The following is a 72,089-nucleotide window of genomic DNA, read 5'->3' on the forward strand; positions in this document are numbered from 1 at the left end:
GGTCCCTTGTAACCTGGTGATTCAAAGTGCGGCAACATCAAAAGTTCTTGTTTAACATAATCTTGTATTTCTCGTGACCAGTAGTTACCGAGAAAAGCTTCTTTAAATTCTTCGAAAGTTCTGCAGTGAACTGCGAGGTTCCTCATTTTTTGTGGCCGACCCTTCTGTGTACCCACAGATAAATTCAAGATTTGCTCTGGGAGACCTCGAAGAAGGCCGTTTTAGCAGCGAGCATGTTGTTAATCTCTCAACGAACGGAGTGAAAATGTTTTTGGTCGAATATTGTTTCGTCCCTCGCTCTTACAGTTCTTACTGAATCCGCCATATACAGGGTGTACATAAAGTCCGGGAACACTTTCAATTATTTATTGCACAAGAACTAAACATTGTACAGATGTCATACATAATTCATTTTGAAGAGAAACTCTGAAAGTTATCTTTTACAAAAATTCGATATGCGAACGATGAGTGACCCGGCAGACGTAAATACGGTAATCGAGTTCTCGCCATACCCGTCCCAGTACGGTGGCATCGTCGGCTGTGGCAGTCGCTTCCCGTATTCTCTCCCGGAGCTCTGCTACATCACGTGGTGGAGGCGGTACGTACACCAGATCTTTAATGTGTCCCCACAAAAAAAAAAAAAACCTCATAAGGAGTGATATCTGGTGATCGGGGAGGCCATTTCATGAAACAGCTGTCCCCTTCTGTAGCTCGGCCGCCATGTTTGCGACTAGCGCTGACTATCGGCAAATTACCAAACTACGCTGTGGCGGAATACATGAAAAAAAAAGAACTTTTATGGTTTCTCTCCAAAATGACTTGTGTATGATATCTGCACAATGTTTGGTTCTTGTGCAATAAATAACTGAAAGTGTTCTCGGACTTAATGTACACCCTGTATATTTGCTCCAAATGACGTGACATCTCATGTCTCTTGTGACGGTCTAATCCATCCAACTCTCCAGGGAATGTATCAGGTATGGTTTCTCCTCTTGGAGTGAGGTTATCACCCGTATGCCTGGGTGTGGCTTGCGCGTGCGGAGCCCGACTGCTGCCTCTGTACCATTCGGGTCCCACATATGTGTATTGGAACAGTAAGATCTGTTCTGTTCTGGATGTTATTGTATTCAGTGTCTGCTCAACAAGAGCTAAACGATCGTCCATTTCGGAGATGTTTTCTTTACATTTGGCAACAACCCTCTGTCCCCGTGCCAAGCCTTTGAAACACTTGTTTGCCGTCGACCTGGTCAGGTTTGCACAACTGCCCAGCACAAGAGCGATATTCTTAGCCCCTGGTGCCTCTATTCGGGTGAGATGTGCGTTCTTCTACGTCTCTGCACTAATTCTGTGTACTTCTGTGACTTCGCTCCCAAACTCTTCTATGCTTTCAGTGATTTCGTTCATTAATTGTTCCGCCTCACGCTGCCGTTTCTTTTGTGCTCCTTCTACCTCCCGTTTTCGTGTCTTTCCTGCTTCTTCTGCCTCCTGTGTTCGTGTCTTTTCTGCTTCCTCAATCTGGTTCTTTAGCCGACCAACGGGAGTGGTCACCAGATAAGGTAGTGATTCACAATGTATGCCTGTAATTGGTGATGCGATCGACGATTCGCCAGCACCATAGCACTGGCATCGCATGATCGGTCTATCTTCTGTCTCTTTTCCCAATTTTAACAGTGGATTCACAATGCTCCTATCGTCGTCATAGCCTGTCTCCTCTCTACTATCACATGTGAAACGTCCCCTTTGAACAATTATACACGACTGTACTTAAACTGACACACAATATTTTGTTAGCGCAACGCAATCTGATTTTCAAAATTCCCTACAAAAGAATGGCCCTGACTAACATTAAACTATACCTTTCACAAATCACTTACCTCACAAAAATCTTCGCTGCTCAAGCTACTGCAATACAGCGAGCGCCACTACTGCCAGCTAAATAAAAGATTCAAACTACTGAAGGCACTAACTACTGATAGGGATAGTTAGCAAATGAAAGATATTAATAGAGAACAAACAATGTATTTACCTTGCTATCATCATGTATAAATATAGCAGTTCATGACAAATTACAAATCTCCGCCATCTCTCTCCCCACATCCACCACTGCTGGCGGCTCACCTCCAACTGCGCAATGCTACGCGCTGTTCACAGCCAGCTGCCTAACACTACAATGGCGAGTATTGCAACAATGCAAAGCAGCCACAGACTGCACACAGCACAGCCAGTGATTTTCATACAGAGGTGGCGTTACCAATAAAAAAACCTAAACAGCCTACTTACATAGCCCCCATGCTCCCCACAAAAAATTTTACAAATTAGATTGGGCAGTGGCCAATACAGATTTGAAAAAATTTTTCATAATTACAATAACAAAGAAATAAAATGCACACACTTATTGATACAATGTTGGTCAAAAGCTAAAATTTTCTCACAGTCCATAAAGATAGTCCTGATCATTCATCATAATAGTAATTACAGGTTTTATTTTCACAAAGTCTCACTAGTAAAAGAAATTGCACACAGAAGTAGTGGATTTCCATGCAGTCTTGAAGAAGTAGTGTTGTCCTTCCAACGGAAAGACAGTGCTGACTCTTGACATGCTGACAGGTAATGGGCCACAACAGAGCAAACCCACTGCAGAGTCAGTCGAAGTTTTGATGAATATTGGTAGGTAGGTCATCACAGAGTAGACCCACTGTAGTCCTGGTAGAGAGTATGGTATTGGTGGGTCACCAGAGGTGCAGACCCACTGAAGTCCTTGTAGAAATAATGGTATTTGTGGGCCATCAAAGATGCAGACTCACTGTAGTCCTTGTAGAAATAATGGTATTGGTGGGTCATCAAAGATGCAGACCCACTGTAGTCCTTGTAGAGATAATGGTATTGGTAGGTCATCAAAGATGCAGACCCACTGTAGTCCTTATAGAGATAATGGTAATGGTGGGCCATCAAAGATGCAGACCCACTGTAGTCCTTGTAGAGATGGCCAGCAGCCATCTGTTGCGATTGTGCAGGTGCACATTCACCATCGAAGAGTCTTGCGGACAATATAGCAAGTCCATAAACCACTTGTGCACTCACAAAGTTTCTGGAATTGTCCTTAGATCCAGCAATGCTGTTATCCAGTCCCTTGCTGAATCATTAACACACGTGCAAACACTATCAGTCCCTACTTCTCACATATTGTCCATGTACTATGACCAACAAAAACGTGTGCAGTGAAATGTTACTTAATTTGAAGAACTGGTAACAATTACAATTTGGTAACATAAAAATACAATAACAAAGGTACAAAATACATCATTAAAGAACATAATAATACAGATAACATTTGTAGTACAGGCTTTACAAAAGAATCAAACTAACATATACATCAGTGGAATTATGACATGAGTACATACATAAAAGATCACAATAACTTTTGAAACACCAACTTCACACATGAGCATTAAACAGAACGGAATTAATAATGTCTAACATCTTTACAAAGTAAATAACATATTATTAATGCTAATTATATTCGAGGATAACAGTATTCCTCATCATAGTGAATGTAGCTTAATATTAAAAGAAGAAAAAATTCTATGAAACTACACAGAGACAGGAAGAATACAAATACACAAGGGTACACAAACATATAGTGGGATAACACAAAAGGGAAAGGACAGGGTTTGTTTTACTGCAGTATTTTGCAGGGAGATCTCCCTTTGTTCATCATTATTCCCAAAAAGTCCTATCTAAGCCTGCCTTCTGTATTTTGTTCACATCCTCTGTCAATAATAGTTTTTCTCCACTGTGCAGTATCCTATTTCTTATAAATTTATAATAGTTAGTTTCTTATATAGTCTACCCCCTCTTAAGCTAACTTAAATCTACTGAGCTCAGATGCTAAACTAAGGGACGAGGCAATGCAGCAGCACATAAAACAATTAATATAAACAGCAATAAAAAAAATGGAAAATGGCAAAGCAAGCTACAGTAAATCTAAATTACCAAACAATTCAACATTACAACTAATATGAGGCAATGCGCAGCAAACAAAAAATAAATCTGGCTTAGCAGAGTAACACAAATTAAAGTTCAGTAGCACTATGCCTGGCAAACAGCAGCTTATATCTAAACATGACATAGCTCAAGCAGAAAAAATATTACAGTAAAGATAACAATGCAGATAAGGGAAATGTATAATCACATCTTAATGTCTAAGTAATTAATGTGGTGCACCACAACAACTTATTGTAAAAAAAATATTACCATGTACTTGAAAAGAAAACTATGTGTCCAGTTACTGTTACTAGTCCCTTCTTATTGTTCTTTCCTTTCCAAGTGCTCCTTTTTTAAAGAATGTGGATTACAAAATTATTATTTAATAGATCTGCTGACAGAAAGTGTTCACATTAGCAAATGCATTTAATTTTATTTTGTGAAACCAATGCTGCAACACAGCTGGAAAACAGATGTCAAATGAAATAAGCAATTACGCAAACCAAAGCATAAAAATATCATTCAATACTCATGTGGCATTTCGTAAGTCAGTAGCTCTCAACTCTCATAGAAAGACACTTGTCATAATCAGGTTTGCAAATGTAAGAATATTTCCCATCAGTTTATAAGCATTTCAGTAAGTAGCAGAAAGTAGGCGCTCCACAATATAATCATATGTTTCCAAGTAATGAGCGTGTATTATTTGCGATGCTTTCCACAAAGGAATGTCAATAGCGAGGTTAATGGTCTCTCCTTTTTTTTTCCACCTGCGCCTCTGAAAGGCTAATGGCTTTTTTTTTTTCAGGCGGCTGTCGCCCAGGTGGGTGCCCACGACGCATTACATGCAGGTGGTCACTTAACTTTCTTACGGAAATATTTACGACAGCAGTTTCCGCTACAGTGACAGTCTCACATAAAAATATTTCACAAGTCAAGAATTAGCGTTGCAAATCTGTAGAAAGAAAATCCTATAAATATAAGTGTCCAAATAAAATATTCGTCAGCATTGTGATACAGTCACGAATTTACGCACATTTCATAACTCTTAAAGTACGATTCTTGGTTTCCAACATACTTCTTATTCCTCATATACGGTAGCATCATCTTATTGATCATAAACATATCTCAACAGCATAGTACACATCGTCGTCGTAATAATAACATCATAACACTTCAATCAAATCTCAAAAACGTCGTAGCTTTCTGCAATAATTTCAAAACCTAAAAAAAATTCTCTGCTCATTTCAATAGTGTCATCTTCCTCAAACGTACTTTAAAATCATGCTCCCTTACCAAATACATCATTCAAAGCTCTCATAGTATCACAATGATTCCGAAAAAATATGAACAGTTTACAAAGTACAGACAAAATACAGTTTCATAAGTATGAAGTTTACCCAACTGTGTATTGCGTAAACATGTGTCACTGATGTAGTAAAAAAATGTTTATCTCTCAGTTAAATGATCAGATAGCTGGGTAATTTGTGTGTTAGAGAAATATGGTACGGTTGTGTAAAGTTGTATAAGCAAATACCATATTAGCTAGGGTTCCTTGTGGTTGCCACACACGTGGTACACAAAGTAAGTGTGTAACCCCCTGAGGATTAATGTAATTATACCCTCAGGTGTTACAGATTACAGCAATGAAATGAAATGTATCACTGAAAACCTTTGTATCATTGTACTTCAAATATCTTTAAAAATAAATGTTTTAAGTACAAAATTAATCACTCAAATGCGTGTCCTGTAGCGCTAAATGTGCGTCTTGCTGTAAGATAATTCTGTGGAAGTGTCATACTTATCGTCCTCCGAAAGCTAAGTTCTGCAGAAGTCAATGTACTTACTTCATGATAAACAAAAGTGAAATGCTTTATGTATAGATATCTTAGTTATTACGCTTATTGCCATGATGAAGAAAGTACTGTGCTGTAACGTATTGCTGTGCTACGGAAAAGGCAATCTCATTGTAGCTATACCACAAAAGTTACTACTAAAACATGTTTTACTTTGCAGAATAAAACAGAAAAACTGTGCAGAAATAAAACAGAAACACTACAAAAGCAACATTGTAAATTGTCACTCATTAGAAGCGTCGTGATAAAACCGTGTAGTTGTCACTTAAACTAACCACTGTGTCGTCTGGTATCTCACAGAAAGTACATTAAACCCAGAATGTATTTTCAAGTAAACCAAAATGTTGCATTAAAATCTCATTAGCAGTACCAGTATGTGTCCTAAGTATGTAAGCCTTATAGTCGTTCCATAATCGTGCAACTAACAAGCAAGAATGTACACACACAATAACACTGGGTCGTCTCTTCACAATAACAATCCATTCGTAATTTCTGTTTAAAAATGTTCCCTAGGTTCTTGATCGGATATTTAACTTCAAACATTGTTGCATGTTAACAGATTCTAAGTCTGACAAGCATACTAGTAATGTAAAGTGAAAAGTTTTATGGCAATGACAAAGTTAAAAAGCAGATTATCTTTCAATAAATGGTTTTACATGTGAAATGTGGTGTAAACCTTTACTCTTCCTAGTACGCAGAGTTTCAACTTCAACGCAATTATCATGTGGTATACGTCGGATTCTGTATGGTCCATTGTAAACTAGAAAGAATTTGTGACTCAAGTGTTTCTTCTTATGTGACAATGAATAAGCTTTAATGAGATTTCTGACCTATATACAATTTCTTTGCATTTGCTTTACCATGTAGTTTTCTCCTTTTGTCTGCTGCAGATTTTATATTTTTAAGAGCCAAATCAATTATGTCTTTGTGTCGAAGTTTACGTGTATTCGGGAAAGGTACAAGCTCTCTGATTCTGTTCGGTGGTTCTTCATTCTTCAGTACAAGAGTAGGTGGTAAAGCAGTGGAATCATGAGGCATTTCATTCAGCACGTTTTGAAATAAGTGTAAATATCTGTCCCAATGCTGATGCTTTCTGTGACAATAAAGCCTGCAAAGCTTATTGATTTCTTTCATAATCCGTTCGGAGGGGTTACAATGTGGTGAGTACAATGAAATAAAAACAGGTTTGATTTTATGGTTGCGAAGCATGCGTGACCAAACAGCAGATCTAAATTGCGGTCCGTTATCTGAAATGAGTTTAGCAACGTGGCCAACTTCACGTAAGAAATTTTTAACAAAGGCGTTGGATACAGAACGTCCAGTGGCTTTACGTAACGGTGTGAAAGAAACAAATTTTGAAGTAAGTTCAACAGCGACTAGAACGTACGAAAATTCATTAGATGTTCTGACAAGCGGTCCCAAGAGATCAACAGCAGCAAATTCTTTTAATTTAGAAGGAATGATAGGAAACAACGGAGCACGATGTGAGACAGTAGATGGTTTCGCCTTTTGACAAAGTTTACAAATAGACAAGACTCTTCGAATTCTCTTTTCCATATTGTTAAAATAACAAGTCGTTCGAAGAATATGATAACATTTTCGTGGACAAAAATGTGCGTAGCTGAAATGAATGTACCAAATGAGCTTATTAACAAAATCGTCAGGAATGCAAAGTACCCATAGCTTGTCATCAACAGTGCAGCGTTTGAACAGTATGTTGTTTCTAACCAGATAATAATACCGAATCTGTGTGTGTGTCTTTTCATGCCATTTGCTCTTGATGTCTTTCCAAATCGGATCTTTATCTTGTTCATGAGCAATGTCCTTTAAAGATGTGGTGATGAAGTTTTCAAAGGCGACTTTCTGAATGTAAAGAATACTGAAATTTTTCTCGAGGTTGCCTTCTGTGGTACTTTTCTCAAGCCCAGCCGGTGCGCGTGACAGTGCGTCCGCAACAATGTTCTCCTTGCCGGGAATGTAGACTATTGTGATGCGGAATTCTTGCAGAAACAATGCCCAACGTTTTAACCTGTCATGATTTAATTTTGAAGACATAAGAAATTGTAATGCACGATGATCACTGTATACTTTTACGTGCTTACCAGAAAGAAAGAAACGGAATTTGTTAAATGCCCAAACGATAGCCAAAGCTTCTAATTCAGTAATGGAATAATTTTTTTTCAGATTTTGTTAGCACTCGGCTAGCAAAAGCAATGGTTTTCTGAATGGTAGTGCCATTTTCTATGGCTTCTTGAAATAAATGGACACCAAGACCGACTTTAGAAGAATCCGTGCTAAGGCAGAAATCTTGTGACAGATCTGGATGAGCTAAGATTGGCGCGTGAAGTAACGCTTCTTTCAAAGAATTGAATTCCAACTGTGCTTGTTCGTCCCAGTTCCAAATAGTATTTTTTCCAGTGAGAGAACAAAGTTTTGGTGTAACAAGAATTTTCATATTCAGAAAACGACGGTAAAAATTTACGAGACATAGAGAACTGCGGACTTGTCTTTTTGTGGATGGAACTGGAATGGCTCTGATTGCTTCTAACTTTTCAGGATCCGGCTGAATCCCTTCAGAAGAAATAATATGTCCCAAAAACTTCACCTTTGTCCTACCGAATTCAGACTTTTCCAAGTTAACTGTAATTCCAGATTCTGCAAAAATACGTAACAAACTGTTGAGGATGCGATTATGTTGTTCCCATGAAGCTTCTGCTATCAGAGTATCGTCCACATATAAGGTGATGTGACGTTTTAAGAACTCAGGTAATATGGAATTTAACCCACGAATGAATGCTGCCGAAGAAATGTTCAAACCAAAAGGAAGTTTCCGAAACTGATAGCAAACGCCGAAACAAAGGAAAGCTGTGTATTTTCTACATTCTGGATGAAGTTCGATCTGATAAAAGCTGGATCTGAGATCAATGGAAGACAACACTTTTACACCATTAAAATTTTGAAGAAGTTCTTCTAACGTTTGCGGCCTGTCTGTTTCAGGAATAATGATCGTATTGATTTGTCTCGAATCTAAGACAAGCCTGATCGATCCATTTTTCTTCTCAACAACATGTAATGGATTGTTGTATGAGCTTACTGCAGGCTCAATAATGCCCTCATTAAGCATAGATTGTATTTCTGTTCTAACACGGTCCCTATAATGCGCCGGAATTACGTATGGTCTAACACAAAATTTAGTATGCTCACGAACACGAAATTGGTATTGAAATCCCTTGATTGTTCCTGTTTTATGAGTAAAAACTGTGGAATGTGCTTGTAAAATCTCAAAAAGGTCCTGCCTATCAGTGTCATTACAATTCTCAATTGTTTGAATTTTATTCTGAATTAACTTATTAGTGTCAAATGCTCCGTCGATATCATCCCTGTCAGTACTTGCAGAGTGATTGTTAGTGTCTAGTTCCGTAGAAAAGTCCGAACTGTTGTCTAACAGAAGGTAAAGCCGATTAACTTCCTCGTCATGGTTTGAGAGCCAATCTTCAAATTTCAAAGCTATTGACTTTCCTTCTTTCTCTAAACTTATTTCAGCATCGTGAAAGTTTAAGATTGCTTTGTATTCATTCAAAAAGTCTACTCCCAATATAATTTCTGTCGACAATAATGGAACAATGAGAAAGTTCATAGAGAAGCTGTGGCTTTGACAAAAGAATTCTAAATTGGTTTGTTGGCGTACATCTACACTTTTTCCAAAGATTGCACCTTGTAATTTAATCTTACGTAACGGAAGTGTGGGGCAATCGTTCGATTTGTTGCATTTGCTAAAGGCTGTTTCACTGATTACTGAAATGGGACTGCCAGAGTCAAGTACTGCCGTAAATTTTACGTCATTTACAGTAATGTGAATCACAGGATATGCAATGTTGTTATGTTTTACGTCGTGTTCATGGAGTAAGATGTCCCTAATGTCTTCCATTTTTACGTAATTACTAGCTTTGGCAGCTGCGTCGTTAGTGTCATAAGAACGTTTTGTGGCTGCCAGCGGTGTGAGTCATTGCCTATTGTCTCTTTGTTGGCGCGCGTCGTTATTGGGATTTGGAGGCCTAACTTCTACAAATTCACCTCCTCGAGAGGGCCCTGCTCTGTTTGAATCCCGCCAGTTCTGATGCAATTCAGGTCTGTCGTTACGATCACATCGTCTGTCGTCATGTCGGTAGTTCCTGTAGTTTCTTTCTTGTCGGTTAAGTGGTGGAGAATTTCTCCCTGAATCGTAACTGCGCGCTGAACTGTTGCGTCTGAAGTTATTCTGTCTCCCTTGATAATAATTATTTTGATTCCCATATTGTCTGTTTCTCTGATTGTCTCTGTGATAGTCACTACCGCCGAGAGGTGATCTTTCCCTGTAATTATTACTACTCTGCCAACGGTTGTCGTACGGGTGGTGTCTATTTTGGTCACGATTTGCGTTGTAAGAATAGACCAGTCGTGTCCGGTTATTGTTTCTGTCGTCACGGAATTGTGACGGATGTGACCTGTAATTGTTGTGTCCTTGTTTTCGCGTTCCGCGATTATCAGTGTCAATTTCTAGTTCTTGTAACAGTCCCTGAAAAGCTTCAATGTCGTCTTTGCAACGTCCTGCTAAAATAATATGCCGTAAATGTTCAGGTAATTTGATTAAGCAAATGCGGATGAGTTCTGAGGGGCTGCATACAGATGTTTGATAGGTACTGATTCTTGTACAACATGTCTTCAAAATATTTCACAAGACTGGAGAATTCAGATTGTTCGAAATGTTTCATCATTATGATACCATGTTTTACTCGGTCTTGTGTGGCTTGAGACCAATATGCTGAGAGGAAGGCATGGTAAAATTCTCCTTCACTGTGGCAATCGTGAATGACCGATCGCATTCTTACAGCTGGTTCATTCTCTAAGTAGCCACACATAAATTCTAATCTGTGTTCCAACGACCAGTTGGGAGGAAAACAATGAGAGAATTGATGGAGCCATGCTTGTGGATGAATGTCGTTGCCAGAATTCTTAAATGTTTTGAATTTACGTGTAGTAATGAACAGCTTATAGTCAAAATCATCATGTCGGCGAGTCGCATATCGGTCATTGTTAGGTCGTGTCGGCCGTTCCATCTCAAAATTCGGTGCACATTGCCAATTTCTTTCATAACTTCCGAAATGCCCTGTGTTATTATTTTGCGGCTTTTCCGTGTTTCTAAGTCCCTCTTCCCGTGTTGGAGCGCCAGTGTCCTCTGAAATACGTAATTCTTGTATTACCTGTGTCAGCTGATCTTGTACGTCCCGGATTTCTCTTTGGTGTTGTGTATTAATTTGATTCTGATTTTGTTTGAATTTTCTTATTTGTTCATACTCTTCTGTGTCAGTGAAGGCTACGGGTCTTGTGTCATTCAGATCATCATCTACCTTTGTAGATAAGTTAGTGACCTGATCCGAAAGTTCGGCTACTTTCTCCGATAGTGTACTTATTTCTTCAGTGTGTTTTTCTGAACCAAGTTTCGGAGTATCTACTGTGTCCTTAAAGTTTTCCTGAGTTTTTGCAAGTTGCGTAACCGAATCGGTAGATGCAACTGAGTCAAATTTAGCTTGCAAGGTCTCATGATTTTCATGAACAATAATTTGCAGTTCTTTTATGGCTGCTTCGTGATTCTGTAATGCATTTTCATGCTGCGAAAAAATAGGTTGAAAATGCTCACAAATTTGTGTTTTTACGTCATTACAGACTTTTTGACATTTCGATTCAATGTTATGTAACTCAGTAGTTAAATCTTCACGTGTTTGTTCAAGTGTTTGTTCCAATGAGTCTAACTTTTTAAGATTTTGTTCCACTGTGTCTAACTTTTGAAGCTTTTGCTGTGTTTGTCTCTGATTTTGTTCCATTGTGTCTAACTTTTCAAGCTTTTGTCCCATTTGTTGCATTAATTGTAATAACAATGCACTGGTGTCTGAAACATGTTCCTCAGTGCTTTTCGGCAGTGAAGTTGCACCGGCAACATTCACATTTTGACAGGTGGAAAATGTGTCTTGACTCATTTGAGAAAACGGTGGGAACCCAAAACCTGAGTCTGCAGTATTTGCAATATTGTGTTCTGTCATTCCCGATTCCTGAGGCGAGCTGTTGCCGACCAATCGATCGATAACGCTTCCCTGTTCACTACCTGTTTCACTGTCTACACCATTGTTTGCTGCCCGCTCCATTTCCCTATGCGCAATTACCAAATTACTACTTTGAACATTAGTTAATTCATTACTCTGCGGCGCTAACACACTGCTTTCGTCTTCACTGTCATTTCTCAGTTTACTTTGGAGCCTAGTATTACGTTTTCCACACGCCATTATTGTCACAATATTTCACTCGACAACACAGAAAAGCACAATTTGAAGATCAAAAATAAGAGAACACATTAACATAGCACTGAAATTAATATCTAGTTAATTGCAGCTGCGAAATACTTGATGCAAATCTACATGCGTGCCACACCTGTTTTACTGTACAACAATGAAAGACTCCAACTACAAAGGAAATTCTCTCTATAATTACGCGCTAGCAATAAACAATAGATACACTAATTACACAAACTACAAGAAAAAAATCAGAAGATTCCAGTGAGGTATCCTCGGCTAAGGGTCGACATATGAAACGTCACCTTTGAACAATTATACACGACTGTCCTTAAACTGACACACAATATTTTGTTAGCGCAACGCAATCTGACTTTCAAAATTCCCTACAAAAGAATGGCCCTGACTAACATTAAACTATACCTTTCACAAATCACTTACCTCACAAAAATCTTCGCTGCTCAAGCTACTGCAATACAGCGAGCGCCACTACTGCCAGCTAAATAATAGATTCAAACTACTGAAGTCACTAACTACTGACAGGGATAGTTAGCAAATGAAAGATATTAATAGAGAACAAACAATGTATTTACCTTGATATCATCATGTATAAATATAGCAGTTCATGACAAATTACAAATCTCCGCCATCTCTCTCCCCACATCCACCACTGCTGGCGGCTCACCTCCAACTGCGCAATGCTACGCGCTGTTCACAGCCAGCTGCCTAACACTACAATGGCGAGTATTACAACAATGCAAAGCAGCCACAGACTGCACACAGCACAGCCAGTGATTTTCATACAGAGGTGGCGTTACCAATAAAAAAACCTAAACAGCCTACTTACACATGCCAGTTCCTGCCCGTCGTCATCGATTGGTACTGAATGGCTACAGTTGTAGCATGTCGCAATCTGCCATGTGGGAAAGCATGACGATTCGTCCTCAGAAACGTCGTCGTCCATATCATTTATGTGCTCCTTATTGCTACGAGATTCTACTTAGCCTAGTCCTTCCATCAACCTTAGTCAGCTTCTTGTTAGGATTCATGCATTACTGGCATGTCACCACAAGACAAAAAAAAACTGTTTCGCAACAAAATTCACCTGAACGGCTTTTCTGCTACATGTGTAGGCATTGTCCGCCCCGATAGCTGAGTGGTCAGTGCGACAGATTGCCGTCCTACCGGCCCGGGTTCGATTCCCGGCTAGGTCGGGCATTTTCTCCGCTCAGGGTGTTGTGTTGTCTTCATCGTCATTTCATCCCCATCCGGCGCGCAGATCGTCCAATGTGGCATCGAATGTAACAAAACCTGCACCAAGGCGGCCGGACCTGCCGCGGAAGGGGCCTCCCAGCCAATGACGCGAAACGCTCATTTCCATTTCTTTTAGTCGGCATTAACACTAAATTACACCCCGCCACGAACAAATGTTAGCAACACTGGTAAAACAATGATATGTAAATTCATGGATGTGGTTCAGAAACCATAACACCAGTACATAAACTCACATAAACAATACGCTAGAATAAGATGAAGGTGCATGGATTAGACAGAGTGAAAATAAAAAAAAAAAACTCTCCAGCTCTAAAATACTATCACAAAACTAAAAGAAAATATAAAACTCCTAAGTGTGGTACATCTGAGTAACAGGTATTAGAAGACACTGAGGGGAGTTCCATCCCAGCAGGGCCGCCAATTATGGAAGTTAGCCTGTGGTCGGTCCTAATTAGGTCTGACTGATTTACATTATAAACGGAAGAATTTTATTAATTGCCACCCTCAAGAGAATGCTCGCTCATACTGTGGCACAAGGTTTACCTAACGCTAATTTACTTTGGTCTCTGGCTATTATCTCTTAAATATAGTTGCTACAGAAATTATGTGATAGCTCCTCCAAAATATGCCAGCTGGAAAAGGAAGCTAAGTTATTATCATGAACCAAGAAGACAAAGTGGTAAGCTGTAACTAATAGGTTTTGTCCCGGCGTAACCACAAGCGCCGGCACGAAGATGGAGAACGCAAGAGCGGGGAAGGCTGCGAGACGACCTCAGCCAGTAGCTCACTGACTAGGACCGCACCACCACAGAAGAAGAGAATATAAGGGCCGCCCCTGCCAGCCTCGGCCGCACAGTACTAGACCGGCACTAGGAGAGCACTACTAAAAACTAAACTAAACTCCTCGTGAGGAGGCCATAAAGGCCCAACGGTACTGACCTGCCGCCGTGTCATCCTCAGCCCATAGGCGTCACTGGATGCGGATATGAAGAGACAAGTGGTCAGCACACTGCTCTCCGGGCTGTATGTCATTTTCCGAGACCGGAGCCGCTACTTCTCAATCACGTAGCTCCTCAGTTTGCCTCATAAGGGCTGAGTGCACCCCGATTGCCAACAGCTCTCGGCAGACCGGCTGGTCACCCATCCAAGTGCTAGCCCAACCCGACAGCGCTTAACTTCCGTTATCTGACCTGAACCGGTGTTACCACTGCGGCAAGGCCGTTAGCAGGACAGCACTACGATAGCAGTTATTAGTGATTCACATCCTTTGCTTGTATGGACATAGTATATAGAGAAAGACACTGACTGTTTGCCTGTCGGGCATAGCTTGTGACACGTTTTTTCAGTACAAAGTTAAGTATTGTATATCTTCTTTATTGTAATAAATACTATTAAAGTGATTTGCTTGAACTGTTGTATAGCATTCCGAGAACGCAGCATCCTTTAGTCACCCTATACGAGACCCCACATCGGCGACCTATTCTATGCTCAACCTAGTGCCTGACGGCCACGGAATTTTGTTTGCCGGCGCCTGGGTGAGGAAGATGATGGGAGATGGCCACGTCAGCCAACGTCGTCGCCCTGGATGTCCACGGACAGCCACGGAGGATCAAGACAACAATATACTCTACTGCAGTGATGAAGGCCCTTTCAGGACTAGCTCAGAAATTACGAGCATGCTCCAGCTAAGTGTGAGCAGGTCGATCATTCGTTGTCGCCTCACAGGGAAAGGAACGTATGCACGGAAATCGGCGGTTAGAGCAATGTTGAAGTAATAACATAATACAGATTAAACTTTACACTCGCGTACGGAAGGTAAATGATTTAGTACTGGAAGCAAGTTATACAGGGTGTTACAAAAAGGTACGGCCAAACTTTCAGTAATCATTCCTCACACACAAATAAAGAAAAGATGTTATGTGGACATGTGTCCGGAAACGCTTAATTTCCATGTTAGAGCTCATTTTAGTTTCGTCAGTATGTACTGTACTTCCTCGATTCACCGCCAGTTGGCCCAATTGAAGGAAGGTAATGTTGACTTCGGTGCTTGTGCTGACATGCGACTCATTGCTCTACAGTACCAGCATCAAGCACATCAGTACGTAGCATCAACAGGTTAGTGTTCATCACGAACGTCGTTTCGCAGTCACTGCAATGTTTACAAATGCAGAGTTGGCAGATGCCCATTTGATGTATGGATTAGCACGGGGCAATAGCCGTGGCCCGGTAAGTTTGTATCGAGACAGATTTCCAGAACGAAGGTGTCCCGACAGGAAGACGTTCGAAGCAATTGATCGGCGCCTTAGGGAGCACGGAACATTCCAGCCTATGACTCGCGACTGGGGAAGACCTAGAACGACGAGGACACCTGCAATGGACGGGGCAATTCTTCCTGCAGTTGACGATAACCCTAATGTCAGCGTCAGAGAAGTTGCTGTTGTACAAGGTAACGCTGACCACGTCACTGTATGGAGAGTGCTACGGGAGAACCATTTGTTTCCGTACCATGTACAGCGTGTGCAGGCACTATCAGCAGCTGACTGGCCTCCACGGGTACATTTCCGCGAATGGTTCACCCAACAATGTGTCAATCCTCATTTCAGTGCAAATGTTCTCTTTGCGGATGAGACTTCATTCCAACGTGATCAAATTGTAAATTTTCACAATCAACATGTGTGGGCTGACGAGAATCTTCACGCAATTGTGCAATCACGTCATCAACACAGATTTTCTGTGAACATTTGGGCAGGCATTGGCAATTGAGCGTTCTGCGTACAAGCGCCCTATGTTGTCCGTCTTGAGCAGTTTTCGCTAACGTTGACTGTATCGGAGTTACAGTGTGACTTCGTTTGTTGAAATCAATCACTGTACCGTCAGTGATTGTGTGGCGACCCTTCTTCGTCTCCCTCAGAGGCGCATTTGTATTGCTAGGAAGTCTTTAGTCTGGAATACCAGACCAGGATAATTTGTTTCGGGCTATACTCGCGACATTATCATCACCACGAAGGGACGTCGAAGCAACCAGCTATCGCCTCCGGTACGCCAGATCGTGTCTTTGCAGTTAAGAAGACACCTCGGTAATGTATGTCCACAGCAACGACAGTTTAGGGAATTTTGCTATGAGATAATCAGAGCTCAGCAAAGAGCGCCTGTTCCCACCTTTTTTAACGTGGTTCTGTCTTGAGTGTTCATGAGTTCTCACTACTGTAGCAGTAATTAATGTTGGATTGGCTGGGTGTTTCTCTTAAGATTTGGGTTGCAAGGAATTGGCTCCACATACCAAAAATGGTCCAAATGGCTCTGAGCATTATGAGACTTAACTTCTGAGGTCATCAGTCCCCTAGTACTTAAAACTACTTAAACCTAAGTAACCTAAGGACATCACACACATCCATGCCCGCGGCAGGATTCAAACCTGTGACCGTAGCGGTCGCGCGGGTCCAGACTGAAACGCCTAGAACAGCTCGGCCACCCTGGCCGGCGCTCCACATACCACTTGGTCATAAATTTCACAAGCTAGTTTATGAACAACTTCACTTTCACAGCATTTATTTGAGTATCCAATTTGACTATTATAAATGTTACATGTGTTTTGTTTATTATTTTGAGTTTAGTCATAATAAATCAAACTGTTATTTTGGACAGAACTTTCATTCCGTAGATCGGTAGAGCAACACTTTCATTTCTCACTACGTTAATGAAACACTCCTGTATCAAATTAATTTCTATCAAATTAAATTATTGCAGGTGACAGACTCTTTTCTACTCCATTTGCAGGGTCGATTACAGTCAGTTCGCGTTTCTTCTTAATCCATGTGCAACAGCGAAAGTCGGAGTTAGAGAAAAGGGGGGGGGGGATTAGAGCATAATTTCCGTGTGAAGATTCTAGAAGAATTTGCTACACTGATAATTTTACCGCTCTCTTCGTTTACACGAAGAAAATGATAAGAAAAAATAAATAAAACTGAACAAACATGGAATCCTATGCTCTACCATGAGTGTGAAATTGAATAAATATAGCCACATAGGCGGCTACTGTACTAAGGAAAGTCTTAAAGAGCTGAAGGTTGATATCACAAAACCCCATAGCGGAAACGCGCAATCTTCCCACTGGAAGTTGCAGAACGCCCACTGCTGGCCTGGAACGCAGCAGCAGCTGCATTCTGGACAGCAACAGACCAGCTCTGTCGGAGCACTCGGCTGCCGAGGAACACACCCTGCAGACCATCAGCTGGCGAGACAGGATGATAGTCACCACACAGTAACACTGGAGCTGATCCACAACATTCTTTTCTGAGCGATCAGCAATATTTAATAGGATTGTCAGCCAATAAATCTAAAGAGTCGTGACAAAGAAATCTTCTAAGACGTCCAGTAGCAGAGCGGGTCCGAAATGGAGACCGCAGAGGCAGACGCAGCAGTGTAGAGCCAGCCTGGCACGCTCCTGCCACTTCACGTCCGCCTCCACCGCCTCTGGCGCCCCTGGCTGCCCAGCGTGCGTCACCAGATCCTCCTGTCCGCATTCGCTACCCATGGGTGGCCGGGTACTCGTCAACAGCTGTCCACAGATGATGCCCATCCAGTCGCATACCACCAGCACTATTCCAAAGAACTGAAAGTGCCAGAGTGTGATAGGTTTGGCAACTAATAAAAAAAAGCTGACAGAGGACGGTACAAGACTTAAAAGGCTGCGAGCTAGCTTAATGGTCTGAGAAATAAAACCAGAAAAGCAATCCATTGTACAACTGCTGTACGACTTGTTTTGCGGTGAAGTTTCTTTCTGTCAGTATGATCCGACATCGTGAATGAGGCATCTACGAGATCACTTATCTCCTTTACGAATTGGTATCCAGAGAATAGACATTTGCTTAAAATTGTAGCCGGTTTGCAAGATCCCCTCGCTTCTAAACTGATACTGTTATTACTCAGCTGAGCCGCGAGTCTGTAGAGGGTGGTAAATGTGACGTACCGTAAAACTGGTCAGCATTTCAACCCGTAATTTGCGAGTGTAAGTCGAACCTTCCTTGATCCGCCATGGTGGGTCGTGTCCTCGGATTTCCTCCTATCTGTGCGCAGTGAAGCTCTCGTAAATGTCGTCCCGTGCAGATTCCTCTTTGGCGCATTGGATTTCTCTGTCGGTGGAAGCTAATTATCTGAAATTCCTGTCGATCAACTTTGGGGTATCTATTTACTCGAAATTAACATTCAGAATGCCGTAATATCACTTTTATTCCTATTAGATCAATAATGAAACACTCATGTCACAAACTACTCGTAACCGAGAGCATGGCCACCACCGAACAAGACAGGAAGAGCTCTTAACGCCGACTGCCGACTTTGGAGCGCAGTCCGTATCTCTTACTACCTTCGCCACAGTTCATGGATTTCCGGTCAAGTTCGTACTCACTAAGATATGCATTTGTTAATGAACGGGTGTGAATTTTAACGAGGTAAAATTATGATAGATAGTTTTAAACATCCAGAGGCTCCTCCTAGTATTCATGTTGTTATAAGTGACTTTAATTATTAAATATAAATAAACAAAATCGGTGACCTTGACGCCAAGATGGCGGTACTTCCCGTCATGTATATTTCCCAGGCTGACGCTTGTTGCTACGGTCCGGTGCCGAGTTCCACCCCACTATGCGCGACATATGGTCGCTTCGTCACCTAGCCAGCCAGCGTGGGAAATGCTCTCCGACTCATGGCCGACTACGGACTACAGCACTTCTTAACTACCGTGAATACATCAATAACAGACAATAATTTATTAAAACTGGTAAAAATGTCTTCCTCACGTAAGAGGCATCTTACAGGTTCCAGGAAACCCAGTAAAGGATGTAGCAAATTTACGGCATACATTTGTACTGTGATGCCCTCTGAACGTACAACTGATCGTATTTCCACGCAGCTACAGCAAAGACCAGCGGGGACTATGCATGTAAGCCATATTAGAGATGAGAGATAGCCAGAACGTCTCTTTGAAGAGAGGCTAATATCGCACGGCGCTATATTTTTGCTGTCACTGACGACTGGAGTCAGGCCAAAGCCTCGCAACACGAGAGATAGCGGCCTAACTGCGTTCTGAAAGTTGTAACTACTCATCTGAGAACAGTAATGCTAATCACTGAAAAATCTTTTACGGTATACAATTGGGCTTCTGAGGATATAACGAGACTGAGCTGTCATGCAGAACACACCATCACAGCTCCAGTTTTCTTAATAGAACATCGATCGAAACCGCTCTAAACGCACGAAGGACATTAGTTATTCCTTAACGCTAAGACAGGTAAACTTCGATCCATGTGCCTTCCCCTGTTGAAGAGCTGACCTAGGTGCCTTACAATCAATACTGTAAGAGACGAGTATTGGGAGGGCGTAAATATAGTTGAGGAGGCACTCTCCCAGTTCGCTCCTTGCCAGTTTCCCAGGGAGGATGGTAGTGATCTGTGGTCGCCAGCAGGCGCAGTGAAAGAATATTCAGAAATAGTTATTTATTTATTTCCATAAAAATACAGATAGCTTCTTGACTCTTGGTTGGCACCGTCTGTCAGTCCCTGCTGACGAATCGCGTCGAAAGCGGCCTTCAGCCCGTTCGAGGCAGCTGACACCACGCACTTCGTTCCAGCTGGCTGCTGCACCGGCGGTTCGTCGCTTAACGTGGCCCCGGCACTGTTTTTACCGCGACGCCACGGCAGTGAGTGATGTATTGAACTTATACACGCTGGCTCTGGAGGTGCTCAGTCACCTCCTGCTCGACGCCCTTCTTCGTCATCTGCCATACCACGACGACAGTTGCCATGTATCCATGGGCGGCCGTAGTGGCCGAGCGGTTCTAGGCGCTTCAGTCTGGAACCGCGCGACCGCTACGGTCGCAGGTTCGAATCCTGCATCGGGCATGGATGTGTGCGATGTCCTTAGATTAGGTAGTTTTAAGTTGTTCTAAGTTCTAGGGGATTGATGACCACAGATGTTGAGGCCCTTAGTGCTCAGAGCCATTTGAACCATGTAGCCATGAAGTTCGACGATATTGGCCTGCCGTCCAGTTAGGTCCAGTTCAGTCCGTCGAAATGTCAGAATGTGTTACAGAAGGTGTTACAGAAGGACCTCTAGTCCTCCCATCTGTGACAGTGGCAGACTGTGGCCTTAAACCCTGCAACTGGTGATTATGGCGCGGTAGCGATCTCTCCCAGTAGTCGCTGCTGTTGTCCGTTGACCGACTGCCTTACGAGATAAACTGCTGGGGTATTTATGGAGAGAAGTAGTGGCCAATGTTTATCCTACGTTATTCGTCATGACGACATTCGTCTTGCTATTACGAAGCTATCAGATGTTTTCCTTCTGCCTTGCTTACTTCACGAGTTTTTTGCAGTGTAGACCTGGTTCGTAAAAGCTCTTGGTACCATTTGTTGCATTCGTCTTAGCCTTTCTTTCTTCACATAACGAAGGTGACGTGACCCTACTTGGTTTCACTGACCCACTACGATCTGCTAAAGTCTTCTGCCTTGCTCGCCCAAAACGCGAAATATTTTCATTGCGGCCACCTCGTGCTGACAGTGCCCTAACGGAGTGAGATAACTTCGCACTGGGACTTTGAAAATTTTACGCGTTTTACTGCCCCTTAAAAGATTGGCGTGCAACATACCCCTCTTCTCTAAAAAAAATAAAAATAAAACAAAAATAAAAAAAATCGTCCCGAGTTCTTAGAAAAAACAAAAGAAGTCTTAACCTTCAATATAATGATCTTACTCTACTTATAACATTCTTTGTCAGCTTAACCTATGCTACAATTTCTCTTCTCGTTTCTGGTACAACACATTCAAGAGAGATCCCGAGTGCGGGTTTCAATTATGCTTTCGTTATTTTGCTCCTTCGGATAGGACAAACTGCGTAAATGACTACTACTGCCCCGATTAAGCTAGTGGTTCCTACGCCGATGGTAATTGTGTTGTGCTTTCACCCACGGTGATGTTGCTGGACACGTCTTAACATTTGATCACAACAATTTACTGCTTTTCTGGAATCAATCACTTTATCTATGGTCTGTAGCACAGTAACATCTAGTGTGTAACTTAGGGTGAAAGTTTTCTGAATAGGTAAAATGCTGAAGGGATTTTCTGGCCAACACAATGTCGATTGTACACTAGTAATTACTTACGTACACGTGATGGTTGCTGGTAGATGAAAGTCTACCAACGCTATATCACATTCAGTTCCATTGTTTAATAAATCACTAAGCTCTATCTTTACTCTTCTTATTCCTGTAAAAGTCTTGTTTTTATAACAGGTCACGATTATCATTTGTGGCGCGCATACTGAATAAATTCAGTGATTTCCAATTCGCTGACAATTTGTTCATGGCTTCATAACTACCTTCATACACTCTGGTGCATTCATGTTTCTCAAGGATAGTTGTACATCACAGGATCGGTTATCCGTTTGAACTACTCTTGTAGGACAAATAGTAATAATTTTATTAATATACTTACCAAGATCTTCTACTGATAGAACTACGTGCATTTCGCGTTGTTTAGAGACAAGTTATACTTCATTAACTGAAAATTTAATCCATCTGCTAATCATATTCCATCCAGTTGGATATGCATGAATCGTATAACGCTCAAATTGTGACTTATGGCTAGTTACGGGGATATATAGAGAGGTTTTACCAGAATAAACTTTAATTATAGGATCACGAGAGTAAAATGTTACACTGCTTTAATTTACGGAAATAACATGCTGTAGATCCGTAGGAAATTCTTTTTTGCTTGCAATAACCCCTGCAAACCATTTTCCGGTATTAACAGTGTATTGCTTAATTGTTTATGAATAGCATTGCGGATAGCTTCTTTAATTCTTTCCAATTCTATTCTAGCGTCACTTACACTGTTTATAATTCCCTCACCAGCCTAGCTATGGCTACATTGCTGTGCAGTACTTTTAGATCATTCTTTATTGTACCTAAATCCTTATTTACAGTAACCATTGTATCATTCCAGTATTATTTTATGCATTTTTTCAGTTATGTTTCACAATCCTTTCTCCATACTCATAATTTGCATCGTATGCCAATGCACTGTTCTTTCTGCATGCCTCGCTACTTCTTGAAATTGGCCTGTGGTTCTGTTCAAACTTGAAATATCATCACTATCTGCTGTCCCAGTTTTTAGGAGATTCCCAGCAGCATTCAGCCATCTCTTCTTGCTCCATGCAAAAGAATACAGAGTTGTAAATGTCGCCGGCCGGAGTGGCCGAGCGGTTCTAGGCGCTACAGTCTGGCACCGGGCGACCGCTACGGTCGCAGGTTCGAATCCTGCCTCGGGCATGGATGTGTGTGATGTCCTTAGGTTAGTTAGGTTTAAGTAGTTCTAATTTCTAGGGGACTGATGAACTCAGAAGTTAAGTCCCATAGTGCTCAGAGCCATATGAACCTTCTGCAACTGCTCTCTCAGCTTATCATAGAACTTAAGTTCACAATATTCATTTCTTATATCCCCTATCATACTGACCTGTTTCGTTTTCTTCAGTACTTCTAATAACGTATTTTCCATCTTCTCACTTCGTTCCGTACCTACCAGATGTATAATATCAGCCTCAACGACCACCTGTGATTCGTAAAGACTACATCTGGCTGCTGCAGGAAGAAAATTCCATTCTGTAAAAGCTGGTTGACAATCCCTTCCGCTCCAACAATGAGCAAGATCATAACGTTCGCTGTACTCCTTCTAGGCGTCATCCGCGTCATCGCCTAGAGCAAATAATTTATATGTATTCCCTTTCTCCTTAGAAAAAATTGGGAATACAATAAAATACTTACATTCCTAAGTAAACTACACGAATAAATGAAAAGAAAGGAAAACATCCTGTTATTACCCACGTATCTCCACACCCACAACTACCTATTCCTTGGTCTCAACCCATATAGTCTTATTCTGGAGTATTTCTTTACTCTTTTTCTTCTTCATTTCTAGTATGTGGTATCTCTGCTGGCACTTGAGGAAAGGACTCTTGGTCCCTTCAAAAGATTTAATCCTACTGATATGGACGACTGAAGTTCGTCCTGGTAATTTCAGCTTTACATTTACAGGCGACTTTAGCTCACCTGCTGAAGACCCCGAAACTTCGTCAAGAAACTTTTTTGTCTTTCGTTTGGGAGTGTAAGGGTTTGCAAATAATACCCATTGACCTACCCAATACTGTTGTAAATTTCTCTTACCTAACCCCACATGCTCTTGACTTTCTAGTGCATTTGTTATAGCCCAATTTTACATTTTGCCAGACTTTCTTTAGAGTTTTTGAGAATACTTAACGTGTTCACCCTCTTTTCTCAACTTGGGTTGGACCGCATCAAACAGAGAAGGCATTTTGCGTCCATGTACCACCTCGTAAGGCGTTAACCCTGTTCCTGTACGAGTTTTTGAATTATAGGCACGAATTACTAAATCTAAATACACGTCCCAGTCTTGGCATTAAGAATTCACGTAATGGGTTAGCATCTTAGATATAATAAGGGCCGGCCTTAGCCATCCAGGTGCCCCGGGCGAGTCGTCCAGCTGGCGCCCTTTATTGTATAAATAGCGAACCTGGCAGTGCTTTGCAACACGGTATTTGACTGTTTTCTAGAAATCGTCTTAAGTGGTTAATGGCGTCATCTTATGATCATAACATGGTTTTTTCCATCGTAAATTTGAACATTTTATTTTTTTAAATGGAAATGAAATCCAAATGATCTGAAAGACCGCTAAGACGCTCCATGTGGATGTGAGTCTTGTGTAGCCTGTGACGTCAGTCCAGCATGCTGCTGTCGCTGCCGTAACAGTCAGTATAGCAGTGATATATTGTTTGGGCATTCACGTTTTGGGAAATTGTCTAAAAATATTGCGTAGTACTGCACTGTACATCTACAACAACTCCAGAAAATTGTTTTTGCGTGTTCCAAACAAAGAAAAGATGCGTAAAATGTGGTTGAAACAGGCTCGTATATCCCAAATATTTCTTTTCTTTTCTGAAGCACCCCTGTACTAAAGCGAACAAAACAAAACAAAAATTACTCAAATTGGTCAAGCCATTTCTTTGTTTTGGTGAGACTAACACACAACAATTGGTTTTTATATACAGGAGGTAATATGTATAACGAAAAAACACTAATTTTGAATTGGGTACCATATTTTTATTGAATTTAATATAACTGTAAGCCATAAACCTATATTTTCTGTCAGTCATCTGAACACAAAACATATTACGCCTAATGAAAAACAATAATAAACGACTAAAATTTTACTTTTCTCGCTTTTCTGTCGGCAAAGTCTCTGATCAGATTAGCAAAGTCCAGGTTTTCTGCAACTTCATTTTCAATGGACAGTGAGGCCAAACTGGTTAGTCTTGTTTGAGACATTGTAGACCGCAAGTACGTTTTTATCAACTTCAGTTTGGAAAAACTGCGTTCGCCGCTTGCGACAGTCACTGGTATTGTTAGCAAAATACGTAACGTTATCCAGATGTTGGGATATAACTCTTGAAGATTATGCTTTTTTATGAAGTTTAAGGCTTCAATAGGCGTTGCCTGGCTGTCTTCGAGACTAAAATTTCGTCGCACAGCAAATTTCCATCAATATCTGACTTCATGTTGACAGTTAACTTTTCTTGTAATTTAGAACAGCATTGTATTAGTTCTTCTTTATTTTGATTTTTTTTAATGTCAAACAAGAAACTCCACGTCGCAGAAAATTCTTGCATCTGTTCAAATCTTTCTTTCATGGATATGTGCACGGTGTCCAACAGTGCATTGAAAAACTCTACTTTAAACTTCTTTTTTGGGTCAGTTATTTGATCATCAACAGCCTCTTCACCCGGCCTGCGTTTAATACGTCTTAATCGCATTTGTGGTTTAAATAATGACTGCGTATCAAGATCCGAAGCCAGTTCAGTTGCTGTTACAATAGCTTGTTCGAAACCTGTTTGTCTATATGTTTCCAAATAAGAGCAACATTTGTCAAGGATTCCCATAAACTCGACAAAGTTGATTGTGGGTGACTGACTTGCTTTACTCACAACGTTAATTAGAAACAGAACATCATACCATGTCACGAGAGAAACAATGAAGCTGAAGTCTTTTAATTGTCCTCCTAGTGCTGTCGCTTCGTGTGACACCGCAGCATCGCTTTGTTCAGTAGCATCGGCCAAGGAAACCAAAGCGTCATGTATTTCGCATAATTGATAACGAACCGCTTTGACGCTATCAATTCGAGCTTCCCAGCGTGTGTCACTTACATTTTTCAGGGTGTATATCTTCAAATGGTCGGTCAAAATTTTCCATCTATTTACCGATCCAGCAAATAGATTAAACATTTTTTGTAACATTCCGAACAGTGTCACGGATTTTACTGATGATTTTGCCGCATCACACAATACCAAATTATAACTATGGCATCCACATGGCACAAAAAAAGCTAGTGGATTTAACTTCTTAATTCTGTTCTGGACGCCTTTATTTTTCCCCTTCATGTTCGCGCCGTTATCGTAGCCCTGTCCTCTGCAGTCATTAATGTTAAGGTCAAAATCACTCAATGTTTTTAAAATGCTTTCTGTGAGGCCTTCACCGGTTGTATCATCTATTTGCAGAAATGAGATGAAATGTTCTTTTACACTTACGCCATCCTCTGTTATGTCGGCGCATCATAAAGTTATCGAAAGTTGTTCTTTGTGGCTTATATCTGGAGTACAGTCAGCTATGATTGCATAATACTTTGAACCCTTTATGCGGGATACGATTGTAGACATAACGTGTGATGCCATGAGTTCTATTAATTCATTTTGTATATTTTTGCCGCAATAATGGTCAGCCAAATCACCATTCAATGCCGGTCTGACGTGCTCTTCCATGATTGGATCAAACTTTGCCAAGAACTGTACAAGACCTAAGAATTTTCCATTATTTGGGGTAAATAATTTATCTGATAACCCTCTGAATGCCATATTATTTTCAGCCAAATGCAAAGTAATGTGCATCAATCTTTGAAGCACATTGCTCCATCGTAAACTTTCTTTAGAAATTAGCTTTTGTTCTTCCTTGTCAATAGTTAATCCAGCTTTAAACCTGATTTCAGCTTCAGTCCATTGAGTAAATGCTTTTTTGTGTTTAGGACTATTTTCATGCAGTTTCAGAGCTTCACTTAAATGTTTCCAATTTCTGAAACCCACAGTGATAGTCAAATTAGTAGTTGACTTTAAATCAAACAGTCGACAACAAAAGCAAAAGACACTGTCGTTTGATACAGAATAAACTAGCCACCGTCGTTTGATAGTTTCTTCGTTTGATAGTTTTCTTGTGTAACGAGTTGAAGAGAAATGACGCCCATTTTCACCTTTTGGAAAGTTATTTAGACATACTTGTGAGGGACCCCATATTATAATGCGACCTATATCTCTAGCATTAAGTACTTTTGGCCACGTACCTACATCAGAAACATTGTATTCTTTTATTGCAAGAACGTTGATACTTTCATCGACCACAGATGTCATGTGTTGATTTTGACTTGGAGAAATATCAGAGGATTCATGCAAAGATGTACTGCGCTGGTCAATTTGGTCACCTTCAACAGGTGATTGTATATTTTTTGTGTGTAATTGTTCACAGTCTGAAGAAATATTTGCTGATACATGGACTTTTGATTCAATATCTGAAGTATTTGCCTTAGAATTTCCTTTAAGGTACTTATAAATATTCATGTGCTTTTTAGTTTCTTCAAGAACTTTTTCTTTTTCAGCTTTTCTTTTCCGATTTTCTGAACCAGAAAGCTTTTTTTTAATCATTTCCTTCTCTTCTGGCATGATTTAATAATTGGACAAATTATTGCTTGGACACTGCTCTATTTCGCGACCACAATATTCGATCTATAACAAATAAATAAATTCACCTATCAGTAGACGTAACTAGAAAAAAACCTGAACTGAAAGATAAAAATGTTTTTCGCACCTACCAGAAAATTAAAATGTTGACACAGTCACGACACTCGTTTCACTCACAATTATTCAGCCACGAAAACATGACCGCTGCCTCCGACTCTTACTGACAATTACTGACATGCGGGTGCAAATCGTAGCGCTGCCAACATATGCAGTCTAACAAACATTGTGTGGCGCTGTATTATTTCAGTAAGTTAGGGGAGAATTCTCTATGAATGCAGTGCACGCATTGCATGATCTATTAATTAATGTACATGAGTCATTAAGTCACAAATATTCGATATAAATACATTCGTATTAATTAAATCATAATGTAATGTATATTTCACAGTCTGTATTTTTTTTTTATTTGGAGCGACCGGTAGTTTCTGTTGTAAACGAGAGATGGTGCGGCTGCATGGGCTCTTCCTTGTTGCAGTTCTTGAAACAAATAAGAGAGGCGCTTTGGTAGAACCCGTGCTAGCCCGCGTCAAACATGGATGGTTGCAGACAATACGAAGATTGCATTCAGCATGATTTCTCTTCTGCTACCCCGAATTCATCGCGCATTCGTGAGATTAGCGACGTATTTCGAATGAGACTGAATAATATTTTAGTTTCGCGAAATGGGTGATTGTAAATTGTAATTTTTTTTTTTACATGCGTTTAGTACGTGGCGCCCTGGGCGACCGCCCGAGTCGCCCCACCCTAAAGCCGGCGCTGGATATAATCCTATGAATTCTTTCTGTACGACCATTTACCTTTGAGTGAAACTGACTTATACGTAATGTCTTAACTTTAAGTCAGCAACACAACTGCTCAATGAGATTGGGCATGAAATTTGACCTGTGTATAGTAATAATCGTTGGTAGCGCACCAAATTTAAGTATCCAGTGATTTACCTTAATGTGAGCTACTGAGTTTGCTTACTGATCTTGTATTCCTACCATTACAAGATACCTTGAGAAGTGATCAGTAATTGTTAACACATACTTGTTATCCGGTTGACTTCAGTTGTAATGGATAGTCAAACACTGATAGCCATTCTAGATATTTCCTTTTATCGCATAAATCAGCACGTTGTGCACACAGAATACAGTTCTTGATCAATTGTTGAACACTATCACGTCTTGTTCTCCACCAGAATCTTTCTGCTACTCTCCCGTCTGTTATTCTCTTACCCCCATGACCCAATAATATATTATCATGTGCTTGTCGTAGTACTTCCATCTGCAAAGCTGCTGGAACTACAACATACGGTCCATACTTCGTTGATCTACACAAAACCCCATCTTGTGTGACAGACTGTGGCTGTCTGCCATACACCTGATACTCTTTATTATTTGCTTGTGCTTTCTCCAGATCTTATAGATCAAATTCATAAACCCGCAGTACCCCAATCTTCCTACTAAGTGTGTCTGCATTTGCGTGTTTAACAGCTGATTTTGTAAACACATTGTATTGAAATTTACCTAGCTTCAAATTTTCCCCCATTAGACGACATGAACGACCTTTTAGCCCTAGTAGCCATTTTAAAGCATGATCAATAATCACTGTGAACCTACGCCCATATAGATAAAATCTAAAATAAGAAATACCATATATTAATGCTAACATTTCCTTTCCAGTGAGCCGCGCAGTATTAGCCGAGCAGTCTAAGGCGCTGGTTTCGGCGGAGGTTCGAGTCCTCCCTCGGGCATGGGTATGTGTGTTTGTCCTTAGGATAATTTAGATTAAGTAGTGTGTAAGCTTAGCGACTGATGACCTTAGCAGTTAAGTCCCATAAGATTTCACACACATTTGAACATTTCCTTTTCAGTGGTGGAATAATTTTGTTCAGCGTTGTTATGCTGAAAAGATGCATATGCAACTGGGTGTTCTTTCTCATCAATGATTTGCCCTAAAGAAGCTCCCAATGCTGTAACACTAAAATCACACGACAATATGAATTCTTTTGTGAAATCTGGAAAAATGAAACCTGGAATCTGAAGTTAATATATCTTTTTAAATTTTGAAATGCTATCTGATACTTAGATGCCCAGCTAAACATGATACCTTTCCGCAATAAGTTTCTTTTGTTCAGCAAATCACTTAGCGAATTTTCTATAGTAGTTTGTTAAGTCAAGAGAAGTTTGTAATTATTTAACTGTCTGTGGAACGAAAAAGTCATGTTCTGCTGATTTAAGGCGTGGATCTGTCCTCACTCTATCTTGGCTAATTATATGTCCTAGAGAGTGCCAAGTGACATTTATCTATTTAAGCGTAAGTCGAGCCTTTCTCAACCTCTCAGACACCATCCCCTAACGCTGAACATGCTCTTCCAGGCTTTTTGCTTATATAAGTGTATTGTAGAAGTGCACTGTGGATTTGTTTGGTTTTAAACCTCCCAAATATTTTTTTTTCGTTTAGAAATATACATGGACAGCTGGGATATGTAAGTTAATTACTTAGACTGTTAATGTAGAACATAAAGCAAACTTACGACTGGTTTACATCATTACGAGGGCTGATCAACGAAAGCTTGAGAGTGATTTTTTCGTGTAGCTTCCGTGATAATTTCCTGTCTGTGCCATGAATATTTGAGAAGAACGGGTTTTCGTGTATGAGCTCATAGGCAGCTTCATTCTCGTATGGGCAGCATCGTAGTAATCTTCTTTTTTGTAGAGGCTCTTTGCATTTCGCAAACCAAATTATGGAGTTGACCGGAGAGGAGCAGTAGGAGCAATAAAATTCTGAGTTCGTTTAAACCATAAGGCCACTGAAGCTTACGAAAAAATGCAGCAATCGTACGATGAAGATGGACTACCTCGTGCAGCAGTGTTTAGGTTGTTCACAAAATTTCAAAGAAGGTCCATTTGTCTGTGAGAAACAAGGTGGGCCTGGTGTTCGGTTACGATTGTAGACGGGGCCGTAATCAGTTACTATTGGTTGCCTTTTACAATTACACATAATTTATTTTAAACCACTAATTCCAGATAGGCTTCTGCTGTGACTGAAATCAAAGTCAACACAGCTGCTGTGATTGTCCGTGTAGTGCCGAGGATTTCATACGGCAGTGTCTTTAGGATTATCCATGAAATTCTTCATATGGCCTGTGATTGTGACCGTTGGGCGCTACGTCTGTTCACTCCCGAACAGAAGGCTGTGCGAAAGGAGACAAGCCATGAGGAGCAGTGTATCTTTGTTGAAGGAGGGTTTACGTTTCTGGAATCGGTTATCACCGGTGATGAGCCATGGCTGTATCATTATGATCCAAAAGGAAGTGTGGAAATCGTCAGGATGTCCAACAACAAAAAAGGCGAAAGTTGTTGCACCTGCAGCGAAAGTGATGGTAATAACATTTCTTGACTGTCATGGAATGATTTGCCTGCATTCAGCTCCCACCCACACTACTATTACAGCAGCACACTACATGTCAGTATTGGATAAACTGGGGAAACACATTGCAAGGAAACAGGGCGGCGACTTCATCATGACAATGGGCGGCCTCACGTCGCTAATCAAGTCACGTGGTTTCTGGCTCAAGTCATTACTATCTGTGTATCGTATCCACGTTATAGTGCCGATCTTGCACCCTATGATCGTTTTTTATTGCCATCGCTAAAGGCAAAGCCTCAGGGCATTCGACTTCAGAACTCTCAAGCACTGCTCAAGAAAACTGAGGCGATTCTCAAGGACCTGACAAAGAATGGCTTGCACTGTGTGTTCGAGGACTGGCAAAGACGCAATAAAAAGTGCATTCAAGAAGGAGGGAAGTATTTCGAGAAAGATCGTGTATACACTCCTGGAAATTGAAATAAGAACACCGTGAATTCATTGTCCCAGGAAGCGGAAACTTTATTGACACATTCCTGGGGTCAGATACATCACATGATCACACTGACAAAACCACAGGCACATAGACACAGGCAACAGAGTATGCACAATGTCGGCACTAGTAGAGCGTATATCCACCTTTCGCAGCAATGCAGGCTGCTATTCTCCCATGGAGACGATCGTAGAGATGCTGGATGTAGTCCTGCGGAACGGCTTGCCATGCCATTTCCACCTGGCGCCTCAGTTGGACCAGCGTTCGTGCTGGACGTGCAGACCGCATGAGACGACGCTTCATCCAGTCCCAAACATGCTCAATGGGGGACAGATCCGGAGATCTTGCTGGCCAGGGTAGTTGACTTACACCTTCTAGAGCACGTTGGGTGGCACGGGATACATGCGGACGTGCATTGTCCTGTTGGAACAGCAAGTTCCCTTGCCGGTCTAGGAATGGTAGAACGATGGGTTCGATGACGGTTTGGATGTTTGGATGTACCGTGCACTATTCAGTGTCCCCTCGACGATCACCAGTGGTGTACGGCCAGTGTAGGAGATCGCTCCCCACACCATGATGCCGGGTGTTGGCCCTGTGTGCCTCGGTCGTATGCAGTCCTGATTGTGGCGCTCACCTGCACGGCGTCAAACACGCATACGACCATCATTGGCACCAAGGCAGAAGCGACTCTCATCGCTGAAGACGGCACGTCTCCATTCGTCCCTCCATTCACGCCTGTCGCGACACCACTGGAGGCGGACTGCACGATGTTGGGGCGTTAGCGGAAGACGGCCTAACGGTGTGCGGGACCGTAGCCCAGCTTCATGGAGACGGTTGCGAATGGTCCTCGCCGATACCCCAGGAGCAACAGTGTCCCTAATTTGCTGGGAAGTGGCGGTGCGGTCCCCTACGGCACTGCGTAGAATCCTACGGTCTTGGCGTGCATCCGTGCGTCGCTGCGGTCCGGTCCCAGGTCGACGGGCACGTGCACCTTCCGCCGACCACTGGCGACAACATCGATGTACTGTGGAGACCTCACGCCTCACGTGTTGAGCAATTCGGCGGTACGTCCACCCGGCCTCCCGCATGCCCACTATACGCCCTCGCTCAAAGTCCGTCAACTGCACATATGGTTCACGTCCACGCTGTCGCGGCATGCTACCAGTGTTAAAGACTGCGATGGTGCTCCGTATGCCACGGCAAACTGGCTGACACTGACGGCGGCGGTGCACAAATGCTGCGCAGCTAGCGCCATTCGACGGCCAACACCGCGGTTCCTGGTGTGTCCGCTGTGCCGTGCGTGTGATCATTGCTTGTACAGCCCTCTCGCAGTGTCCGGAGCAAGTATGGTGGGTCTGACACACCGGTGTCAATGTGTTCTTTTTTCCATTTCCAGGAGTGTATATTGAAAAGGAGTACTAAAGGTGTGAAAAAAGATCAGTCTCACTATTTGTTGATCAGCCCTCATACACCGATGAGCCAAAACATTAGACCATCTGTTTAATAGCGTGTTGGTGCATTATGCAAACAGAATACAACAGCGATTCTGCTTGGTGTGGATTCTACAAGTCCTTGAAAGGATACCAGAAGTACATGACACAAGATGTCTACGCAGAGGTCGAGTAATTACCACAAATTACGGGATGGTGCTTTACAGGCATTTCCAATATATAGAGATCAAGCACAATTGCTGGCCAAGACATCAATGTGAGCCTTTATAACGCCCCTCAAAGCACTGTAGCTCGATTATGACCTTTCTACACGGACAGTTATCCTGCTGGAAGATGTCATCTCTATGGGGGAGAGGTTTCAAGCATGAAGCGATGCTGGTGGCCCGCAATAAGGTTCACGTAATAATCCCATAGAAGTCCAGCTGAATGTACCTCATGACATAATTCTCCTTCACCGACCTGCATCTGTGGCACAATGCATGTTTCATGCAGCGATTCGCCTGGGTGACAGTGTGTAAGGATCCAGCCATCGACTTGATGTAACAAGAGATGCGATTCATTCGACAGGTGACACGTTTCTACTGATCCACAGGGAAAACTCAGCGATGCTGTGCCAACTGCAGTCATAACTGACGATGTCGTTGGGTCAACACAGGAACACATAAGGGGTCACGTGATGTGGAACTCAATGTTCGACAATGGTCTTTGAACGGTGTGCTCCAGAACACTTGCGCCTGCACCGGAATTGTACTGTGTTGTCAGATCCGCCACAGATCGCTGCCTACCCTGGATTACACAGTATGGGATCTTCTGCCCTCTACGTTTGGTGATGAGACGTGCTCGTCCAATACCATATGGCCAATTCATTATTTCTCCATCCTTCAATAACTTTTCATAGGTGCTCACGACAGCAGTACGTCAACAGGCGACCAACTCCGCCGTTTCAGAGATTCTTGTTTCCAGCAGCTGCGCCACAACCTCGTGCCCTTTGTCAAAACCACTTATCAGTGTATTTCCGCATTTGCGGCCCTTATCTTCGCTATAATGACTGACCATTCGTCTCTCTTCCGCTTACATTCTTTCGTTACTGCGTCACGTGCCCGCAACACTAGCAGGATGCAGTCAGTGGTCATAATGTTTTGGTTCACCAGTGTATCGTAGTAGCCGAATTTATATCACACGCAAAATGTAAAAACTTAAGGCCAGACTAAGAGAGTAAAGAATGAGATGTATAAAGTACTTCTACGGCTGGAAGAATGTTTAAAATATTTATTTCCGAAAATACTGAGAAAAGACATAGAGACAACTTTCCAGAGAAACCAATAGAGGAACATATTGAAATAGGTTGCTGAAATGTCGAAAATTGTATTTCATAAAAGGCAAGTGAATTGACAGGAAAGAAAAAGGCAATGAACAGTCTCAGGGGATTGTTTATTTGGAAAAAGCAGTTGGAGAGAAAAACTGTACAGGGTGAGAATAAATTCTTCCCATGATGACAAAAAGTTATAGCTGAGACACAATGGTAGAGACAGAGCTGTGTGGTTTGTTGCAAGCGGTAGCTTAATTCATAATGTGCTTAATGGATACGCTTCCACATGTGCGCCGTTTGCCGGCCGGAGTGGCCGAGCGGTTCTAGGCGCTACAGTCTGGAACCGCGCGACCGCCACGGTCACAGGTTCGAATCCTGCCTCGGGCATGGATGTGTATGAAGTCCTTAGGTTAGTTGGGTTTAAGTAGTTCTAAGTTCCAGGGTACTGTTAAGTCCCATAATGCTCAGAGCCATTTGAACCATTTTTGTGCTCCGTTTGACTGTCTAGACCATATTCCTTACACGCCTTTGCTAAGATCCCTTCCGTCACTGCCATAAAAGTTTGTGATCGGGAGCTGGTGGACTGTACATTTTATCCTTAATGAAACTCAGCAAAGGGCAAGAGGGATAATATTTAGTGAACATGGGGACTATGATGTTGAACTGTTCTAACCATCCACCTGTCTGGAAAGTATCAGCCTAGAACTGGCGAACAAATAGTACCCTCTGTGGCTGTGCACTATCTTGATGAAACACTACACGAGGTAGAAAAGCCTGTAACTGAGGTACAACGAAAAGCTCGAACATCTCCAGGTACACCGTTGTCGCAGTGATAGTCTTAGTGCAAAAGGTCGGCTGGATAACTGTGTTGTTCGTTAAGTCACACCCCACATTCACTTTCGGGCTGTCTTTTATCTGCTGCATCACGGTATGTGGGTTCGTCGATCCCCAGGTCTTGGTATTAGGGCTGTTTACTCCCCTGGATATGTGAAAAGGCGCTACATTAGACAAACTGAGTTTATTAAGTTAGACTTTGTGTGCATCGATTCGTTGCAGCACAATCTTAGCAAACTGAACACATCTGAGCCTTTCATCTGACTGGAAAGCCTGCAAGAGTTGCACTTACAAGGGGAGGCCGCCAATTGCGAAATTCAGATTCGATTCATACTGCGCGTAATAAAAGCTCATGGCCAGATGTGTAATGTGGCAAAGCACCAAGATGCACTTCTCAGCCGTTGTCGAGAAAATCGACAGTTAAAAGAAACCGTTGCGGTGAAATACTCTCTACGATTAACAACTTTCTACAGCGTCGTGGTGCAGCGGTAAGCGCTGGGGTTCGTAATCCGAAGATCGCCGGATCGAATCTCGCGCGATGCAACTTTTTTTTTTAGTGTTTGTTTTTTGCAATTCAAATATATATAATTCCAGGCAATCAGTTGCAACAATTATGCACGTAATAAGTTGATGAAAGTCGTTTGTCGTGGAAAAACTGGCGACTTCGAACATCATTATGTTTTCCGTAAACAAAGTTGTATTTCACAAATGTTATTAATTGTCTTGTAATGTTAACCACGTATAGTTAACGGAAGACGTAGAAACGATATTCCGAAAGGAATACGTATAGCGTAAGTCAAACGTTCGAATTAGAATAGAGACCCCCACGAACACAAATTTGCTGTGGCAGATATGAAATATAAACTCCGTTACTCGCTCGTTACACTTGAAGAACAGACGTTGAATGGGCCGAAACGAGCCGCCGCATAACTAGCGTAGTTGCCTGCTAACTTCGAAAGAAGGTAGATGCGGTCCCTAGCGCAACTTATAACATCGTCGAAAATCAGTGCGGACGGGAGAGCTTGAATTACAAAAAACTAATTACAAAAAAAAATTGCATGGCGCGAGATTCGATCCGGCGGCCTTTGGATTACGAACCCGAGCGCTTACCGCTGCGCCACAACGCTGGAGAAAACCATTAGCCGTAGATAGTATTTCACCGCAACGGTTTCTTTTAACTGTCGATTTTCTCGACAACAGCTGAGAAGTGCATCTTGGTGCTTTGCCACATTACACCTCTGGCCATGAGCTTTTATTATGCGCAGTATGAATCGAATCTGAATTTCACAATTGGCGGCCTCCCCTTGTTAGTGCGCAGGGAAATGCAGCGGTTTGAGTAAAGTCTTCGCCATAGTTTTGTGAAGTATGCCTGTTTCTCTGCGAACGCGGCGTTTCCGCGAACTGCGTTTGGAGAGCTACACGCATCATATCAGCAGTGTCCCCACTCACTCCATATCTACCCATCCCTTTCCCTTGGCTTGTCACTAACAGCACCAGTCCCTCTCAGCTATTCATGCCATCCTTTGACGCTCTTCACATCTGACGGATCTCGACCACAGGCACTCCGTAACTGTCGCTGAACTGTAACAGGCGACGACGTTTCAATAAACCGCAAAACACGTAGCACTTCTCTTACATACATGTCATTGTCACAACAGCACTCCAGATTTACGCTACCTGTAACGAGAGAGAGAGAGAGCGCGCTCAAAGAAATCAGATACTGTCAGAACACAAGAAGAAGGTGTCCATAAGAGCTTCACGATTTAAGCTACCATTTGCAACAAACCGCATAGCCCTATATAGCATAACTCTTCAGAAACAATTTTTGTAATCGGGTTAAGGCTTTATGCTCACCCTGTATAGGGCCTATTGTGTATTAACAGTGGCTATAGGAAAATTATAACGACAGTATGCTGATCTATACATAAAGACGTAATACAATTAATGAACTTGTGAGAAAGGCTCGCCGGCACTCATGAGATACGTTCGTTAATCAAGTAAAGAATTACGAACACGGTACACCATGTTTTGCTTAAATAGTTCTCACGTGCTTAGGAAAATGCGGAGCAAGAATAAGAATGAAGGAAAAGATTCATAGTCAGAGAGCTGTGAAGATTTATTGCTGACGAGAGAGTATGAAGTAAAGTTTGAAAGTTAACAAGTGACGATAGCTGCCACTGTTTTAATCTAAATACAGAAATTAAAGGAAAGCTTGAAAGCAATCAATCTGGTAATCAGCTGGAGAGACAAGATCAATGTAAATCTTTATAGATATTTTCGGATGTAATTACACTGACTGCTGCATGCTGTTCCAATGGTTCCAATTGCTCTGAGCACTATGGGACTCAACATCTGAGGTCATCAGTCCCCTAGAACTTAGAACTACTTAAACCTAACTAATCTAAGGACATCACACACATCCATGCCCGAGGCAAGATAAAAACCTGCTTCATACTGTGTATTCGTGCTGACAAACTGGTATGGTACCAAAAACAGAGAAAAGCTTCAGAGATATTATTATTGTTGAGAAGTGACTATAAAGGAGAATGTATAAAGTACAGACTGGGAGGTATTCTCAGTTCAGTAGTCCAGTGTAACAAGTCTGTGCTGGAACAGCAAACTGAAGGCAAAAGGTCACAGCTGTAGTACACTGGAGGAACAGAGACAATTCAGGGTGGTAGAAAGACTGTATGGACATTTTAATGTTACTACATATTATAGAGAAAGATCGAGAATACAATCTACGACGAATATTTGTTTCATTGGCTCTGAGAAAGATTTTGATAGTGCAACCAGTGAAAGGACCATTCAAAGAAACAAGACTACCTTAAACAACTGATAAATGTTGTGAAAATAGTGTAACTGAACCCACATTCTTTTCCTGTTTGTCCTGTCTGATATTTCTTGACTGCATCGTTTTATGAACAACACCACTGGGCGATATTTCAAAAGGTTCTGGTATTGTTCTGCACTTGAAAACGATCACTGAATTAAGCTTAGTACGGTACCGTCAGCACAACACAAAATGACAACAGTGTAGTGCAGTTTTTCATGTCCACTTGTTTTTATAGTTACAGTTTTAGCACCTTTCATGGCAACAGTTCTGTTACTCGGCACATAAAATGTCAGAGGAGTTTCGTCCATTTTCGCTGTTAGGCTTAGTTCCACACTGGTTTTATTTCGATGTTGAATAATAAAGTGACAGAAAGATAATATTTTCTCTTCATATTCTTGTGGCGTTTTCTGAGATAATCTGGTTTGGGTTCGCACATTAAGTTCATGATGCTTCATAAACCTGTAGCACCAGTCAGATCCACCCTTGAAGCCTGTTAAGTTCCACAATACCACTAGCTTATGACCGTGTGTTTAAATCATTTCTTTAATTAATTACAATGACATTTAGATGGTGTACTTGAATCCATTTCAATATGTGGCAATTTTGTATTCAATCCTCTGCTTTACACCTTTGGTGTTCCTAATTTTTTTAAAATTCTTCTTTACTATCCCACCAATCGTGAATGGTTTTTTCTGCTGGTGTAGGGTCAAAACGCTGCTCAGCTGCGTTGTTCTGCATATGCCATCACTTTCAGTTTACAGCCCTCATCATATGAACAGCTTCTATTTTTTCCATCATGAAACTAGCTACTAACAATAATGTTATACTGTTACTGGTAGCACAAATCACTTTCAATTCAAGTTCACTTAAACTGCAGTGATGTGCCATAGGTCAACCTTCAGCATTCACTAATCCCCATCAAGTCCAACAGCCATGCATTACATGCCTAGGCCGTGTACCATAGTACTACCACTCACTTCCATAAACAATGCCTGCAATGCTTGCTCTGGTCAGGAGATCCCACTCTACCACTAAGTGTTGCTGATCCTCAAAAACAAAACAAAAACACAGTCTACTGACATTCAGAACATGTCTTATATTGCAAAGTTACCGAAAAAACATGTTTTCTTAACTAGTGCCACTTTATTAATAACACGCCCGCAGAGATGACACTGCTAATGCATGCTTGTATGGTTGAATGTGAGCCACAGGTAAGCCTGTTAGAATCCCAAGTGGTGTATGAGATTCTTGGTGCCAATATTTGGCAGACAAGGGAAGAGTTTATGGAGAAAAGTTTCTGACCTCCAGTCTTACCAGTTTAGTACCTGAAAGTATTCATGTTCTGTCACTAAAGATTTGTAATTAACTGTGCATGTGACACAAGACAAACAATATCAAAAATAAATATATTCCATTAAAAACCAGTTCTGCAGCAAAAATTGCAAACACTTCCTTCTATAGTGGCACTCAACTCAGGATGTAAGCTGGTTACAGTGCTTGTAGTGGTTGGGCTTTTCACCACCAGTATTTAATTCTTCTAAAAAATTACCAAATATACAGAGTGTACATAAAATCCAGGAACACTTTCAGTTATTTATCGCACAAGAACCAAACATTGTATGGATACCATACATATGTCAATTTGAAGAGAAACCCTGAAAGATTTTTTTCATGTATACTGCCACAGCGTAGTTCGGTATTTTGCTGATAGTCAGCACTAGTTGCAAACATGGCAAGTTCAGGTGCAGAGTGAGCTTTCTGTGTGTTCGAGTTTGACAAAAAGAAGTATGCTACAGCTGTTCAATGGATGTTTAGAACCAAGTACAGTAAGAAGTCATCAACAAGGAAGGCCATTTACCATTCACACAACAAATTTGTTATGACGGGTTGCCTGTGCCCAGCAAAGAGAAGCAGATGTCCAAGTCAGAGTTAAGTGAATGTGGAGTGAATACGAGAGACATTCATAAGAAGTCCAATGAAATCTGTGCATCAAGCATCCTGTGAACTCAAAATGGCTCCATTGACAGTGTGGGAAGTCCTGCGACAGAAGCTGTCTATGAAACCATTCAGACTGGAGCTAGTGCAGAAGCTCAATGATGACTACAAAGACAAGTGTTTTGAGTTTTTTCACAGTTGAAACAATTGAATGAGGAAGGGGATGGCATTGTTGATTGCTTAATTTTTAGCAATGAAGCCCCTTTTCACACCAATAGGAAAGTAAACAGGCATAATTGTTGAATCTGGGGTACAATGCATCCACATGAATACATGAATGCAATGAATATGAGTATGAGTCCCCAAGGGCAAACGTTTTTCATGCCTTCTCACATCGAAAAGTGTTTGGGCCATTCTTCTTCACCAAGAACACTGTCACTGGATATTCCTATTTGGACATGTTGCTGCAATGGCTGGTGCCTCAAATACAATCAGACTGTCCGTTCATCTTTCAGCAGGATGGGGCTCCACCCTATTTTCATCGTGAAGTTCATGGGCACCTGAACATGGAGCTGCCGCATCGATGGATCAGCTGTGCTACAGAAGGGGACAGCTGTTTCATGAAGTGGCCTCCCTGATCACCAAATCTCACTCTGTGTGACTTTTTTCTGTGGGGACACATTAAAGATCTGGTGTATGTACCGCCTTTACCACATTATGTAGCAGAACTCCAGGAGAGAATATGCGAAGCGATTGCCATAGTCAACAATGCCATGCTGGGATGGGTATGGCAAGAATTTGTTTACCATATTGATGTCTGCCAGGTCACTCATGGTTTGCATAACAAATGTTTGTAAAAAAAAACTCTCAGAGTTTCAATTCAAAATGCAACATATTTGACATCTGTACGATGTTTAGTTCTTGTGGAGCAAATAATTGGAAGTGTTACCAGAGTTTATGTACAGCCCGTATTTTCAAAGAATAATATATTTTCTTAAGTAGTTCCGTTTCAGTAAGATAACATACACTTCTTTGTTATGTCTCAACTTACAGGTGAGCTGGTTACTATGTTGATGGTGTATGAACTTTTCACTGCCACTATTTCAACAGAAAAGAGAGGAGGGTTCATGAAGACAAGCTGCTAATCTACAGTCTTACCAGTCCATTATCTCAAAGTATTCATAATCCATCCCTAAAAATTTGGAAAATCCATAAATGTGGTGCATGGGAAACAAGATTAAAAACATATAAATATTAATCTAAATTCCTTACAAGAAATAATTCTCCTAAGGATTCACCACATTTTTTATTCAGAATAGAAGTCTACTTAAGTAGTTCCACTTCGTTACAAAATCCCTTCAATACCCCACATTGTTAATGCATGCATCTTCAGAGGTGCTTGACTCAAACCTAAGCTCATTACAATACTGATGGGGAGTGAAATTTTCATTACAGTATTTGACTGGCAAAGGGAGGGGAGGTTGTGGAGAAAAGTTGCTGATCTATAATTTTACAGTTTTATGAGAAGGAAAGTTGCTACTCCTGATATAGCAGAGATGCTGAGTCACAGATAGGCAGCACAAAAAGACTCTCACAATTATAGCTTTTGGCCATTAGGGCCTTCATCAACAATAGACAGACATACATGTGCACGCACATGCTCCCCCCCCCCCTCCCCCCTCCAATACACAAACACACAACTGCAGTCTCAGGCAACTCAAACGGTGAGTGTGGTTTCAGTTGCCTAAGACTGCTGTCATGTGCGTGAGTTGCATTTGCATGAGTATGCATGTGTGTGTGTGGGAGGGGGGGGGGGGGGGAGGGAAGGGGGGCATGCGTGCGCTCATGTATAACTGTGCCACTAAAGATCTGGGGCACCCGTTAGTGCAATGACAGCAAACGAGATCGAAGGTAATAAATAAATAGAAATTTTAAATTCTACTAGGAACTAATTCTTCAGTGAACTTGTAAAATACAAGTTACAAAAAATTTGTTTCCTTAAATGGTTCCACTTCATTAAACAAATCACGTCTGTAGCCATTACTACTGCTATGCATGCTTCTACAGTGGCACTTGAATCAGACGCAGGCTCACTGCAATATTAATGAGCATGAAATTTTCATTGCCAGTATTTGGCAACCGAGGGCAGGGGACGATGTACAGAAAAGTTGCTGACCTCCAGTCTTACCAATTTTTGATCTGCTGTGAACCTGGAATAATAGTTGGATATGCGCCATGGCATCAGGCCACCAGCACGCCTCGTTTTGAATATTCTGCCAATGGCATCTGCATGGGCTGGTGACCAGATGTTGCCTGCAGTGTGCCATATGACTTGTGCACACAGAAGAGCATCCATAGTGCTATGTACCAGAACCCTCCTCTTTATAAGCAAAGTTCAGAAGGCACCCGCATACTGAGTTCATACTTATTGTCAGAAATTGTTCGTATCAGTATCTGGATTGCTTCTAAGTTTCTGTCTATGTTCTCAACTATAATGTATATGGATGAAGAACAGGCTTTGGTTCACTGTAGCCATGCTGTTGTTTGTGTCTTAGAGTATGATAGTATTGACTGAAAGTGTGGTGTTCACTTCTGTGTGGTGCCTCTACTTCACTGTTGCTTCAGTTCTCCTGTCCGTGGAGGCAGTGCTCTAACTTCTCCTGAAACAGCAATGGGCTCATAAAGTTGCCATCACAAACTTGTCACCCATTCTGACTATGCAGGCTCTCACACAATTGGCATACCTCCCAGCCTTGCTTCCCTTATGACAATGAGGCTGAATATTGGGTGGTTTATGAGCAGAGGCCTTGGCAACACTTCCCCAGTTTTTGTGACACTGATGCAAACATGTAAACCTTTGTTCATTTCTTGGATTTCTCTTCGAATCCACCAGTTGTGTCAATTAGTCCAACTCCATGATCCTGCATTACTTTCATTTGAAGAAATGTGTTGTCAGATTATTACTGTAAATGCACATCTGTCATTAAAAGACATGTAGGGTTCTACTGTTGTCATAAACTGCCTCTCAAGTCCTGCTGGGCTTAAGCGACCAAACACAATGGCCTCAGTCACACATGTAAGTTTGTTACTGATGCTTACCATCATTTTTATGCTGATTCTATGGTCCATAATGCAACCATTCAGCTGGCTCCTGACAATGAGGTGCATCATTGCACATTACAATACAGGAATCCATTTTTGGCTAAAGTGTCAAATGTTGCTCAATCATTCTAGATATCTCATGCTGCTGGTTATCAAATAGAGATTTTGTATGATATCACATCAGTGGCTCATTTTCTTGGTCATCAGGCACTGGTCAATTTTCTTGGGAAGGACAGCATAGCAGCTGCACAAATGCAGCCTCCACACTGCACAAGGCAGTGACATGCCGAACAACCACCACAGCAATGGCAGTGCTCCACACTCCTATCTTGCCCGGACTGTTTCATGCAATATAACAGGGCCACATGCCCTCAGTGCTCGGCAGCTTGCAAAAGCTGTAGAAGACAAGCATATATAGCATCTGTGTGTCATTCCCAGCCCACTCCTGTGGTTATAGACGTGGATGTTAATTGTGCATCTTCAGTACTTAAGAATCATAATAAACTGTTTATTGATGTGTGAGTGATGGACCAAGTGATCAGACTGAAAGTGGACATGAGTGCAGCTATGGCTTTTCTGAACACACACACTTATGTGAATTTGGGATCTCTGGTATTGTCTCTTGTTACTTGATGTTTGGTGAGTTACAACAAGCAGCATATTCTGATTTTGGGGCAATTTATGGCTCCCAATATGTATAAATCTGGTCCATTGCTTAAATGTTTTGGTAGTGGGCAATACTGGTACTACAATTTTGTTCGGACTGGATGCTTTGAATACCTTTGGGTTTTCCATTTCAGATACAGTGACCTCATTTCTGACCAGGTTTCTTACCAGCAGTTAGCTTCCTGTAATCTGAGTTCTCATCTCTTTTCTCAGATGGATTACGCTGTGCCAGTAATTTTGCAGCCACCATTACCCTGACACCTATGGTCCAACTGTGCTATTTCCTTGCATACTCTGTTCCAGCAGCTCCATGTGATCAAGTGAAATCAGTATTGGACAGACTAATTTTGATGGTGTTCATGTTGAGTGAGTGGCCTATTGCCCTTGTGATTTGAAACCACCAACTTGTCAGCTTTACCTCTGTGGTGACTTTTTAAGTAACAGAAGACTTTATAAGTAACAGAACCAGTATGTTGTCCTTGATGGCAACTGTTCATTAGAGACATGGATATCATCAGGAGTGCCCCAGGGAAGTGTAACAAGACTGCTAGCATAGCAGTCTGCTGATGATGCTGTGGGGTATGGGAAGGTGTCATCTTTAAATGACTCTAGGAGGATACATATTGGATTAGACAAATTTTTAGATGGTATGATGAATGGTAGCTAGCTCTAAATGTAGAAAAATTTAAATTAGTGCAGACAAGTAAGAAAAAACAAATCCTTAATATCTGAGTGCAATATTAGTAGTGTGCTGCTTGACACAGTTTATGAATCAGTCTAAAACAATGAATGTAGTATTTCAGACCAAGCATAGTGAAAATTATAATATAAATGTTAATATAAATGGAAAGACTATTAAAGAAGTAACCAGCACAAATTTTCTAGGAACTATAATAGACAAACATTTGGCGTGGGGGGAGCACATAGATGCACTGTGTAAAAAGATAAACAAACAGATCTTCATCATGCATAAAACAGCTAAGACTGTGGATGATTAAGTCCTCAGATCACTGTATTATGGACTTGTCTTCCCACTTTTGTCTTATTCAGTTCATATATGGGGAAATGCACAAGCTGGCTACCTAAAAAGAATATTCACAATTCAGAAAAGGGCAGTGAGATGCATTGCAAAAATACCACCAAGACAGACCTGTAGGCAAGCTTTTGTACACTATAATGTTATGACAGTATATTCACTGTATATATACCAAAGCATAATGGTGGTAAGGTCAAGTGATAAACACCTCCTAAATAAAGATGTACACAAACACGGTACAAGAGGAAATGAAAATTACTACATGATAAACAGAAATCTAAAACTGCCTCTGACTGCCCCAGAAGAAGCAGGCAAAAGGTTTTTTAATAAACTCCCCAAAACCATTAAAAAAGAAACAGATCTAAAATGTTTTAAAAATCATTTGAAACTATATCTCACAGAGAAATGTATATACAGTTTGAGTGAATACTAAGATGGTGTTTAAATATATCATTACTGAAATGTACCTGTAAAAATTATCATTTCTGTATGTTCTTTTTGATTTGTGTGAGCGTATAATGTGAAACATGTAAAGCCTTTGTATGATTATGGACTATTTCTGCTTAATCATTTGTTTCTTTTATATATATATATATATATTGAAATCAAGTTTGATGTTAATAGGCTATTGTATGACACACCCAATACTCTCAACTGGATTTTCAGCTGGAGTCCATGGGCAAAGAATAAATAAATAAAAATAAATAAATACGCATACATGACATTGCAAACCATGAAACTGAATGGGAATATGAAGAAGGTAGTAGAGAAGGCAAATGGTTAACTTCAGTTTATTGGGAGTATTATAGGAGAGCATGGTTAATGTGTCAAAGAGACCACATATAGGACGCAGTGCAATCCAGCTCTGAATACTGTTTGAGTATTTGGGGTCCACACCAGGTGGGATTACAGGATGTCATCGAAGCAATTCAGAGGTCAGCAGCTAGATTTGTTACCTGTAGGTTCAAACAACACATAAGCATTATGGAGATAGTTCATCACAGAAGGGAAGGTGACATTATTTTTGAGGAGCACTACTGAGAAAATTTAGAGAATTGGCATTTGATGCTGACTGCAGAACAATTCTGCTGTTGCTAATATAAGTTTTATGTAAGGACCATGAAGATAAAATTAGAAAGGTTAAGGTTCATCTGGAGGCATGTAGACATTCATTTTTCCCTCACTCTATTTGCAGGTTGAACAGAAAAGGAAATGATTAGCATTGGTAGAGGGTACCCTTCAGTATGCCCCATATGGTGGCTTGCAGTCTACGTAGATACAGGTGTAGATGTAGACTTTACAATTTCAGTTAATGCTCACTGCATCTACCCTTTACCCCATCCAGATGAGTTATTGGCTAAACTCAACAGGGGGTCAGTTTTTCTCCAAAACTGATTTATTTGAAGCCAATTTACATGTTTCTTTGGATGAGGATTCTAAATACTCCTTGGATTAACATATCCTTCTGGTTGTACCAATATCAGTGCACTCCAATTCAGTGTTGGTAGTACAGAGTTATTGTTTCAGAGATAAAACAGGGAACAGTGTCTGTTCCAGGGTGCATCAAGTATCTTGATCACATAAATGTCATGGTTTCTTCCATTGATGATTGTTTACGTAACTTTCACATCTTTTTCACAGTCTTAGTTACCGCATGGTTGAAACGCAACTTGGCTATGTCACATTTTTTTCAGTCATCGATTGAATACTTATGATAACAGGTCTCTGGGGATTGCATTAAGTCCTTACATTATATCATCATGTTGCTGCAGTCACAGCTCTGCCCAATCCACAAATCTCAAAGAGCTCCAAATATTTTATGTAAAATGGCTTACTATCAAAAATTTATTCCACGTATGGCTAGGGTTGGCTCATTCCTGCCACGTGCTGCTCCATAAGAACAGTCCATTTCATTAGATGCTAATCTGTGGATGCACATTTGCATTTTTGAAGTGCAAATGATATTCTGCTCCTGGCCACCACCTAATTTTGGCTGCAGACGTCTCACAATATGCACTCAATGTTGTACTAACACAGTGATATGAGGATAGTTCTGAACATCTGAGAACTTACTCATCAAAAACATTCAACTCCAATCAGTAGTGCTATTCCCAAGTTGAAAAGGGAGTGTTTGCTGTGATCTATGCCCTCAAAAAGTGTTGTGTGTTATAGTATGGGTCTATGTTCCACCTCATTACTTACCACAAGCCCTTGGTTTTACTTTTTAATCCTTCTGTTACACTGCCTAACAAAGTAGCATGTCAACTCAAGCTCTGGAGTTTGTTTCTGTCTCAACAGAAATATTAAATACATTTTTTGGCCCACTATGCAACATGCTAATGCTGGTGTGCTGTCCTGGCTTCTGACAGGCCCAGATTCTACACCTGATCAAGATGAACTCCTTTTTTTTGCTTATTTGTTGAGGCACAATGTAGAATAGAAGGGTTTCCTGTTATGAGCTCCTGGATTGAAGCTGCTGTCTCTGCCCGTCTGGTTTTGCATCAACTTGTTCATATAGTTCAGCATTGTTGGCCAGAGAAGCCTCCAGGCAGAGATTCTGGTCCTTGGCATAATTATATTCCTCTCAGCCACCACCTTCCTGTATTTGACAGTGTTGTTCTCTTAGCTACAGACAGGCTGTTGCCTATGATTATGGTCCCATCCACCATACAATGGGATGTGCTTCAGCTCCTACGCCAGGGGCATTGGCAGGTCTCCCATACAATGTTATTGGCCCAATGGCACTTGTTTTGGCCTGACATCAGTAAAGAGATACCGAGTTTGGAAAGAATCTATCAGTGTTGGAGACTAGAGAAATGGGAAGTGAGGTCCGTGGATGGGGGGTGGGAGTGGGGCTGGGAGGTGGGGGAGGGCCTATCAGAATTATTTTCTTATCTTTTTTAAATTGACAATAAAAATTTTGATTTGAAGCCTAGTTACAAAGATTGAAAAATAAGAAATTAGACCTTTAATGTCTAGTAAGAGAGAAGGAAGGGCATTGGAAATTTAAAAATTGGCTCACGAAGCTACATTTTTCAAAAAACTAAAACAAAATTTTAATGGAGTGTGGAATAAGGTCAATTTTCAACGGAAAAACAGTTTAAAATGTTGTATAATTGGTAAGCACAGTGAAAGGGATTTTCAACAAGGTAAAAACTGAACTTCAATCATGACTCTTCCATTAATAAAATATGTCTTGATAACTGCTAATGACGCAAAGAATATACAGGATATGTTAAAAAATGTTTACCAAAATATAGTGACACTTCTAAAAAATCATATTAACAAAAAAGTGAAACATAGATCAAACACCATTTTGTTGTTGTTATCTTCTCTCCAGTCTTTAAACAAAAAACTTATGTAACACATTTACAAATCTCATTCTTCTGCATACTCTTCTTCAGGGCTGTTCCTCTTCCAGTAACCTTCTTGACTGCTGAAGTTTGGTGTGCCCCAGTAGATTTCTTTGCTGCTTTCAACCGAATTTCTGAAAATTTTCTCTCATTGTAAAATTTCCCTACAGAGTGCTGTCTTATGTTTTCTGTCATTAGTGCATTTAAGGTATTCATGTCTATGTTTGCTCTAAAGTCAGTTTAATTTTTCTTGATCATACTAAGCAGTCTTTTTGTTGGAGCACTGTTTTGTGAAACTAGTAAAACTGTCAACATGCGTTATGAATGAGAAGAACATTTTTTAGTCCTGACACATCTATAATTTCTAAAATTTTGTGCCAAAACTGGTCAGTTCTATCATTTTTATACAATTTAAAATTTTCAAATTGCTATCTACTAAATTCTAATCCAACAGCCCAGTTCCTTCTAAACTTAAGACATTTGGAAACTGGATTAGTATATACTGAAAACAAGGAAAAGTGTGAGGTTTCCTAGCACTAACTTCAACAGGTTTTAGAAAATCATTGATGGGAATTTTTTCTTTTACATATGTGTAGCTACTTATATAGCATTCTCTGACATCTAAGTAAAATTTTGATATGACATGGTCTTCAATACATGATTCCCTTAGATAAGTTATGGTTTTGGTTCCAATAACAAGATCTGTGTCATCCTTTTGATTTGTTCACGAAGTAATGTGTTCACTCTTTAAAGCCTTGCTCACTAGCAGCGTGTTGTCATCTGTGAGAGAGCACCACAAATGAGCAATACTGTAAACTACCATAGAGCTCTCCAAGGGTGAGTGCCTATTTGAATTCTGCCGCACTACACTCACATTCAGTTGTCATGTTATTACTGCTTGCAAGAATTTGCCTTATTTCATTGTGTACAGTGTATGTTGTGGCAACTGGTGTACATGCCTCAGTCTTGGTCGTGTTGTGTGTCCAAGTTACAAATAGTTCATTTTTAAAATTTTAAGCATGATAGAGAATATCCAGAAGTGGGAAGTGTGGTAGGTTTTATTAATCTCACCGTAAAAAGATCACTCAATTTTCTGTGAAGTTTATGAGTAACTGGTTGTTGCTGCTGCAAAAACACAATTACACACACAAAAACTGCAAGCAAACTACTCAAAAATGTAGATAGAGTTTTGTGACAGGATCTAGAAAAAATCATTGATCTTTGAAGCTGAGAATTTTTTTCATTCTCTCTAGTTTCACTGAATAGTTTCTTTAAATGTTGTCACTGTTCAATGACACTGTCAGCAGCACTAAGAAGAGAGAATCATGTGGTAGACACGTACTTTAAGATCTTGTGACGCTTATCTCCATGCAGTAATTGACAGTAGTATATGTCAATTGCAGATATCTCAGTGTCAAAGTTTTGCGTAGAATTCACTCCCTTTTGTCTTGCTAAATGGTTCAGATGACACATAATGCAGTCAAACTAAAAATGTAAAACAATTATCGAAAATATCATTAAAAACAGTGAGTTGAAACTGTTGTTATTTACATGTAAACAACTAAATATAATTTGTGAAGGATGAAAAGTATAATGCTCTGCAAACCAAGAACAGAGCGATGAGTATCTCACTAGTCGCTCAATAACTGTATTTGCAGTTGCTAATGATTTGCTCAAAAGACTTGTGATGTAACTGTGAAGACATGAGAAAGATGCCTATCAAAAAGTTACTTTGATAGAATATTCATGAATTTAAAAGAAACAGTCATATTAAAGTTTACATTTGCCTACATGTGCCCAAAAGAGACTAAAAAGTTGTGAGAGTGTTAATTTAAATGCTACTCAATTGTTGTATACTCAACAGTGATGCCACAGCATAAAAATCAGTATGCCAAATTGAAATAGAACTACAAGTTTATGCATTTATAGTTGTGAAGTTAACAAGGCACCACTGTAGTAGAGAAGTATTAGTGTACATTATATAGTCCGTACTAAGCAGATAGTACTAGGGTATTGCATTACTTCTGAAACAATGATGGTTAAGCAAATGCCATAATGTTAGCAGGGCTTCCATAAATCCATAATTTTAGCCTAGAGATTGTGATAATTGTGGACAAATCTTAATGCTTGGCATGTCTGTCAATAGTGTCATTGTACATCTTGTCACAGCTTGCTCTCAGTGTGCTTCCCAAAAGACAGTCCTGCAGGCAACGTTTTCTTCATGGCCCATGCCATAGCATCCATGGAAATGCACCCATGTTGAATTCACAGAACCCTTCTTCTTCTCGGTTGTTGGTTGTTTATGTTTTCTCTAAATTTCTGTATGTTAACTGCTGTTACAACATAAGTTGAGGCTATGCCTCAGGCACTCTCCAAAATTTTTTCTATTAAAGGACTGCCTTAAATGCTTGAGATGGATAATGGTCCACAGTTTGTGTCTCAGGTTATCCAAGAATTTTGTGGCCATCAAGGTATTCACTACGTGATGGCACCTTCTTTTCACCCCATATCTAATGGTAAGAAGAAACGTCTTTTCCATATGTTCAGGGTTCAAATGATGCAGTACATGATACAATCCTCTATGGATGCCACGTTGGTGTGCTCCTTGGCTTCCTACAGGTTTACACTGGTGAGTGAGTGAAGCTTGGCTGAGATCCTTGATTGTTGTCAGCCAAACACCCTCTCGCATTTGCTCATGCCACCATGCAACAGTGGTTCACCTGTGGCTCCACAGTAAGGGCTCAGGGGGATCTGGTTGTTGACCAGAGTGGATTCTGACCACACTGCATGGGTGCTGCATCTGTCTGGTGAACACCAATGATGGGATGGTAGGTCACCACCATGACCACCCTCCTTGTGGGTGTTACCATCTCCTGCGTCTCCTCAGAGGTCTGTCAAGCCCCAGCAACTGCTGTTGGGCCTACTCCCAATACTTTGCTGCCAGTGACAATTCTCCTGATGGCTGGGCTGGTGCCTTCAGGCACTTCAGCACTTGGGTCTTTGACGAAGTGATTGCTGCCTTCAACACCGCCACAGTTCCACAACATTGAGAATGTGGTGTCACCACCAGACACCACACTTGCTACGTAGTAGCCTTTAAATCAGCCGTGGTCCGTTAGTATACATCGGACCCGCGTGTCGCCACTATCAGTGATTGCAGACCGAGTGCCGCCACACGACAGGTCTAGTTTAGAGAGACTCCCTAGCACTCGCCCAGTTGTACAGCCAACTTTGCTAGTGATGGTTCACTGTTTACAGACGCTCTCATTTGCCGAGACGACAGTTTAGCATAACCTTCAGCTACGTCATTTGCTACGACCTAGCAAGGCGCCATATTCAGTTACTATATGTCTTCTGAACAGATAAGATTGTGAATCATGTACCGTCAAGAGTGACGTTCCTCATTAATGGATTAAAGTTAAGTATCAAACTAATTATGTTCGATTTCTGAACTCTCATTCCTTGTCATGTTCCAGACCTCATGTCAGTATAGTTCTTCCCCCTCACACCACCCTGCATGAGCTAAGACGAGTGCATTTCGGCCTCCAGTTGTAACATGGTGTTTGCTCTTCTACCAACTAAAACAGAGAAACCAGACATTGAGACGCTACCAGTATTATTGCCAGTCCTCTCTTACAGCATTTTGTGGGGGAGCAGCTGCTGCACATGCCCATGGACATGCTGCTTCAGCATGTACTCATCAATTCCAGTCGAAAATCTCCTTCTTCCACCACCACCACCACCACCACCATCACCACCACCACCTGTGGAGTTCACTACAGAGGTCATGTATGTTTCACACAAACTACAATTGCTGGAGCATCATTGCCTGAAGGGGGAACGTGTGCTATAACCCTGTACATAAGACTTGGATACGTGCAGCACCAGCAGGCAACCAGCATGCTACAATTTGAACATAATGCCAGCAGCATTTGTGAGGGTCAGCAACCAGAGGCCATGTGCAGTAGGCCACATGACTCGCACACATGGTACCACATACACAATGCCATCTGCTGGAGCTGTCCACTTCATAAGCACAGTGCAACAAGTGCCTGCCCTCACACTGTGTTCGTACTTATTTTGTGGAACCATTTACATCAGTACTTAAATTGTGAGACCTTAACTTTTCCCGGGGAATTAAAATTGTTTCTACATCTGTGCTTAGGTCCTCAACTGCTTGTAAGTGGAAGACAAAATTTTGTTCATTGTGGCTGTACTGTCATTTATGTCTTACAGTATGACCCACTGTTTTCAAGTATTCATACTCTGTCAATTTGTAACACCTGTTTGTGTGATGAAAGGAAACAAGACCAAAATTAAATAGAAAACTTAAAAATCTTTTAAGTACTAATTTTCCAGTAAACATATGATATATTCATATATTGTGCAGAAATTCTTTTAAGTAGATCCACTTTATTAAGAGCCCAACTCCATAACTAATACCATCAATCAATGATTCTTCAGTGGCTCTTGACTCAGAGGTAAGTTCGTGGTGGATGAAATCTTCACTACCATTATTTGTATGGTAAGTGATGAGGAGGCTATTGAGAGAAGTTTCTGATCTCCAGTCTGACCGCTTTACTATCTCCAAGTATTCATATACTGTCACTAAAAATTTGGAATGCCTGTTAGTACATTCTAGTTTGTTTTGTACAAAAGCCTCTGCTTTACCAGTTGTTAAACTGTTGATATAAATTTCTTTCAAGCAAGCACATTCTGCAGGTCAGTGTTATTGAAGACAGTATTATGAAATCTTCATTTTGAGATCTATAACACAGCACCACAAAACAAAAAGTGGAAATATTTTGAACTATTTCTTCAAACCACTATCACTATAAGAAAATATGTTCTCTCAGGCCATGAAAATGGATGTTCCACCACTGCTTTTTACAGGTAGTAGAAACATTACTGTTAATTTGAAAATGTTGATGAGCACATAAAGCTACAATATGTCTGAAACCTTTTTGTGCCTGTCTACAAATATCCCCTCACTTTGCAAAGTGGTCAACCTAAATTGGATGTGGAGATAATTTGGTTATTATACTCCCCCAAAGAGATCAGTGCCTTCTGTAAGTACTATGTAAGTTTTTGCTAAGACAGGTTCAGGTAAAACTGAGAAATGTTGTGCAGTGGTTAGCTCACTGGACTTGCATTCGGGAGGATGACAGTTCAAACCCACGTCCAGCCATCCTGATACAGGTTTTCCATGATTTCCCTAAATCACTTCAGGTAAATGCTGGGATGAGGCCTTTGACAGGCCATGGGCAACTTTCTTCCGGATGGGATCTATGACTCGCAGTTTGGTTCCCTCCTACAAATCGAGCAACCAACCAAGGTTCAGGTAAAGGTGCTCATCAAAATGTTGAACCTCTGGTAACCTCCAAGTTTTTGAAATATAAGCCTGTTCTCAAATATTTCAACATCCATGAAAGTAATGCTTTACAGTAAGGTTGCTGTAATTGATGGTGAGAAATTTGTTCATGTGATGATGGACAAGACAAAAGGTACAAAACTTTACCTGGACCAAGAGTTGGTGGAGAAGGCAGAAAAGAATAGAAAACAGATTATCCTATCATTGAAGCTTTGGTTCTCTGTGTACATCAGGGCACAGAATTAAGGGACATGGGGACTTCTGGCTTATTGAAGTTGACAAACAAGATGAAAAAAACATAGGTAAATTTCATGCCATTTTAAAATATCGCACGAAAGATGACAACAACCCAATCCATGATCAGATCATTAGTAGCACCAAAAACCAACACCTGGGAAGAATTGCTCAGTGCATTAATGATGATGAGAAAGTTTTTGTAATTCTTGCAGATGAAAGATGTAAATGGCAAAGAATTAGCTAGATCTATAATATAAAACTTGACAATATTTGGTCTTGATGTGTCACTTTTACGATGACAGAGTTATGATGGTGTTGCATCCGCATCAGTAGAAACCCATGAGTTTTATGCATTCATACAACAGGACTACCATTTAGCTGCTCATTCTCATGGGCTGCTCATAATTTCAATGTGGTGGTCATTTACACATGCAACATACCATTTATCAGGAATTCACTAGGAACAAGGGAAAACCCACATAATTTCTTTGGGCCACCAAAGTGTAGCCAAATATTAAATGATGTCCTTAGTCATTAACTGATGTACAAGTCACTAGTTTCAAACATACAACACTCACTAGATGGACTACATATCCTTGAAGTGCAAAGAACTTCAAATATATATACTGCTGTGTTGTCTTGGTTCAGGGGAGGATTCAAGAATTTGAAGAGACCACATCCTATGATGTCATGATTCTGTTATCAACCATAACTCAGAGATATTTTGTCGTGTGTTTGGTTATCCCTTCTGAAATGTTTGTGTTGAGTCCATTTGTCATCCATCTCAGTACCAAGATATAGATTTTGCAGTTTTAATCAGCATTGCCAGGGCCTCAAAGGGAAATGCTGGTAATGAGAGGAAATGATGATACTTTCAGCTGGCGAAGGAATGAACTCCAGGCAATAGAGCTGAAATTCAGCAGCCACACATTTCTACCAAGCAAGCACATCGTACAGATGTGATGACGTTGAGGGTTACTACAAAGTATCTGTATTCGTAACTTTCTGGATGCTTTCATTAGTTAACTGCAGGATTTGTTCTTGACACATTGTGAACTTTTTAACAACTTCAATTCTCTTTTGCTATGAAGAACTTAATACCTCAGTATCACTGATGGAGTTAAAAATGCCTTTAATTTAAGATTCAGATTCATGGACTTCCTTATTAGCAATGACAGTGGCAAAGCTGAAAGTTTTTTTATCAACGTCTAAGTCAACCGGAGCAACTGCCTCAAAACGCAATGAGAGCTATGTCTGTCCATGAATATCTGATCTGTCCTAATGTGTTTTGGTTTCTAGAGCTCTTGGCAGCTCTATCAGTGACAAAAGCCATGAGTGAGCATAGGCTTTCCAAGATATATCTGAGGAATACAACTAGAGCCATGTCTGAATTAACTCACCATTATGACAATTCACCAAAAAGAAAGGCTTGATGCCCAAACCATGATAAAGTCATGTCAGGGATCAAAGAGACTGCCTTCATGCTTTTTACTTTGGATTTTTAGTAAATGAAGTACTCATTTTTTCTATTTATGTGCATTAAAGTATCAGACGAAAGCAGATTTTATACAATTCAAAGTAAATTCATATGACCCTAGTTTTAAAAGTAGGCAATTCGCAGATCCCATGCAGAACGTTCTCTTAGCAACTAGATTACATCTTATTAAAATTAGTCAAAGTTCAAAACTTTCTAAAATAGTTTTCTTGATGTAATTCATAATGTCCTTAATTTTTTATGATTTTGGGCATTTGATTAGTATGGATCAATAAAACTAATTTTAAATCTGAGCTATAGTAAATTAAAGGCATAATCACCTCCCACCCCCAACAACAAAATTTGCAACAGAGTTGGAACATCAGTAGCTGTAACAAAAGTAAACAAGACCAAAAATAGATAAACAGAAATCTTAAATAAATTTAAGAACTAATTCTACAGCAAACTTTCGAAACATATGTCACAGAGAAATATTTGTTTCCTTACTAGTAACACTTTATTAAAAAGCACATCTATTGCTGACACTGTCAATGCATGCTTCTTCAATGGTGCTCAACCCTAAGGAAACCGGTTCTAGTCATACTACTGGACAAAAAACCTAAGCACACTTAATTCTATTGTGAAAGTACTGTGGAGTCAAACCCAGAGAAACACACACATGCCCTGTATTATATACGTTTATTCAGCAATAATTTACCAACAAATAACAATCTGAATAGTTTACAAAATTTCAAAATGACAGTGACATTGGCATGCAACAAGTGGAATAGCCTGAAAACACATAGCCTCAGCAACCTTGCTGACTTCTGCCTTGACAGCACACAAGGTATGTGCAACTTCTAATATTTACATATATTATAAAATTACAAAATGTAACTGGTAAATAATCATTCAGAAAAATTAAAAGGAAACCTGCTTGATTCTTATGTAACCAACATTGGGATGAAAATAAAATTAAATCATGTGGGTTTAAGAATGAGTAATGAAACTTAATGTTCACTAAAACTCTTATGCCAAGAAGTCCCAAAGAAAATTTTTAACAGAAAATTCTCTTTATCTTAAAGTATAATTTTAACACTTCCAACTTAAGTAAACTCAGTTTTGGCTCAGTACCATCAGCTGACAGAGCATCACAAAGCATTATGAGCTACCTGTTATCTTTCATAACTTGCTTCAAGCACCATTACCAGTTAAATTCAAAATGCACTAAAGAAGTTTAAGGGGAATAAAGTAAGTGGGCCAACACACTAAACATATTTAAAAGGTAATGTCTCAACAGACACATAATTATATTTAAAATATACTATCTCAGGAAACAAATAAAAAATTTGAAACAGTTTAGCCTCTGTTCTTAGAATCATGAACCAAGAAGAGCAAGTCAAATTCACAAATTTCAAATCCCAGACACATATCTGAACATTCAGAGCAGAAATGAGCCTCTTGACCTAATCCCAGAGAAAAATTATTTGTGTGCACATGTGATGCTCACCATGTATGATGTGTTGCTTTGTTATCCACCAATATTATCTCAGGAAGCATCAACAGCAGGCAGCTAAGATGGGGATTGTCTGTCAACTCCATCTGGTGTTTCTGATCACCGATGTACATCACTTCTATTAATAGGTGGTAACTGGCCACCAACCACTATGGCTACCATGGTTACACCATAGCAAGCCAAGGAACACCATGATCCGACTGCCAGAGCAACATTGCACAACTCCTGCAGTAGCTTCCCTCGACCCACAACATCAACAGTTTCAATGGTGCATAGCTGATTATCTTGCATTGCACACAGTGCCAGAGTATTTGACCGGCAACATAAGGGAGGTTGTGGAGGAAACTTGTTCACTAGTTTACTACCTTGAAGCATTCATTTTTTGCACTAAAGATTTGAAACAACTGTTAGTGTGGCAAAAGTAATCAAGATCAAAAGTAAAGATATAGAAGTGTTAAAAATTGTGAGAGCCAATACTCCAGCTAATTTACAACATGTATGTTCCAATTTGTACAGAAACCAGATGGCAATTATAAGAGTCGAGGGACATCAAAGGGAAGCAGTGGTTGGGAAGGGAGTAAGACAGGGTAGTAGCCTCTCCCCAATGTTATTCAATCTGTATATTGAGCAAGCAGTAATGGAAACAAAAGAAAAATTCGGAGTAGGTATTAAAATCCATGGAGAAGAAATAAAAACGTTGAGGTTCGCCGATGACATTGTAATTCTGTCAGAGACAGCAAAGGACTTGGAAGAGCAGATGAATGGAATGGATGGTGTCTTGAAGGGAGGATATAAGATGAACATCAACAAAAGCAAAACGTGGATAATGGAATGTACTCGAATTAAGTCAGGTGATGCTGAGGGAATTAGGTTAGGAAATGAGACACTTAAAGTAGTAAAGGAGTTTTGCTATTTGGGGAGCAAAATAACTGATGATGGTCGGAGTAGAGAGGATATAAAATGTAGACTGGCAATGGCAAGGAAAGCTTTTCTGAAGAAGAGAAATTTTTTAACATCGAGTATAGATTTAAGTGTCAGGAAGTCATTTCTGAAAGTATTTGTATGGAGTGTAGCCATGTATGGAAGTGAAACATGGACAATAAATAGTTTGGACAAGAGGAGAATAGAAGCATTCAAAATGTGGTGCTACAGAAGAATGCTGAAGATTAGATGGGTAGATCACATAACTAATGAGGAAGTACTGAATAGGATTGGGGAGAAGAGAAGTTTGTGGCACAACTTGACCAGAAGAAGGGATCGGTTGTTAGGACATGTTCTGAGGCATCAAGGGATCACCAATATAGTATTGGAGGGCAGTGTGGAGAGTAAAAATTGTAGGGGGAGACCAAGAGATGAATACACTAAGCAGATTCAGAAGGATGTAGGTCGCAGTAGGTACTGGGAGATGAAGAAGCTTGCACAGGATAGAGTAGCATGGAGAGCTGCATCAAACCAGTCTCAGGACTGAAGACCACAACAACAACAACATGTTACAGAAAAATATATTTTCTTAAGTGGTTCCACTCTATTGAGAAGCTTACGCTGTAGTCAACACTGCTAACCCGAGCTTCGTCAGTGACACTCAACTCAGACAAAAGCTCGTTACAGTGCTGATGGGGGATAATTCTTTTCACTGTCAGTATTTGACTGGCAAGTAGAGCTATGGTTGTGGAGAAAAGCTGCTGATATCAAGTTTTAACAGTTTACTGTCTTCATTTATTTGATCCATGAGAGAGTATCACAGAGATAAGAAAGGAACTGAACTGGAAGACTTTAGAAGATGGACATAAACTACCTTGAGAAAGTCTGTTAACAAAGTTTCAAGAATTGGTTTCAAATGATGACTACAAATATACAAGCCCCTACATTTCTCTCACAAAAACATCATGGGGATAAGATTAGCATAATTAGTGCACATACACGGGGACAATCAATCAATCTTTCTTCTTGCACTCCATATGTAAATGAACAGGAAGAAACCCAAATTACTGGTAAAATGGCATGTACCCTCTGCCATGCACTTCACAGTGGTTTTCAGAGTATAGATGTAGATGCAGTTCATTCATATTCTGTCACTAAATATGTATGACACCTGTTTGTGTGACAAAAGCAGAGAAAATAAAAATAAATAAATAGAAACCTTGAACTCGTTTCAGAACTAATTCTCCAGTAAGTTTACAAAATATACATCACTAAAAGTGTATTTTATTAAGTGGTTCCACTTTATTAAAAAACTTCCTGCATAGTGAATGCCGCTAATCCATGCTTCTTCAGTGGCACTCGCCTCAGACGAAAGCTTACTACAATGCTCAGGGTGGATGCAATTTTCACTGCCAGTGTTTGACCAGAAGAGATTGTGAGGGTGTGAAGGAAAGTTGTTTATCTCCAGTCTTACAAGTCAGTATCACCAAATAGCTTATCAACATAATAGCAGAATAAAATGTGCCACACCACTCCTGAGCATTTCCTAGCAGCTTGAGTTGGAAACTAAAACTGGGACTGAGAAGCTGATTTACACCGTGAGACTCAAAGGACTTACTTGATACTTCAGCTTACCTTGTAGAACAAAGAAATGGTTTTTAGATGTTGTATAAGTGCTATATATTGTTGTAATAATTACCGACAGCAAAGTAATCCAAAATCTTTCTTCAGGTTCCCTATAACAAAGACACATGAGTACAATAGATTAAGCAGGCTATGAGTAGGCCTAATCATATCATTTTCTTTTAATGAATGGTATGTTTTACGTTTTGATTTACCTTACATGTTTTTAATTTGTTTATAGACCAAGCCAGTGGGTTATTTGTATCCATGGAGCTGACTAGGATGATGTTTTGAAAAAGAATGGTCCAGAGCTTTTGAATAAAAGGTATGTTGTATTCTCAGTGTACTTTGAGGAGACAGACTTCAGAAACAAGAATTTGTTAAGCCAAGGGTAAGTGTCATAACTTTTGTTCCTTGTGTGTTGTGTTAAAAAAAATTGGTTAGTGTAATATAACAGTAGATGTATAATGGAAAGTGCTATTTTACCCACTTTATCTAAAGACTATATGAAATCTTAAATACTAGCACAGCACCTTCACTGGCAGCTTATTACATGTGAGTTATACTTTATGGAATACAACAAGGCTAAAACAAATTTAAAATAATGTATTACATTTTCACTGTTTTTTTTCAGTACTTAGTCTTGTACTGTGCCTTCAGTTCTACTACCTATGACAAAGGAAACTCTGCACAGAAGCAGACCAGAAGAGAAAGAGACAAGAAGATGTGGCTGGTAATTGTGAGGATATTGGGGAAAATAGTGAGTGCAGAGAAGAGAAACAGCGTGCAAGACTGTGAGCAAGTGAAGAATAGATTAAGAGCATTGCAGAATGTACTGAGCAAATACAGATCAACTAATATAAAATTATGAAATGAAGTTTGACTGAAGGAATTACTGAGTGTGAGTGTAGTGAATAACGCACCTAATGATGTTGCACAAAAGTTTATTATTCTTCTGGCAACCCTGAGAAACAGGGTGATGACAGTATTTAGAACAGAACAAAAGTTTCTGTTTAGCTTTGTAAAAGTTTGACTGAAGGAATTACTGAGTGTGAGTGTAGTGAGTAACGCACCTAATGATGTTGCACAAAAGTTCATTATTCTTCTGGCATCGCTGAGAAACAGGGTGATGACAATATTTAGAACAGAACAAAAGTTTCTGTTTAGCTTTGTATTTTTGACCCCTGAAGACAGAGGTTTCTACAAGTACTTTTTTGTTTACCAACCACTAGACCCCAGCAGAACTGGTTAAAAAAGGCAGAGGTGAGGCCTAGTGTAAACAGTTTAGTTCTTGACCTATTAATAATTAAAAGTGGAAAGATGGAACCTAGAGAAAGGTTTGTATCTATACTATTTGATGAAGTGTCCCTTAGATCATATTTGACTATATTACACAGAATTATTTGTTTCAAGTGTTGGAATTCTTAGGTCAAGATGTTCAGTTAAAAAAATTCAACATGTCACAGTGACAATTGTCCAACCAGGCTATGCCAGTAATGGTTAATGGTATATCTTTGAATTTCAAGCAAATTATAGGATACTATTTAATGAAGGATACCATGCCAGGAGAATGCATACCAGTACAAGAAATGTTATTTCAGGTTGTAATATAAATTCAACAGACAGGGTTAATACCAAAAGCAGTTATTTGTGATCAAGCTACTAACAATGCAAAGATGAGAAATATTTTACATGTGACTTCAGAGTGCCCCTTTATTGAGGTACTTGGAGAAATGATTTACTTCCTTTGGGATCACCCTAATTTGATTACATCACTGAGAAATAATCTTAAGAAACATGATTTGCCCTGGGAAGGGAAAGTTTGTAGCTGGTCCCATATTGAGAAATTTTATGAAAAGGATGCAGTAATGGTACCTTGAGTTGCCCCTTGCTTGACAAAGAAATGCATCACACTCCCTCCATTTACTCCCCTGAGGGTATGTTTAGCAGTACAGATACTAAGTCATTCTGTTGTTACAGATACATTAGTGTGTGCAGGTTTCAATTCCTTACCATCATCTGCTACTTTCACAGCTGATGTTAGCCCTGAATCTACAATATTTCCAAACCAGGGCAAAAATTTGATAGTGGTGCCCCCCCGCCCCTTTTCCTTGAGTGTTTGAGATAGGACATCAGAAATTTAAACAAAAACAAGTTTTCTCTAAAATATGTTCATTTTGTAGTGCACATCTTTCTGAAGAGCTTTATATACACAACATATATGTTCGAGGAAATGTAGACATGTTATTTTGTCTTGTGTACCAAACTGCATTGCCACTCTTAAACACATGGCATTTCTCCACTGTATTTTGCTCTGTGGAATTCAAAGTTGTATATTTTGTAATGCAAGCCATCAAGCTTATATTCTGGATAGTGGAAATTAAAATGTCCTATGGTGCCTCTCCTGCTCCTAGATGGCTTGTTCGACATTCTACATCCTTCAAAAATAACTCGAAGTTAATACGGGTGGGATTACTTGTAACTGTGAGAATAAAAAGTCTTAATAAAATTTGCGCTCTTTATTGCCTATTAGCTAATAAATTTCTATTTTATATGGTATAAAATAAGTATAGGAAACATAAAAGCAGATAAGACGAGAGATAAGCAAGAGAGTACACATTTCTTTAATCCTTTGGTCCCAGTACTGTTTTCTCTCTGATCTTGCTATAGCATGCTTTCCTTTCTGCAAAAGGATTTATTATCTCATCACAGTACAGTATGCCAAACATCTTGCTACATGAAAAGTCAAAATGTCATTACCTGACACTGAGAAAGCTGTTAATACAAATAGTACCCAAGAGACGGGTGTGATTTCTTTATTTGATTATGTCTATTTTGTCACAGTCTGGTAGATAAAACAAAATAAGCGTTTCTAATATTAATGCTACACACACCAAATAATCAAAACTGCTTTGGCACAACTGGCCATTTTGTCTACCTTATTTACATAAATAACATGACAGAATATAATTTATGAAGTACCAATATCAAATGCCTACTAGGCAAGAAAAAAGTTTTATGTTAGGAAATGATTTCACATATTATCCATATATTCCAGTTCCTCGAGCATGAGATCGAAAAGTAATGGTAGTATGAAATTCTTATATAAATTCATAATCATCATATTCCTCTATATAATTTGTGTGATGTCTCTGTTGCTTCTCATTCCTCATTCTAACAATATTGTCATCACTAATTCTGTAATTATTCCTACCACTGTCAAAACTTATTATCCTGTTAACTTTACTAACCCTGCCAGAATCACCAGTTTAGTTATTCTCTGGTTAAATTTCATTATGTGTTCACACAATACATTTTCCACCCTATTCCAAGAATACAATTAAGTGGCTACCAACCGGGGACTGTACAACTGGATCTTAGTATGTAGTGGTCTGGCCAAAATTTTCTGTCAAAATTTCATTTTCATGGATCACCAAGAAGATAATATGCAATTTTTCTTACCTGTTAGTCATTTATTTCCACTCTGTTAGTCTGAAACTATAGATTTCACAAATAATTTTAACAACGCTTATTGTTCACACACTTATTCAACCACATAAACTAACAGCTACTGGCATTCTCCTAGTCTGATTTATTCAGCTCAGCTCATACAGTCCTGTCCCCTTTTGTCTGCAGGAATGCTTTTCATTTCTAGATGTTATGAGGATTCCCTTGACAGTTGCACTTGGTCAGTCAGTTTGGGGACAATTAATGCTGTTTGTGGATGACACTGGAGTTGCCGTCCAACGACATGACATACGCGCTCCATTGGAGACAGATATGGTAACTGGGCAGGCCAATGTAACATGTTGACACTCTGTTGAGCATGTTCAGTTACAACAGTGCTATGTGGCTGAGTGTTATCCTGTTGGAAAACACCCCCTGGAATTCTGTTCATGAATGGCAGTACAACAGGTTCAATCACCAGACTGACATACAATTTTGCAGTCAGGATGCATGGGATAAGCACAAATGTCCTCCTGCTGACAAAAAAAATTGTGATCCAAACCATGTCAGTCAAGTGTGTCTAGCACACAGACAATTTGGCTGCAGCCCCCCCCCCCCCTCCCCCTCAACTGGCGTCATCCTAACAATCACACGGGCATCTTATGTATTCGTCAGAATACATAAGAGACCTCCATCCTGCCCTCCAATGAGATCTCACTTGACACCACTGAAGTTACAAATGGCGATGGTTTGGGGTCAGTGGAATGCACACCACAGGGTGTCTGGCTTAGAGCTGTCCTTGAAGTAACCGATTTGTAACACTTTTCTGTGTGATTGTAGTGCCAACTGCTGCTCATATTGCTGCTACAAATGAAGTATAATGCAGCAGATACACACACAAGAAAATGGTGGTCTTCCCTTTCAGTGGTGCAATGTGGCCATCCAAAACCCAGTTGTCTTTCGACCATACCTTCCCTTGAACACCCCTACAAACAACTATGTGCAGTGGCTAAATTTATGCCAAATCTTTCTGCAATATTGTAGAAGGAACATCCAGCATCTTGCAGCCCAGTACACAGCTTCATTCTAACCGAGTTGTTGATAAAGGTGCCTTTGCTGCCTTAAAGAGATTCTTGGCCAGCATCAACTCACCACATCCAGGTTTAGGAAGGGCGAAAGATCTTGAGGTGCACTTTACTAGTAAAGACAATCCACAACCATACTTTTATCATGCTTGGCTTGTCTCCCATGCTGCATGTGGATGGCCAGATTCTTTTCCTAGATTGGTTTATGCAAAGCTGACTTATAGGTACCACAGGACAAGCAGTCAAAGAAATATTTTGTGATTAACACTCACATGGGTTTGTTCCAATTCCAAAGACTATTATTCAGAAGTGATTCAGCTTCTGGTATTTTTAAGTGTTTCCTGGAACAATTAACAGCAAAATTCCCTTCAGATAAACTATCTCAGGATGATGAAGATGTCACATGTTGTGTGCCTGCTGAACATCTGACAAAATTAGAGTGTTTGTTTCATGTTCTTACTGTGGCTGGCATCCTGTAATACCAAGGAGCTACAGGCCATCTTGGGCAAGCTCACATATTTCATTACATTTACTGCAAATGCAGTGCAAACTACTGCTCTGCTGAACCAGCTTCACCAGAGAGGTGTTCCCTTAGTATGGTGCCAGTAATGTAATGATGTATTTCAGTAGTTAGAGGATGAAGTGTCAAGTCGTTATTGTCTGATCATTTTCATCCAGCTAAGCTTGTTGCATTTGCTCTGCATTCATCACATTATGGGACTGGAGTTCTACTCATCCAAACAACTGTTTCATCTGATAGGCTCATTGCTTTTGCCTTGAAAACTCTCAACAAAGCACAGTCTAGTTACACTCAACTTCATAAACTTCAAATGGGGTTACTAAGTTTCATCAGTTTCTTTATTTTCAGAGGTTCTATTTGATTGTGGCTCATCAACTTTTAATGGTTTTGTTTAATCCTTCCAAGCCTGTCCCACTGTGGACAGGAATAAATTGCAATGTTGGGCTCTGTTGTCTAATTATTATTAGTGCAAGTTGCTATACAGTCCCGCTGCACAACATTTGAATGCTGATTTGTTGTCTTAGCTATTGGTTGGTACTGGCACAGCATTTGATTTGTCTATGGAATCATGTTACCAAATTGATACCCAGGATCTTGAAATTCTTCAAAATCTTACTCTTGATTCTTGGTGTATTGCTGGAACAACTGCTTCTGACTGAGCTCTTTGAGTAGTTTTGTAATGTGTGTACTATGTGTGGTCATGTAGTTTTAAGGAAATTCCTCATCCACTTATATGTTGTTACTTTTTGCACGGTCATGCACTGTCCAGGTGATCAGATGTTCTTTTGTTGTGTGCAGTGTCTGACAATGCTCAGGTAGTGATTCCTCACTTCCTCCAGAAGGAAATTTTGCCTTTGTTACACCAAGGACACTGGGGCATAGTTCACACAAAGCAACTCACCCAATGTCATTGTACTTGGCAGGGCACTGATTCCCAAATTCAGCAAATGATCACTGGCTGTAATGTGTATACCAGCATCAGTGTGTTATACCACAATGCTTTTTTCAGTGGCAAAGTCCATCCAGACATTGTAAATGCATCCATATTGATTTTGTGACTCCACTCTTGAGCACATGATGTTTGTTGGTGGTAGATGCAAACAATGAATTTCTTTTTTTATGTCCTCTTAACATCTACCACACCTAATAGTACTCAATCAGCATTGTCTTCTATTTTTTATCTTGAAGGTCTTCCTGATGTTCTGGTGTCAAACAATGGATCACAATTCGTGTCAGTCAATTTTCAACAGTTTTGTGTCTACAACAGATACATCATGTAAATACTGCACCTTTTCACCTTTTGTCTAACAGTGAAGCTGAATGGTCCATTTAAACATTCAAGAGTCTTTTCAAGAAACTCCATTCCTCTCACACTCAGGAGCAAGCCTTAAAGATTTTCCTTCCTCATACAGTTCCTTGGCACATGATGTGAAGTCTGTGGCAGAATTATCACATGGTTATCATCACTGTATCATGTTGTATAGTCTGCAGCTATCATGGGAACGGTTTATTCTGCTGGGTCACAAAAAGCTTCAGCTGCAGGACAAAGTTTTCTTTAAAGTTTCTGATACAGCACAGAGAGCACAGCATAATCACACAAGTTTTCATTTTAGGTTATTGAAGGCTCCTCTTGGCTACATCAGGAACCAGCTGCAGAACTCTTATGCCAGTGACTCTACCACAGAATGTTTGCCTACTGACCAGCATGCAGCTGGGGTCCACAGTAGCAGTCATCTCCATCTCTTCTCCTGTCACAGTTGGTGCCATTCTTAGTGGTGCAAACAGAGATCAACATCACACGTTCTCTGCTGATAGTCTTGCAGCCTGAGCTAACGACTGTTGAGGCACCATCCCATCACCTGCAGAGTTCTGCTTGTAGTTAACCCATCCACAATGTCTGCAACACTAGATGGAGGAATGCACCCGATGGTCAGATTTTTGGTGAGTGTTCCCAGTCACTTGCAAGGTAGCTACTGGGGTGCAGACAAGGAGTCATCTACTGCCATTGTTATACTCCCTGTCTCCTCATCTATTCATCCATGTCAACACGCAAGGCTCACAAAGAACTGACATGGCAGCAACAGCCCAAAGACAATGCTCAGAGTCCAAAGACGATGCTCAGAGACCAAAGACGAACGCATATTGATGCTGGTGTCAACCTCATTGGTGCCACAGACTGAAAAAGATGCCCAAGACAATGGGTTCAGCGAAAATCTTCAAGTGGACTCTTATGTACAGTGAGTAGTTGTAAAGCATTCAACTACACATGTGAGAAGCATGTGCTAACAATTCATCCATGTCAAAAGCCAGTTGATAATGATAATAATCAAACCCAAACAGTGACTTGTGTTCTGGCTCAGAGTAATGTGGTGACTGATATCAGTATTTGCTGAAACTTTCTGTTACCAGTAAGGACTTGCAGGCTTCATAAAACCTGATGGTGGCTTGCTTTGAATTTTAAAGAAAAATAGAACATAAAAAAATCAGTACATTGCAATAATTGTTGGTGCAATGTTGTTTAAAACCAGAACAAGAACCTGAAACAGAGGGTTGGCTCAATGAAGTAAAGAAGCAAACAATTCAGGTCACTGTCATTACATAAGAACAATTGTCTATGAAGATAGGCTATTAAGGAATTTGTAGCTGACTTGAATTATGACAGTCCATAAGAGGTACAATGTTAACAACACAAATGTGTGTTGAATTCAGATTTCTTTCCTATCTGTCTGAACTTACCACAGGCCTGCTGTGTCCTGTATTCAAATATGTGATTTTTCTGATCACTTCCTCTTGAGCAGACATAACAGACTGCAGCAAGGATGTATAAATTTTTGACAATGGTTCCATACTGACAAATTTCTATTGGGTCTAGTACAAATCATGGGCATACAGTCTCTCTGCCACAGAATGTGAATATTCAAGTTGCAACCATCAGTGAAGAATAGCATGCCCCAAATGACTTACACAGTGAATAGCTCTGAAGTGACCTGAAATTTTGATATGTTGTTCCCCTTATTGCTGTCCTATGTAGTTTCCTACCCACATGGCCTATGTAGTTTCCTACACACATGGTCTTCATCAGCAGTACTGAATTAGATTAAATGCAATGGTCAATAGGTCTCTCTATGAGGACAAAATATACACAAGGACAAGTTGGTGCTCAAGACAGAGAAAGCGCTGAGGTGCAGACTGGCACAGAAGGAACTTTGTGTGTATTTGTGGAGGGGAGAAGGAGGGCTGTGTACTGTTCACTGCTTCTTTCTCTGTCTGGTGGGCAGTGACCTGTCATTTTCATAAGGGAAATTATTGCACAAAAAGTTACCAATGTTGCTTGGTTCACTTGCTTGCTTCCTCTTTTAGCAATAACATTTTGCAGAGTTTTCACTGTAGTTAAGGCTGTCTCACCACAATTACGTATGACGTTTGGTTCAAAATTGGGTCTTTTGAAAACGGATCTGAAGTTATCAACAAATTCTCTGACATTCTTTTTATTAAAAGTTGTCTCATGAGAAAGACTAGTAGCTTTGGGATTTTACGGTGCCTGTCTTTTGTTTTGTTTCATAAAACCTTTCATTCATTCTTCACCATCTATTTTATTAGCCGTGCAGCCTTTGGGCATTGAGTGAAATTTTCCATTTACAACAACAAACTCGTATGCAAGCTTCCTAGCCCAAATTTGATTTAATCTATAATTTAATTTGGCAGATGTTAGGTACTTAGCCAGCATGGACTGTCTTTCATTCATGAAAATTTGTGAATGATTATACAGAGAACTACATTTCTCAATATAACTGAATTTACTGGCATGATCTACTGCAAACCTCAATAGTGTTGATTCATGTATTTCATACATTTTTGCTGTCTCTCACAACCCTATGCAATTTTTAATTGCTCCTATAGCAGATCATATTGCTTCCTTGGACAGGGGCTGTCTGACTCCATTTATTGCAGACAAATGCCATATTGATAATAAGCTCCCAAAACAAACTGTAAACAGTAAAGGAATATCAACTTTTAATAAGGGAGGGCTGGGACATTAGTAGCCCAACCCTCACTTGGCTACATTTTTTTTTCTATTTGACATTAAAATACTGGAATTTGTTTATGTAATGACAAAAACATTTTGCATTCCAAAGACAAACTAATGAGGAGTTTATAATAATACATGCATTTCAGTACATTTAGTTACTTCACTGTGTATTGAGTTAAAAAATGGAGCATTTTTTTTTTTTACTTTAGATACTGAAATTCATGTTAACTGGCCTGTAGCTTCTAAAATCAAGTCAGTTAGTGAAGTTTCAATATGACAGCTATAAACAGTTGAAAGTCAAAGATTATAGAAGTGGACTGAACCAGTGAAACCAACCAAATTGCTATAAAATGAATGTCCCAAACCTCCTCCCCATCCCAATCCTCCCAACCTTCCCCTTCCAAATACAGATTTGCTAGGTACAATAACTGAACTTCCTTTTCATTATACACATGTAAATTAACAGCATGCAATAATGTCCAGCAGGACACTCATAACAAGGAACCGGAAAATAAACACAAAAAAGGAAATGAAGATAGTATGATAATTAATTGCAAGAATTTGTTATATTTTGTAAACATAGCAGTGATGAAGTTTACCTGCCACAGAATTTACTAAGGCAAGCCACACTAACTCTACACTGGCATTAGTGTCTGTGCTATTGCCTAGGAGTAGGCAGTCAGTGATACAGAGTTCAGTATTAAAAATAAAATTTCTAGAGGTTGAAACTACAGAGTACTTGCCAAGGAATGCATAAACAGGACCCAAAGGACACTGGTATGATATCACTAAACCCAATTACAACCAACTACATCCCAGAATCATGCTAAGGTTCTTCCTCTGTATACAAAACTGCACAAGTGATTAGCTGCACCTGAAACACAGATACAATTCTAATTCGCATAAGTACCCAACATTTTGAGCACGTTCACACACAGCTTAGGTTTTGCTGGCCGTAGCATGGCCAAAGTTCCGGCCCTGAAAAATCGCGTCACACACACACACATAGACACACACACACACACACACACACACACACACACACACACACACACACACACTCACTTACTCACTCACTTCTCTGATGCATATAGAAGGCTGTCTTTAATCTGCATGAACTGTTTCAAATTAAAAAAGCACAGTAATCTTTGGTGTGTCTGATATATGAAGCTACTACATTCAGGCACCTCTCACATAGCTCAAACTTCATTGCCCTCCCTGTAACATACTCAGCTATATGACATAAAAAATTTCTTTTAGTGTTACTTAACTTATCCTCAGAATCAATTTCATGGTTATTCCAACCTTTTGGAAGCTTAAACACAGGATGAGCTACAAATGATGTGGGGCATTTAATGGAATGCTGGTCAAGACAACTTGAAAGTTAGGCAGAACCACTCTTGTTCATAAGATCCTCCCTCCATCCATAAAATACTGAGAAACCCAAATATTTTTGGTAATTGCTTTCTAATAGTACAGCTGGGAGTACCTTCTGAGTATTTCTAACACAGGGGGATATATTTTCTATGCAATCTTGTGTTAATCTAATGGTAAGCAAAAGCTTTTAATTATTCTTGTGCAAAAAGGTTTCCTGCAGATCAAGGACACTTTATATGGACAGACTCACACCACTTGAATTGCTTTCCAGTGACCAAATTTTCCAATTTCAACATGCTCAAATATCATCATAACTACATTCAGCAGGGTGACAGCCTCCTTGTATCTTTCTAGAGTGAAGGTGCTGAGGGCAGTGACTAAGTGTCTGGAAGTCATTGTGGAAAACTGCTAGCCAACTATTTCCATAAACCATGCTGATGTTCTGTACTCAGCAGTTTCATTTGACACAAACTTCAGACTACAACAGCTTTCCATGACAAACGACTTTCAACAAGTTATTATATGCATAATTGTTGCAACTGATTGCCGTGTGTGTGTGTGTGTGTGTGTGTGTGTGTGTGTGTGTGTGTGTGTGTGTGTGTGTGTGTTTGTGTTTGTGTGTGTATTACATCTGAATTACAAAAAAACAAATAATAAAAAAAGTTGCATGGCACGAGATTCGATCCGGCGACCTTCGGAATACGAACTCGAGCGCTTACCGCCTTGCCACGATGCTGTAGAAAACTATTAATCATAGAGAGTATTTCACCACAACAGTTTCTTTTAACTGTCGATTTTCTCGACAACGGCTGAGAAGTGCATCTTGGTGCTTTGCCACATTACACTTCTGGCCATGAGCTTTTATTATGCGCAGTTTGAATCGAATCTGAATTTCACAATTGGCGGCCTCCCCTTGTTAGTTGCATTGGTATCACCAGAACCAGCCGTGGCACTCTTATGTGTGTGATTCTGCCACAGAATATTTACTCACAGATCCAACATACTACTGGGTTCTGCAACAGCAGTCATCTCCACCTCTCCTCCTATTGCAGTCAGTTACACCCTAAATGGTGCTGATAGAGATTAAGTCGCACTGTCATTGCCAATGATCTTGCAGCCTCAGCCAACGTCTGTGGAGATGCTGCACCTGGATAGCCATCCACATGTCCCCTAGAGTTCTGCTTGGAGTCAACTCATCCTCAGTGTCTCCATCACAAGATGCAGGCATGCACCCTCTGGTTAGTTTTTTGGCCCATGTTCCCAGTCATTCGCAAGTTGACTACTGGGTTACAGACCAGCAGCCACCATCACCCATTGTTATACTCTGTCTCCTCATTTATGTCTGTATTCATGGGTTCCCCTGACCATTGTCAGTACTACATGATGATACTGCAGAGGTTTGGTGGGGAAGAAAATAGTGTCATCCAAAGGACAATGTAGCATGTCAAAATTGGTACCTTAGATCAGAATCACAAGTAAGTACAGTCACTACTTGGCACAATTAATGACATACATCAGCACAAACATGCCCTCAAAGTGTCACATATACAGGGTGTTACAAAAACGTACGGCCAAACTGTCAGGAAACATTCCTCACACACAAAGAAAGAAAAGATGTTATGTGGACATGTGTCCGGAAACACTTAATTTCCATGTTAGAGCTCATTTTAGTTTCGTCAGTATGTACTGTACTTCCTCGATTCACCGCCAGTTGGCCCAATTGAAGGAAGGTAATGTTGACTTCGGTGCTTGTGTTGACATGCGACTCATTGCTCTACAGTACTAGCATCAAGCATATCAGTATGTAGCATCAACAGGTTAGTGTTCATCACGAATGTGGTTTTGCAGTCAGGCAGTAGAGGCAGACCAATCCCATGGACTCCACACTCCCGTGACCTCAACCCTCTTCACTTTCATTTATGGGGGCATTTGAAAGCTCTTGTCTATGCAACCCCGGTACCAAATGTAGAGACTCTCCGTGTTTGTATTGTGGATGGCTGTGATACAATATGCTATTCTCCAGGGCTGCATCAGCACATCAGGGATTCCATGCGACAGAGGGTGGATGCATGTATCCTCGCTAACGGAGGACATTTTGAACATTTCTTGTAACAAAGTGTTTGAAGTCACGCTAGTACGTTCTGTTGCTGTATGTTTCCATTCCAAGATTAATGTGATTTGAAGAGAAGTAATAAAATGAGTTCTAACATGGAAAGTAAGCATTTCCAGACACATGTCCACATAACATATTTTCTTTCTTTGTGTATGAGGAATGTTTCCTGAAAGTTTGGCCGTACCTTTTTGTAACACCCTGTATAACTGCTGCCAGACTAGAATGTACATTGCTAGGTCCAGTCTGCAATCAATGCTTACAATGACAGCATTGTCTTACTGCTGGTGAGTGGTATTAGAAGCCAGAACAGTGTGTCACAGTTGAAAGTAAATTGTTCAGTGCAATGAGACTATCATTCTGCATTATTTCAAGTGATAAATTACAGTGTTCAAACTTAGATAAAATGATGTAATATTTTGTATGTGTTGTAGTATACACTAGACCTCTTCCAGAAGTAAATATACACCTACTAGGACCCACTACGGTGCCAAAGTGAGCGTGTCGAGTGCTATTTTGTCTGGCACAACACAAAGTACTTACATTCTGCAACTAAAGTTTTGGAACATCCTGTACATGTGATTAAAGGTTAGCAAGATTAAAAATATATAAACAGTAATCTTGAAATCTTGCAAAAACTAATTCTCCAAAATATTTACAAAATATATG

This window comes from Schistocerca americana, chromosome 1, assembly GCF_021461395.2.
Source record: "Schistocerca americana isolate TAMUIC-IGC-003095 chromosome 1, iqSchAmer2.1, whole genome shotgun sequence".
Taxonomy (NCBI): domain Eukaryota; kingdom Metazoa; phylum Arthropoda; class Insecta; order Orthoptera; family Acrididae; genus Schistocerca; species Schistocerca americana.